The 72089-nt window shown below is 37.8% G+C and overlaps 1 protein-coding gene, 2 long non-coding RNA genes and 2 pseudogenes across 25 annotated transcripts; 4 read left to right on the top strand and 1 right to left on the bottom strand.

Annotated features, from left to right (window-relative positions):
- Window positions 1-6837: 6837 nt before the first annotated feature.
- LOC112175108 lies at window positions 6838-8275 on the top strand. Its single transcript, XR_002926309.2, has 3 exons — window positions 6838-7033; window positions 7292-7360; window positions 7903-8275. It is a non-coding gene; the product is annotated as an uncharacterized LOC112175108 (long non-coding RNA).
- Window positions 8276-18145: 9870 nt separating this feature from the next.
- On the bottom strand, window positions 18146-31546 carry LOC112180363 (annotated as a pseudogene).
- Window positions 31547-34877: 3331 nt separating this feature from the next.
- On the top strand, window positions 34878-39173 carry LOC112175235 (6,7-dimethyl-8-ribityllumazine synthase, chloroplastic). 6 transcript variants are annotated; one of them, XR_005803686.1, is made up of 10 exons: window positions 34878-35473; window positions 35562-35695; window positions 35898-35993; window positions 36538-36633; window positions 36757-36835; window positions 37048-37094; window positions 37203-37262; window positions 37621-37867; window positions 38505-38569; window positions 38889-39169. XR_005803686.1 is itself a non-coding variant. In XM_024312894.2 (9 exons), the coding sequence occupies exons 1-8, from the start codon at window positions 35326-35328 to the stop codon at window positions 37654-37656; spliced, it is 696 nt and encodes a 231-aa protein (XP_024168662.1). In that variant the 5' UTR covers window positions 34878-35325; the 3' UTR covers window positions 37767-37834. The 6 variants fall into 6 exon arrangements, 3 of the variants coding, with proteins under 3 accessions (XP_024168662.1, XP_040367657.1, XP_040367658.1); XR_005803688.1 differs by lacking the exon at window positions 37048-37094 and having other exon boundaries at window positions 38889-39173; XM_024312894.2 differs by lacking the exons at window positions 38505-38569; window positions 38889-39169 and having other exon boundaries at window positions 37621-37656; window positions 37767-37834.
- Window positions 39174-39845: 672 nt separating this feature from the next.
- On the top strand, window positions 39846-40374 carry LOC112176167 (annotated as a pseudogene).
- Window positions 40375-59864: 19490 nt separating this feature from the next.
- LOC112179288 lies at window positions 59865-71398 on the top strand. Of its 18 annotated transcripts, none has more exons than XR_005803456.1 (7): window positions 59865-59998; window positions 60873-60949; window positions 67863-67923; window positions 68186-70185; window positions 70429-70553; window positions 70717-70766; window positions 70999-71398. It is a non-coding gene; the product is annotated as an uncharacterized LOC112179288 (long non-coding RNA). The 18 variants fall into 18 exon arrangements; XR_002927718.2 differs by having other exon boundaries at window positions 68186-69675; window positions 70126-70185; window positions 70429-70766; XR_005803451.1 differs by having other exon boundaries at window positions 68186-68250; window positions 68430-68475; window positions 68662-70766.
- The last annotated feature ends 691 nt before the right edge of the window (window positions 71399-72089 follow it).

Below are 72089 nucleotides of genomic sequence, written 5' to 3' on the forward strand. Positions count from 1 at the left end.
TCGCATTTATAACATCGATATAATCAAAACCTTTTCGCCTCTACACAATGTTAGTGCACATCTTCTCAACCCACGCCCACCCAATTATAGACTACCACATATACTTTTTCCATATGGTACACTGACACAAGGCAATCCGTAATACATGATCCTTCAACCACCATCTTTCCCATATGCTTGACTATTCGTCGGACATGATCATGACCTAACGGGTATGGACAACATATTGTCCATTGGAAATGATCTTATTCATGCTCTATTGTGTAGATACCTTCCACTTGCATGGCTAGTTTACTATGCCACCAAGCATAACTAACCATCTCTTAGTGGACCCACGAGCCATTGTGGGACCCAACTGGGAAACACATCTCGTACCCCAACATCCAAGCACGTGGTAGTCTAAAGCGGCCAAGAGCTTGCCTGGAAGTCACCTTCCCGGCCTTGCCAATATGCCTTCACAACATGCTTTAAAGACTAGAAATGAGAATTCTTGTCCCACATTGAAGAAAATGTAAAGGAGAGTGGCTCCCTTTCTCATAAAAAGAACCATTCCTGCCACTTAGAACCCCATCCCATTACATCTCTTGTACTCTTGTTGGGCTAGTCAAACATTTAAAGTGGATATAGTTTTCCCCAAAGTGGGAGATGACCACTATACTTCTTTTGTGTGTGTGTGTGTGTCTCTCTCTCTCTAACACTTACTAAAGCCTTCAGTCCTAACGTTAACATATTGCAAGGGACAGGTTAGTCGGCTTGTAGGCTCCATTAATCTAACATGTTAACCCCCGACGCATAGGCTAATTATGTCAGCCTCGCTACTTAATGCTCACTGCCTTCACGTAGCCTCCCCTTCATCAAACAATTCCTCAAAGGCATAAGAGGCTTTTCTTCACCAGGGAATGGGGGACTCCTTTGAGAGCTCAATGAGAAGCCCATTTGAGAGGATGAAGCGTGTTTGGCAAATATACACCACGCTCGCACCAACCAAGAAAATCCTTTTACTTGGGGACTTGAGGGACTTGTATATGGTACTAGGTGCTGAGCGAGTAAATTAGTACGAGCGCAATAGAGGAAAAGCCCACAAGGTAGGCCCAATGAGCGGCCCACAATGCTAATGGGCACTTCATAGAGTATTCCTCCATTATTACATACCCACCAGACACGTGTATGTATTAAATTGCATAAGTTGGAGTCAGCATAATGGACTCGTCAGCTGGAGCTAACTCCCACTCACCCTCGACACCAATAAATAAGGATGCATCCCTCATTTGCTGTAACTTTGAACCCCAACTCTAATTCTCTCTCACTTTCCCACCAAAATGTTCTTTGACTTAAGCGTAGGGAGCAATGATTAGATAACTCTTATTGTCCTCCTAACGACTCTGTTTTCTTAGCAGACCACGACGGATCGAAGTGCTGGACCGGAAGAAATACTACAACATTGAGGAATCTACTACTAGCGGATTCACACCTCAACAAGTTCAATTACCTCCTAAAATTTTTGAAAATTATTTGAAAGTCTAGAATGCACTTTAAATTCGTCCCCAATTAAAATTTTCAATCTTTCAATTATATCATATTCTGGTAAATCTTTATCCAAAGCCAGATTTTTGTTAACAATTTTTCAAGAGTTGCACAATTGAATATCTTCCTTAGGCCCCTATCTCATCCCTGCATGAGCACATTTTTCAACAAGATCGCCGTTGTTTGTCCTATTGTAAACAAAAAATTTAGGAAGATGAAAGATATTAGGAGGAAGAATATAGTTTTTGCAACTATAAAAAAAAATAAAAAATAAAAAAAAAAGGTGTGGGACGTGAAATAGATGGTAGGTACTTAAATAGATTTTTTTTTTCACAATTTCTTAGAACTTTTTTATCCAAATTCTTATTGTTTCTTACTATTATTAATTGTGTTTAATTGTTTGTCGTCAGATCTGAAAACAAATCAAAACCAACCATCCAGATCTGCTAACCGTTGGATTCAAATTCCCCAGGTGGCCAACGGTAGGAAGCCACATCCAGGCGTGTTTTTCCCAAGGTTCTAAAAAACGCTAGGCGCTAGACGGGTGGTGACCTAAGGACTAGCGCCTAGGCAGGGACTAGGCAGTTTTTAATTATTTTATAACATATAATTATATAAATAGAAATATTTAAAATCTCAAAATTAATTGAAAATAGTTTAATTAATCAAAATAGAGAAAACTTTAATAAATGATTAAATTCAGTTTACCCCCCTAAGGTTTGGGGGTAATTTCATGTTAGTCCCTGTCCTTTCAATTTAATCAGTTTACCCCCCAAACTTGTCAATTCTCCTCAACCGTGTCCATTCCGTTCAATTTGGACGTTAAGTCTGATTTTTTTGGGCTAAAATGGTCATTTCAAGACAAAAAAAAACTATAAAAAAAAAAGGAATTTTTTTATTTTTTCTTTTTTTTCTTCTGTTTTTTATTTTTTTATTTTTATTTTTTATGTTTTTTCGTTTTTTTTTATTTTTTTTTCCTTCGGTTTTTTTATTTTTTATTTTTTTTATTTTGTCTTCAACCTATATACCACAAGTTATAATAGGTTTATAAGAACAAAAAGATACTCTAGGTGGTTGAAAGTCGCTCGCTGATCTATGATATTTGTGATATATCTCTGATAAAGTGAAGAATTTTAAGAGATATCCTCAATAAAGTGAAGAAATATCTGTAAAAAATGATTTTACACTTTATCTGTAAATATCTGTAAAAAAATAATTTTACACAGACATTTCTTCACTTTATTGGGGATATTTCCTAAAATTCTTCTCTTTATCAGAGATATATCATAAATATCGTAAATCAGCGAGAGACTTTCAACCACCTAGAGTATTTTTTTGTTTTTATAAACCTATCATAACTTGTGGTGTATTGGTTGAAGACAAAATTTATATATAAAAAAAAAATTTAATGAAAAAAAAAATAAAAAATAAAAAGAAAAAACAGAAATTAAAAAAAAAAAAACGAAAAAAAGAAAAAAAATTCCTTTTTTTTATTTTTCTTGTCTTGAAATGACCATTTTAGCCCTCAAAAGTCAGACTTAACGGTCCAAATTGGACGGAATAGTAGAAATTGGACACGGCTGATTGAAATTGGAAAGCTTGGGGGTAAACTGATTAAATTGAAAGGACATGGACTAACGTGAAATTACCCCCAAACCTTAGGGGGGTAAACTGAATTTAATCCTTTAATGAATCATACTTAATATTAGCCTAAGATAAAGTCACAATTTTAGGGCATCTCCAACAGAATGCCTATTTTAAAAAAAAAATTTTGAAATTTAACAAATTTTGGGATAAGTTTTATCTCCAGCAGAATACCTATTTAAAAGCTAAATTTAGCTTTAGCTAAATATAGCTAGATAGGAGAGAGAAAATAACTTCACGTAAAATCTTCAACGTTCCAATTCTTCAGTTACAACGTTCCAATTTTTGAGTTCCAACGTTCTAATTTCTAGGCTCTTGAGTTCTCTCTAATTTCAGGCCAAATCGTGGCGGCTTTCCGGTTTCAAAAGCTTCCTCTCGTCCTCGCGGACTTATCCATGGTGTTCGTTTGTCTAGATAACAAGTTTTGAGGGAGAATCGAAGAAGATAGTTTTTTCTTAATTTTCTAGCGAGTTGCCAGTGACGTTAGGCTTCGAACCAGGTATCAAACTTGTTCTTCTTACCGAGCTCTGCCTCTTTGTGTACTTGAAATTGAATTTGGTTGAGATTGGAAGATATTGAGTTTTGGGCAGTGGTCACCGTCTCTTTACTGTTCACGACGGCGGTTTGTTATTCATTGGTCAATTTCCGACCATAATCCAATCTATTGGATTGAGCTTTACACAGTGATATACTTGAATTCGCGTTTGGAGAAGGTTTGAAGAAATTGGAATTTGGGAGGTGTTCTGTTCGTTTCGGGTTCACTGTTGTTTATGGTGGTTCTGCGTTTAGGTCAGCATGTAGTCATTTTGATCTTGATAGAAATTTCAAAATAGGAATTAGACGGTGGTTCTACTTGAATTTTAGAAAGAAGAAGACTTGGAGTGATGGTTAGTTTCAACTGTTGAGAGCAAGGATTGATTACCTACAATGAAGAAACTGAAAAATTGTATGGAAGCTTAGAGAATTGAGCAACATAGCATAAGATAAATCCAGAGAGAACAATCATTTTGAAATTAACTCAAGAATAGCTATCCTTGCTGGAGGACAACTCTCAAATTGGATAGCTATATTTAACTTTTAGCAATTTTTAGCTATGTTTATAACAAACACTGTTGGAGATGCTCTTAGTGGGTTGTTCAAACCACACGTATGTCAAACTACAAGTACATGTTTGTTGGGTTTAGCAAACGTGTCAACTTGAAATGGCCTTTGCTGGGTTTCAATAGATAAATTAGTCCCTGTTTCTTTTCTCTTTCTTTGCCCCACTACACCTGAAGATCAAGCTCCTTCTCTCTCTCCCTCGGCGACCCTATATACCGTTTTCAACCACTACCACTCCATTCCCATTGCAATACGACCTGATCATCAACCGCCTAACTCAATCTTCGCTGGACCACCACCCTCGCCGTTGCACCTCTCACTCTAGCAAACTCGGTCCCGATAACAACTTATCTGGTCAGAGTTCGATTTGTCGAAAAAAAACCAACTCCGAGTCGGGCTTTGAGAACTGGCTAGACCAGAAGCTGAGTGATGATTCAATGGAGAAATCCAAAAGAAGATATTACAAGCAGATGTACGGCGACAATTCGGATGAGGAGGAGGAGAAGTGGCGGGATGTGAGAGGTTGGTGGAGAGAGGTGTGGTTATGATTTGCTTTAACCCGCCCAAGCTGTCTGGGCGTTCGCCTAGACCACCTGAGTGCTCGCCCAACTGTAAAACGATATCCCTTGTCGTCTAGTCCTTAATCGGGACAGTAGGTGGACACCTAGCGCCTAGGAGGCCACCCAGGCCGTTTTTTTGAACATTGGTTTTTCCTTTCCCCTACGACAAAAAAATAAAAATAAAAATAAAAAAAATCACCCAAGTTAGGTCACTTGATGGGTCACTGTTTCACCTTGGCCCGAATCCCATGTCTCTGACCAACTGAACTTCAAAACGTGAGTGGATGGTGGGTTTGTAATTTTTTTGTTTTCTTCTTGGGTCAGGTCCTAGTTGGACCCATGGCAATACAACCCCAGGTGGACATGCTCTAAGAGCAAGTTCACCCGTTGGGTCAATAGGTCAGGGTCACCAGGTCACTGGGTCACTACACTGTTCACTGCCACTGGACATCTGTTTCCACCCGTTGGGTCAAGGTCACAGGGTCAATTACTGTTTATTGAATATTCTATTAATTTTTTTAGTGTAAATGAGAAATATATGATGTAAATAAATAATAGTGATGAATAATTTGGAAATGCAATCAAAGATTTTTTTTTTAGTAGACAAATTATATCTCCACCGACACTCTTTTCTTGTACGCTCATATTGGAATCTAAAATTTTCGGAAGATGAAAGCTATTAGGAGAGGAGGAACAAAAAATATTGAATCACGATATGAGTTCCCATCACTAAATTGACCTGCAAGTAATAATTCGGTTTCTCAACATAGTTTTAGCCTATCAATTTGGTTTTTAGGCCTTCTTATTGGTTTACCTTACTGAGATTATGAGTATAGACCTTTTCTTTTCCTTTTGCAGATAAAATAGGGTATGGACTTAACTTCTGCTCTGATACATAAACTCTCTACTTTCATTTAAAATCTTCAGTTCGATCATTATCCAATTAATAAATTGGATTATATTGCATGCAACTTGAAATTGATTAACTATCAGAGTATATATAAGAAGTGAATTCAATTAAAGCATGTGATAGTTCTTCAATTAAAAGCATTATTTGTCTGATAGTATCAGTTTAAGAAGTGAGACTAATTTATATGCAAAACATACTTTCATATAAACTGATATTTTGTATACTGAGAGTAACTTATATGCACCCTGGATTTTGTTCAGTTTAATAGCTTGGTGATAAAAAAAATTTGGATTTTGTCTGTGCAGGGGTGTGTCTAATGTATATTATTTTCTCTATTGATGTGCAGAGATGACACTGCAAGCATTAGCTTTGAAACAAAAATTTGATTGTCAATATTGTTTACTGTTGTTTGCATTCAGAAGGAGGTGTATATTTACTTCAATCTCTCACTGAGGTTGTGTTTTTGGTATCCGACTTTCTTGCAGCGTGTTTCAGGTTGATCTTTCATCAAATCTACTGCTGGGCAGCTGAGAGTGCTGTGATCATTCACTTCAATTCTGGTATAAACTCTCTACTTTTTCTATTTGTTTTTATGTAAAATTGATACAAAAACTTCTCTGTTACATCATTTAAAATTTCTACTTTTTACACTTAATTCAAGTTGATTAAGATGTGGCAATTGTATTGGATTTCAATTTGCAAGTTTTGATGATCACAGCATACTTCACACAAAGATTTGCAATATGGAAAAGGCACCAGAGTTTTTGGTCAGAATGTGTAGTCTTTGACATCTGGCTAACATACCATATTTGGAATCTAGTTTGGGACAAGTATAACATTGTAATTCACTGTATGTAGTATATCTATAACGTAGTTTTGATGTAAATTCAATGATATCAATAGTATACCCGCAGCACTGCGAGAGTTTTTTGCCTAGTAATATACTAAAACTCAAAGGGGATAAAGACAAACGAATGAATAGTGGAATGACCCTTCTACCCCTCTTTTTCGTGCTTTTTTCAACTCTGCCATTCACGTGTGTCTTTCCTCCCTCTCTTCCTGCCGTCTGCTCCTAAACCGAATTTTTGTCCTTTCTCTCGCTCTGAATTGTACGGAGCTTTCAAATTTCAATTGGTTTTGAAAAAAGCCCAGAAGCTACAACTTGAAGGCAACAATGAAAGAACACAGGTTTGCAATTGGGAGAGAGAGTTCAGACTGATCGGTGTCTGGCAGCTCTTGCATTAGAGACATCTGTTCTATCTTTGATGCTTGGGTTGGAAAGAAAGTGAGAAAGGTCAGCCTCAAGTTGATTATGTGTAATTGCTTTTGAATTTTTTTTCCAGTTTCAATCTTATTGATTCTACTGATTGTGTCGTGCACTTTTTTTTTTTTTGGTAAGTATTGTGTCGTGCACGTTTGAGTTGCTGAGTATCCCATGTTTCTGATCGATTAGAATAGTGAGTATCCCATTGATTTGTAGTTGTTGAGCTGAAAAACAAATTGTTAATCTGATGTGATCATGCTTAAGTCAGCAGAATAATTTTCATGTCAGGGATTCAAGACAGCTTGCATTGAAATCAAAATCTCTCTCTCTCTAGGTCAAGGTTTTCGCTTTCTCAAGGTATTGGATTGGTCTTTTGCTTTGAGTTTTTGTCGATTCTATTCTATTCTCTTATGCTGGGTCTCAATGAGTTATTGGTTCTGGGTCGGATTTGTGATTTTGTTCGCACACATGTATTACTATGCATTTTATTTTTGAGACCTCTGGACAATCTGTGTATTTTCAGGATTTTTGATCAAGATATGCATATTGTTTGTTGAAATGTTTGCCATGCATATGATCTTTATGTGTTTTCAGGATTCTGGAAAAGTTAGTACTGTCTATTTTCTCTAATTGTTAGATTTTAGCTCAGTGGCAATAAATTTTCTGTTATTGATATTCTGTGTCAGTCAGCAACACGGTAGAATCTTATCATTCATGTCTGATACGTGCTGCATCATCGATTTAATTGCTGCAAAGCTTGTTTTGGCTTTATAGCTACCTATCTTTTACATTTGGGATTTACAAACCCAGTTTATAGACTTACAGTAGCTTCATATGATAGTTTTGCTTATGAATGTTCCTTTTTATATTTGATTAACCAAATGATATGTTGTGAACAGGTAAAGGATCATGCTGGGATTTAAAAATAGGTACATGACATTGGAGTTTATCTTGGATCCGAATAAAGAACTTGCAGAGAAAGATCCTGTTATCATTACCACATAAAATGTTACAAAAGCCATCAAATGCTCCATTTTTCACTAGCAACACTTCAATCATGGCTTTTGAGCTGTTGAGCTGGGAATTTGAACCATGGTCTTGGGTTGGAGACGAAGCCGATCGAATTGACTGTGAGATGATGAAGTTGACCGAGGAAAAAGATGATGACGTCTGCCAACAGTGGAGAACGACATCGTCTAACCCAAAAGGGTTTTAAGCCAACTGTCTTCCTCGTATTGAGAGAAGACTAAAGAAGAAAAACAAAGAGACAAAGTCCTTTTCGGATCTTTGCTCTGATACCAAGTCAAATAAGACACTATTGAGATAATGAATTTTCTGATATATTATTACACCCATTCTGTGGTGTATATAAACAGACTACAATCATACTACTACTATTGTGTACTATTGTACTACACAACATATACAAGGTAAGTAGTTACAACAATATATTCCCTTATAGTCTATTCCTAATATGGAACGATGACTCACACTAACAGTCAGAAAGTACATGAAGATTGATTGGTTTCGGCATAGAGAATGTGTGTGTGTGTGAGAGAGAGACTGAGGGGCTACTTCTTTCATCTGCATAAATTTTGCAGAATTGCAAGGTCAGCAAGATGCAAATGAAATTAAGCCTATGTATGTTGGAGAGATTTCTCTACTAAATATAGCAAGGTATGCGAATTATATATAACCCTCTTTTCAGTCTTTTGTTTTGGTTGTTTGTTTCAGTTCCTTAGATCCTAGAATCACTAGTGCCAGTTCGGGTTTTTGCTGCTTCTTCTTCTTCTTCAGAAAGAACATAAGTTATATTCTTCTTATTGGTTCAGTCAGTAATTGAAACTTCAGTGTGTCTGTTTTTGTGATTTTATTGTTTTAATTCTACACATGTGTGCCTGTTGCATATATATAATCGTAACGAAAATAGCATAGTAGATTTATGTCTTCACAGTGGCAAAAGTATATATATACTTATGACAGATTAGTGCGAACCTTGCAAAAACAGTTGCGACATGTCTACACTATATTCTCATTGGACATGCATTGCAATTTGGTTTGCGTTTTTTTTTTTTTGGCAGAAGACCTGCGGGTCAGGTCATTTCAGGGCTAGCGGATCATTTATGATGAAAAAAATGGGCTTCAAGAGAATGATTCGGAGTTCTTGCAGAGTTAGTACTAGACATGAGATAGATCTTCCAAAGAACAAGGCTTCTTTCGAATAAGCCAATTCATTTGTCCCACTGGGTTTTTGTTACCTGGCAAGGTTTTTAACCAGACAACAATAAGCGTGTCCAATACCATCATTCATTGGTGGACATCTAAGGGGGAGTTTGTAAATATTATTATCTGTGTTGATGTCTATGTAAATACTCATTAGTTATGTACTTTGATATAAACTCTACCTCTATATAAAGGAGACTAATGAGACTGAATGATAACACTTATACTTCCCCTCCAACTATTCTCTATATCTTCTCTCTACTTTATAACACTTCTCAGTTTTATAACTTTTCAGTTTTTATTTTGGGTTATATAAATGTCTTGGGCTCTCAAAGTCATAGGCCCATATGGGCTTCAACATAATTAATATATGGTGATTAAGTATCTGGTATCAGTTCCTACAGTTTCTGCAGGTAAGTTTTTTTCAGAACCGAAACCGAACTGTTCCATTTTAATCGGTTCGGATCTTGCAAAATGGACGTTCTCTAAACAAGGCACCAAATGGAACCGTCGGTTCCGACGTGATTTCACCGGTTCCCGGTTCTTAGATCCCAAGCCTATTTTCTATGATCTAGTCTTGAAATGTAATATATATGAAGCGGATTTGGCTGCCAATACCCATTTACTGCCACTGAACACTATATTCAACTAAGAACATTTTTAGCAGACTCTCTATCTTAACTCCTTAGCTATTTTACAGAGCATTATCTTTTTATCAATTTTAACAACCGCAATAAACTCCTAAGAGCATCTTTAGCAATGCTAGCCATTTTTAAGTCAAATTTTAATTAAAGTAGCTAAGTTAGCCACTTTAGAATTACGTCTGCATCAATGCTCTCTATTTTAGCAAGTTTTGAATTTATATTATTTTTTAAATAAAGATTAAATAGTTTAAATGTATTTATAAATTACATAAAATAACTTAAAAAGAATGTTTTAAATTATAGAGAGCCTCATCCCGCTCTCTATATTTAGGAGCAAGATAGTTAAAAGTTATAATAGAGAGCCACTTAGAACATCTTTAGCAATGATAGCCATTTTTGAGTCAAATTTTAGCCAAAGTAGCTAAAAAGTTATTTTAGCTAGCCACTTTAGAATTACGTCTGCATCAATGCTCTCTATTTTAGCTAGTTTTGAATTTATATTATTTTTTAAATGAGATTAAATAGTTTAAATGTATTTATAAATTACATAAAATAACTTAAAATGAATGTTTTAAATTATAGAGAGCCTCATCCCGCTCTCTATATTTAGGAGCGAGATAGCTAAAAGTTATAATAGAGAGCCCACCTAGGAGTCTGGTGCAGCTGTTAATATAGATAAAAAGCTAAACATGCTCTCCAAAATAGCTAAGGAGCCAAAATAGAGAGTTTGCTAAAGATGCTCTTAGGAGTCTGGCGCAGCTGCTAAAATAGATAAAAAGCTAAACATGCTCTCCAAAATAGCTAAGGAGCCAAAATAGAGAGTCTGCTAAAGATGCTCTAAGTAGCTCTCCATTTTAACTTTTAGCTATTTTGCTCATAAATATAAAGAACGAGGTGAGACTCTCTATTATTTTGTTAATCCAAAATTTCAAAACATTTTTTTTAAGCTATTATGTGTTATTTATAAATGCATTTAAACTATTTCGTCATTCAATATATAAATTTAAAAGAGAACTGATGCCGACATATTTTAGAAGTGGCAAGCCAAAATTTTTCCTCTATTTTGGCTAAATTTGACTAAAAATTAGCTAGCATTATTAAAGATACTTAAATCATATTAGGGATCAAGATCTTTTGTTATGAAAAAACTTAAATAAATAAATAGAGAAGTGACATAACTTGGACAAATGTGTAACTAAGATCTTCCATTAACTCATATATGTGTGTGTGTGTGTGTGTATGCACATATACGGAGCCGTTTAGAAGCGGACGTCCGCAAAACAAAAAGAGTGCGGATTTGGCGCGGTCGTCCATTCTCTCGCCTCGATTAGGCGCTGAAGACTGCTTTGCTCTTGTTGGATGGGGACCAAGCCTCGATCTTGAGCTTCTTCTTACTAGTGGACTCGTTGGCTGCGAGTTCACAGTCGACCTTGATGGTGCGTGAGGGCTCACTACCCAAACCTTCAACCTCGATCACCTTGGCCTTCATCTTCATGGTGAAGCCGTCCGAGATGCCCATGGTCTCTATTCGGCAAGAGCAGCGGGAAGCCAAATTGATTATTATTAAGGCATTCAAAACGGCGACTTAAGGTTCTAAGTATAAACGGTTCAAGTTTGACAGATTTGGTTCGATAATTGATTTAATCTAGTTTGATACCTTAACGATCACCGATTTGGCTGAAAATTTGCAGAAGTGATCTACACATTAAGACTTAAAAACTGAACAGGGTTAAGATGCCAAAATGTGATCGGAAAGTTGGTCTAATGTTCTATCCCTAGAAAAGACAAAAAAAAGGGATCCCTCATTAGAAGGGCCCTCATGTGTGTGTGTGTAAATGAGCGTTCGCAACTCAGAAAAAGTGTTGACGTTCCTCCTCCGGCCTCGGTTAGGCGGCAATGGAGGCGCTACGGTTGTCGTACGAACCCTCTGGACGTCTCGGATGGCGTCACTAGCAAGGCGAAGGCTCAGCTGATCAGAATCGAAGGTGTGCGCGGTGAGCTCGCCTGAAACCATGGAAGCCCATCGAGGTCAACTTCAAACTCTTCATCGACAATGCCAACGGCTTGCAAAGGGTCGGCATTGAGGCCTGGTTCGGGTCCGGCAACCCCAGCTCCTCCATCGCCGCCTGATCTAGGCCGGAGGAGGGACGTCTGCACTTTTTCTAGGTTGCTGACGTCCACTTCTGAATGGCTCTATATGTGTGTGTGTGTGTGTGTGTGTGTGTGTGGTTCAATACATTTGTTCAAGGTTTCAGACCCTCCTTGGCTCTTTCCGGCGCCCTTGTTTTTTCTTGACTTCTAATCCGAACTGTCCACTCAAAATCCAAAGGCCATATATAGTCCACATCACCATCTGCATCTGTATTTTTAATTGCCCCAAAGTTAGCTAACGAAGTCCACTTCTTTCTTCCCTTTTTGCTACAAAGTTTCAATCTTGCAGTGTTATATTTCAACTAATTAGTAAAGTTTATGGCCAATCTTCACAACCCATATCAGATCGAAATATCCAATCCAAGAGGTCATCCACTTGAATAAACCTTTGTGTTCCTTTAAACCCCGATCCCAAAATCCCCTTTTGCATTCCTTGAAACGCAATGGTTATATTTTGATGAAGGAATTTTAGCCCAGTTTTGTTTCAGAAAAATTGAAAACTAGATGTAAAGGAAGGAGTCATCAGATTCTCGATCATGTAAAAACTTGGACAAGGATGGAAAATTACTGTTCAATTCATTTTCTTTATATTACTTAAATTATTATTATTTATTTATTTATTTATTTATTTTTTAATTAGGACTTTGCCTGTTGGTTTGGTACTACAGCGTCAATTCCTCCAATTTGGCTTCCGATGCAGAAGGGGCTGACTTCTTGGAGTGAATTTGAATTTGAATCATTTGATATAGAACACATGCACAATTCATTAAGAAGAAGAGCCGCCACCCTCTTCTTCATCTTTTCATCTTCTCTAACTCCAATAAAGGGTTTTTGTTGCTGTGAGAGTTGAATTGATGGCTGCGGTGGGTAAGGAAGATGTGGGGTACGACAGTGACCCAAAGGACTGGTGATGCGGAGGGGGCAGCGGTGAGGGACGATGAGGAAGGTGAAGGAGAGGGGAGGGAGAAATCATGGGATCAGCCAAATCGAAGAAATTTGTTATGAAATTAGGCCTAAATGAGTATTCCTGTCTCGACTAGGAGAAGTCATTAAGTTGTCATGTGCTTGGTTTGTGTGTTAGTTAATTAGTCGTTAATTGAGCCAGTTAAAGTTAAGTGGTTAATTAGTTATTCTGTTAGTTGTAACCAATATGTGGAGGGCACGTATCCGTGGTAGGTAGCTCATCTTGGGCTATATAAACTTGACATTGTATTCCTTATCTTATCGATCAATATATCTGCAATTTCAATTTCTTTCTTTTCTCTTTAGCTCTCTTTTTCATCTGTTGATTTCTAGTAGTTAGGGTTAGCACCCTAACAATTGGTATCAGAGCTCCAAATCATGGGGTCGGGGAGCGCTTTACCACAATACTCATCTACACCACCGCGTCTGCCTGACCCTAGTAATTTTGGCCTCTACGGCGGGGGTTATAGTCGTTCAGACTGTTATCGTCTTCAAGATACCCACCAATTTCATAGAGAGTTCACTCACTTTTCATCCCAACTAAGCTACCCACCACGCTCATCATCCCAAATAATCATCAATGGGTATGTTTTCCCTCACCAGTTTCCACATCTTTTTACTCAGTTGAGCGCAAATGCACGTCCGCCCCCACTTCCTTCTTCCGCCCACCATTATCATTTTCAGTAACCTACACCACCTACACTGCTGGGCCATTATCCACCACCTCTGCCTCTTGTTCCAAACCCCCAAAACACGCCGTATCATTTTCAGCACCAACCTCCGGTCATAATAGGACTTCCCACAGAGCCTCTCTCACCTCTACCTCTTTATCATGTTGCTTCGGTTTTCCTCAACCTCAACACGAATCACTTAACCCACCAGTTAATTACCCTCACTTCGATTCATCTATTTCCCACCATCAAACTCAGTCCAAGGCTAACATAATCTCTCAATTAACTTTGTCCTCCACATATGGCAGTGTTTTCAGCAGTGATAGAGACGGTACACCTACAACCAAGAGGCTCAAACCGATTCGAGTAAACCAAAACCTTCAGATAAGGTCCCAAATATTGATGAAGCGAAAACCCTTGTCTAGGCTCGCTCGCCGTAGTCAAACCCAAATTCATGGCGATTCAAAGACGGACCGTTGTGGCTCTCTTTTGATTACGTCCGCAGAACCCGATGCTTTCGATATGCCAGTTGAGACATCTCCTGCTTCTGATCCCGTGCTGATAGTTGCAGCTGTGACTGGATGCCTAAACCTTCTGGTTTTAGAATCAACACCAAAGCACCTTGAGCAGAAAACCCATCTAGGTAATCATGTAGACATGCTCGAACTCAACTCTCAACTGAAGCAGCTAGTCAAAATTTGTAATGTTAAAGACACCCGGAAGATTTTTGATAAAAGGCCTAAGTGAGATGCCGTTTCATGGACCAGTATGATTTCAGGCTATGCTAGAGTGTCTAATTCCTCTAGAGCATTAGCTTTGTTCTCTAACATGTGGGTATAGCCACAAGTGTTTACTCGTGTATCAAGTGTTTGTGGAACCATGCACTCTACATGTTACTCGCCAAGTTTGTGTGGGAAAAGAAGAGAATACCATGCACTCTATATGTTTGATAAAATGCTGCAATCAGATGGGATGAGTAATGCAGGAAGGACCATTATTGCCCCTATGAGCATTTGAGACAAAGGGGGAGGACTAACTACTCATCGTGACATTGTTGATGCTTCTAACTGCATTCGAGACAACGAGGCATTAGCTGTTGCTTTGGAAAAATCTCCTAATTCTATACAGGAAGCCCTTTCTACTTTACTTTCTCTATATGTCTGTGATGCTGGTTTGTCTGAGAACAATGTCAATACTGGTTGGCTCAAGCATGGCAGTGAGATGGCGATATGTTCTGCTGATGCACAATCTGGAGCTAAGAGAGTGCAAGGGTTTATTTGATGCTTACAGTTGTGTCATTGTGAGATAAAGGAGACTAAACCCTTTTGCATGGAAGCATTTGATGGACTTGGTGGACTGACCCCAACCTCATTGTCTCAGGTATTGACTACGTTGAAATTAAATTTTCAAGATGTTCGAAGAGCTTTTGAGAGTATCATGTCTTGTTTGCTTAAGCTCTATAATAATTGCTTGAATGGTAAAGTTGGAGAAGAAAATTGGCCTCTTGATGAGTGGATTGAGAAAATGAATGGGGATATTGATAACTTGTTGGGCAACAGGTCAACTAGAGAAATTAAACTTGATAATTTCCTAGTTGCTACTAGTTTGGCTTATGATACTGCTTCAATTGATATGGCACCGGTTGGTAGTTTTGAAATGGTTAATAAGAGATAGATGGTTACTTATTTGTCATTGATGGAAATATTATTTTCCAAGGTGTTTAGAATGGAAACTGAAGAGAAAAATCAAGCACTTATACATCGATGGCTTATTCGGTGCTTATTACTCTGTGATTGCAAAAAAGACAATCCTACATTTGCTGGTACTGTCAACGCCTGGTTGAACGGTAATATTCTTTGTTTATCTGTTGAGAACAAATTGGAGAAAGTGAGTTTGTTTCTTGCTGATAAGTTGGAGAAAATAAGTTTGCTTTTTGCTGATATGTTAGAGAAAATTGGACATGAATGGCTACTTAAAACATATGTTGTTGTTAGGTTTGTTAGCAAGGATGGAAAGTATCTTACTCTGGGAAGCAAAGACGGAGATATATTTGTGGTTAACGTTAAGAAAATGAAGCATGAATTGGTTGAGCTCTGACATCACATTTCATCTCAAGGTGTTGTGAACTTGCTTGAACAGGTTGCTTTGACATGCATGGGAAAGTTTCGAGATGAAATATTTTTATTCCCTGGTGGCTTTAGTTCTGATAATCAGGCATGTCTTGATATTATCATGGCAAAACAATTACCAAAGGCAACCTATCATTCAATCTTCTTTAAGCTCATATTGGCAATTCTTAGACAAGAATCATCATATGCTTTAAGGAGAGGGCAATATGCACTGCTGCTTAGCTATTTTTGCTATTTTCAACACAAGCTTGATCTAGATATCCCATCAGCAGTTCTGCAATTTTTGTTACTTGAATCTTTCAAGCATGCTGTAAAAGCTTGGTTGAGGTATTCTTCTAATCATCCAGTTGTTTTACCGACTTCTATTGCTACAGCATTGTTAAGTTTAAAAGTTTGGGTACTTAATTTGCATGATTTAATTGGGATCAAGGCTAAAGTGTTATTTGGTGGTTAATTCTTGATAAGAGAGCTCATGTTTGTTAATGAATGCCACATTGTTTCCACTGGAGCAATTGATAAAAGACTTGTTTGCCATTTGGGTGAAGAGTTGCACGTTACCATCTCATATTCACACATGGATCACTATAATATGTGTTGGCTGCAACAAAGGTGATTTTACTGGAAACCACTTATACATGGGCATATTTCCAAGTTGCTTTTGGCTATGGTCTTACGGTTGTCTTGCAAAATGTCAATGAAAATTTTTACATGGTCTACTCTATATTATGGGTTCTTTCACTGTTCAGCTGTAATATTCCTCATGTTGTAGTTTGGTCAAGATATTGTCGACTAGATTATATTTTGGAACAGGATCTTCTGTTTATGGAAGATGGGATCATGCATTCTACTTTCACCGTGATTTGCCAAAGCACAACAGAGCAGCCTAAAATTGATGAGTACATGGTACAAAATTTTGAGGGGGCTCTTTCTACATGGGGTTGTTCCAAACACATGAATGAAACAAAGATTATGTTGCCTGCGCTTCGAGTTGCATATATAGTGGATGGTCTTGTGATCTTGCCATTCTTGTACAAACTTGTATTTGATTTAGCAAGTCAGCAAACATTGAGATAGTGAAACGGGTCTCCACAACACCAGCTTTACATCATGACCATATTTCAGGACGTGCTCTTTCTATTCCTAAACAGATTGCTCAGGAAGAACGCATGGTTAAAGCAGATGGGCTGTTTAAAGCAATCGTCAGAGGTGTCCAGATTTTGACTCAGAATGTGAAACTTGAGGACAAGTTTTTGTTAAGGGGGGGCTGCATTGTTATGAAATTAGTCCCCCGACTAGGAGAAGTCATTAAGTTGTCATGTGCTTGGCTTGTGTGTTAGTTAATTAGTCGTTAATTGAGTCAGTTAAGGTTAAGTGGTTAATTAGTTATTCTGTTAGTTGTAACTGATATGTGGAGGACATGTATCCATAGTAGGTCGCTCATCTTGGGCTATATAAACCAGACCTTGTATTCCTTATCTTATCGATCAATATCAATATATCTGCAATTTCAATTTCTTTCTTTTCTCTTTAGCTCTCTTTTTCATCTGTTGATTTCCAGTAGTTAGGGTTAGCACCCTAACAAAATCCATATATATGTGTAGCCAAATAAAATTCGTTGACAAATAAGATTATCCAAGATTGAAACTTTGGAAGAAGCTGTGCTTGAAAATCCTCTGGAGTCTAGAGAAGAAGGGAGATAACAAAGAGATAAGAAAGAAAGAAATGTCGTCTAGCCCAGTTTTTGGATAATTAATAATTAGATGTTGATGTGAATTATTTATGGCCTTTTGATTTCGAGTAAACGGTTGAGATTGAAAATCAAGGATAAACAAGGGTGAAAAGAGTTAAGGAGAGGATTCTAATCCTTTATTCAAATTTCTAAATAATTATAGACTTTAGATCTATAATATTTTAGGATCATTGAAGGCCCATCATTGAAACCTGCTTCTCAAAAAAAAAAAAGGATCATTGAAATCTTACAACCGTCACTACAAAAAAAAATTGCAATGGCCACGGCGCAATGCCGTCGCAAAAGAGCATTGGCAACAGCTCTGCGACGGCAATTCTCCCGACGCCGTTGGTGGAGTCGCCAATGGTATTTGCCACGGCAATTCGCCGTCGCAAGACTATTAGCGACGGCAAAACGTTTGTCGTCGCAAGAATTTTGTGACTGCAAAATGCCGTCGCAAATACCAATGGCGACGCCACCAACCGCTACTGAAGTTTTTTGCCGTCGCCAAAAGTCATTCGCTACGGCAAAAATGCGGTCGCAAAAATATTATTTATGAATAAAAAAAAAATTCGGCATGCAATAGCATGCCGATTTTTTTTTTTTAAAAGAATGAAAACTATACAAAAAGGAATGAAGCTTATATAAAAGGAAATGTTACACTTTACTTTTCCTCATGAATGTTACAAAATGAATGACGCTTCTACCAAAATTTACAAGATCGATAATTAAGCTTTACAAGTTAGTTATTTTCCTCTACTTCAAGATGAACTTTGCAGGGATCTTCCTCGATCTACTTCATGTACCAATTACTCCAGTGTTGTTGCAAGCCTCCTATAACAGAAAGTCAGAAATCTTCAAGCATTCATTAAAGAAACAAAAAGCTGGAAAATTAATGGGAGATGTACACATGACATAGATATTGTGCTAAATCCAGGTCTTTCTTCGATTAAAGCTAGAGTAGTTGATTTGAAGAATGCTAAATCCATAGTTCCATACTTACCTCGAAATATGTCTGAATTTCCATTCATTATATATCATGAAGATCCCTTCCAATTAGTTCCTGAATAGGGGGCTGCTGCGAGTAATCTTGAAGGAACACGAAAAATTATTCAATTCATATGCATAAGTCTAAGTTACATGCACTGTAAATAGAATTCCAAGTTACATGCATAGGTCTCAAATGACAAATAGGACATGCTCATAACAGTATATGTGTCTCTAGGTTGATGAAAGAATAGCTAATAGTATAGTTATCACAACTCCCAATCATATAAATGCATCAATAGAACATAAGTATTTCATGACAGATCTGAATGAACAAACATGTATATTCAAAAAGTAAAAGTGTCAACATCAATTGATCTGTAGAAACGATCCCAATTTTCAATCTAGATAGTACTGGGATGATATAAGATAGCCCCGAGTTTTATTTCAAACTACATGTCTTTCAAATCCCAAATATGCATGCCAAATTTTTTGTGTGTGGATAAAAGCAGTATAAGAAAGGGAATTAAGTTTACACATTAAGCAAAGTTACATTTTTATTCGTCTCATTAGTGTTACAAAAAGAAATGAAGCTTATACAAAAATTTACAAGATAAGCTTTACAGGGGGTAGTTATCTTCCTCTACTTTAAAATAAACTTTGCAGGGTAAAATCTTCCTATATTTCACACTTCACGTACCAATTACTCTAGTGTTGTTGCAAGCCTCCTTAAAAAAAAAAGAAAAAAAAAAAAAAAAAGCCTCCTACAACAGAAATCTTCATGTATTCATTGAAAAAACAGTAGGCTAGAAAATCAGTTAACTTTTGGTCAAATATCATAGGAGTCATTTACCTCTGCCTGAACCATATCCAATAGGATTGCCTCAATGGATTATGTTCCACAAGTTCCATCACGTCTCAATGAACACCTGCAATACAATTTTACAATTAGAACTCAACATCACTATAGCCAGCAAATGTGTAAGTAACTGGTGATCAGTCTAAAGTTCAAACTGCTTCTACATTTACTAAACATATACTTATTGTACGTGGTCTGTGATAATTACCTACACAAAGTGCTTGAGACTCTTATCTTGCATATGATGACTTGACATATCATGCTAATCATCAGTACTATAAACAACATTCATTAAGTGATTAGACAATACATAATAAGGCATGATAACAAAATGACAAAGTATCATTTCTACAATTATATGTCTCTATTATTCCTATAGATTTCCTAGGAAGATTGGAAGAATGAATTACCAATTCAATGATGACCGTAGAAATTGTTAATGCATAATACAGAACTCAAATTGCTGCTGATCAAGTGCTTTTTCCTTTATGTCATCCAGCTCTAATTAGCTCACAAGCACCTGGAGGATAATACTTTTCATAAAGGAAATTTGGTTCCCAAATATATAGAAATTAATTAACTAGTCTATTTAAGAGAAATCAAACAAGGAGACAACACATTAGCAAACAATTTCTTATACAGATGGTACATAGCTATCCACAGGAACAAATATAAGGCAAAACGCACATAATTTCGTTTTCCTTTGAAAGAGTCGCTAAAACAAGGGAGAGCTCTTGAACATGCATGTTATATCTGGGATACATCTTCTGTTCAACCTGCAGTAGGGATTCTTAATCCTCAAAGTCTCAAGTTTCATAAATAAGAATGGTAGACCACCTAGTTCAAAATAAATTTCTGACAGAAGGAAGCTAGCATGATCAAAATTGTACAGATAGGTAAGTTAACCTGTAGGTACTTATAAGATATGGTAAGAACTTCAACTTGAGATGAACCAATAAGAAGATCAACAGCACCATTAATCTTCGTCTTTGTAATATGGGACCTCTATTCCAAGACCACATGACAGATCTTTCGAGCCTAGGAAAGCTCTGTATTGAACAGTTTTCAGTAATGGCATTAGAGCACAAAGTAATAGATTGTAGATTAGGGGCAAAGATTTTCACCCAATTAACTTCCATTGATGCAATCCTTGAAACACCACCAGACATACATCTTACCAGACTTGAGAACCATGGTAATATATAAGGGAGATTTGTGTATCCCTCAATGCACTAAAGTTTCAGTATCATTTTACATACACAATAAAAGATCCAAATCAATATTTTTGAAATCAAACTTCTCAGAATTACAACATAGTTTTTGAGTTGTGCTTCAAGTATAGTGAGATAGGCGTCCCAATAAATCGAACAGAAACATTCCAATATAATCTCAAAGTTCTAAACTTGCAACACTAATTAGACAATAGGTCAATGAAAAAGATTGAATCTTTCTTATTAACTCACCCATGAGAATGCCAATGACCCTTTTCACCTCAGCTTCTGAGATCTGCTGTTAAGAGCCTTTCTCACATCTTTCTCATAAACGCCACCCAAGCCCTTGGCTTTAATTAGACATGCCAAGTCAAAATCAATGAATCATACCTCTATTTAAGAATAAGAAACAGGATTCATAAAGCCTTTAAATCAAATTTGGAATATAAAGAGCTAAACTCAAACCATTATCATACAACCCTGAATCAAAAAGAACCTAAACAGAAAGAAAAAAAGAAACTAAATCTGGAACATGGATTAGAAACCCTAGATTAGATAGAGACCATAGATCAGCGAGGTAGATTCGCGGGTAGCTGAGAGGCTAGTCAAATGCCCATTGAATTGAGTATGAGATCTCTCTTCACGAGGTTCCGGTCGAAATGATGGATGTGGAATTTCATATACAGGAAACTGGTAAATGAAGGTGTGGCAGAGGTCATCCTGGCGATGGTGCGTGGCAATGGAGTGAACAGTAAAGACACTGACGGTGGATTCCAAGGTCATGGTGATATGGATGATGGAAGGGTTATGGCAATGGAAGGAGAGAGAAGACGGAAAAAGAAAGAGGAAGTGAGAGGGAGTGAAGTTTTTACATTTTTGTTGGTCAGAGTTTCGTAGAAGAAAGATAAAACTTTGCGACTGTCTCCCGTCTCATGCCCTTATGCGACGGCAATTGGTTGCAGTAGCAGGTTTTGCCACCCTTATTGCGACGGCACATCAACTGTGTAGCATAATTCTTATATTCTTGCGACGGCGAAGTTTTGCCGAAGTTAAAGCATAAGCAATGGCGACGGCAAATTCTCGCCGATGCAAACTGGTGAAGCCATTGCAATTCTTTTTTGTAGTGCGTGGAATCATCCTTACAACATTAATATTAGCATATTTAGTGTTATTTATATTTTCCACTATCTCCGACGACATCATCTTCTCCAGTTCCTGCTGAAATCTCGCCATAGTACTCCACAATGGCAAGCACACTAGCACCAAAATCCTGTCCACTTTTTCCTTTTTGTCCTAAACATAGAAACTAACAATGTTCATGGCCTTGGCAGGTCCAGCAAATGATGGCTTTCCCCACCCCAAGTTGACATCTGTAATGCCAGTACGTCTAGTATCTGAAACTATGAAGTTCCCGGTCAATGTAGATGCAGGCCGACCTCTTATGACCATAAGATCTGCCACTGATCTCACGTACTCTTCATTCATTTCATCTTTTGCCTTCATCACCAACTCCAATGCATATCCCAACAGACTTTCACACAATTGTTTCACGAGAGCGTCTGTTGACCAGCTGAGGTGGGTATCCAACTGGGAATTTAACAGCGTGTGCATTGCACTTGACGTTTGGCAAACAGAGTAAAAATTTGAGGAATAAAAAAAATCAGGCTCGAGTAAAATCGTTTTATTGGCACCAGTGTTCTAAGCGCTGGGCGGTGGATCGATCTAATTTTGGGGTGTGGATTGGTGGGATTTGATCTGAATTTTGCTGATTGTATTCGGTGGAACAAAAAATTATCTGGGTTCATGCTCAACAAATTCATGAGCTAGCAATAACAGCAACAACAAATGCCCATGGAGGATCCTGGTGCTGGCATGCCCAGTTTTCCTAGGATGCCGCAAATGGGTGGACCTCCCGGCGCCGTAGCACAAAGGAAAGCTCCTCCGGTGCTTCATGAAGAAGGTTTAGATTGGGAAGAGAGGCTGTAGTTGTGGAGTGAGACTAGATTACAGACAATTGGGGCACTGATCTTGGATCAGTCAAGCATCTTCTTGATCATATTAAGTATGAACTTTCGTCAAATTCTTGTATTGAACACCATCCAAAACCCATAACGATGTTGGTAAGAATATGAGATAATTGATTAAAGGTTCTATCGAATACGCAGGCTAACTGATGGTAATACTATTGAGTTTTCCTTAGTTTTATGCCAATTAATTGCGTGAAGATCGGAGTGTGGTCATGAAAAAATCATCCAAAACCCAGATTTTGAAGGAGCTCGAAGAAAGAGGGAATGTCCAAATCTGTTAACCTAGCTCAGGTCAAACCAAGAAAGTTGTTTAAATTTGAAACTCACTTTGTCATTAACATCGGTTGGTATAGTGGTTAAAGGTCCATCAGACTAATGGAGCAGTTGAGGTTCGAACCCTCTCCTTCTCATTTGTTCTTTTCCTTTTTTCTTTTTCTTTTTCTTTTTAAAGTTTGATTTCTGTACTTTTTTTTTCCCTAATAAACTACGTTTCTTCTTCTCAAAGAAAAATAAAATAAGAGAAAAAGTCTCTCTCCACGAGAGAACCCTAAAGCCCGGCGGCGTCCCGATCTAAGCAATCATTCTCGTCCAGCGGCGCTCGGACAAATGGGCTGGCCTTTGGCCTCGCCTTCATCGTAGGGTCTGCTGCCGGACGGGTAGTCATGGCTATTGCTCTTGTTCCATCAGATGGAGTTTTGCTCAAGGCTGCTTGGTGGTTCTAGCTGGGATAGTGAGCGGTGGTTGTCATGCTAATAGGTCAGGCGATCGAACCCTGATGACGGCGTCATCGGTCTGAACTTGGTGGTGGTGGGAGATGAGTTCCTGGATCGGGGTTTGGTTTTTTCTCCTTGGTGGCGTGGGTTGAGGCGGCGTGGTCTGTGCAGTATGGGTCGTAGGTGGCAGGTGCTAGTGGCTGCGCAGGTTGTGGCGGAGCAGATTGAGGCAGGCGCTAGTCGTGGCGGCGTGTGGCGGACGGAGAGAGGTTGGGCTGGTTCTTACGATGGGGATGTGGAAGTGGGTGGACTGGACCGTATCTGACTGAATGGGCCTTAGGTGGACTTTGCTTTGGTGGGCTTTGAGTTTCTGGGCTGGGGTTTCTACCCTGGTCCAATAGCTTCTAATTTGGGCCCATAAATTTTCTCTTTGTTTTAGAGATACTATGTTAGTAGTTTTTACTTTCAATAATTCCCTGAGTGTTTAGGGATCTATACATTTTATGTGTCTATAATGCCTCTGGAGTAGTACTGAAGGAGGATTTACGCTAGTCTCTACGGTTTTAATGTAAAATGAGTGGACCTATTTCTATGTACCACTGTGGGTACTACCACACCTTCTTGATCTGTCTAGTTGACGGCAGCAGAAAGGTATGTAATGGCCATTCCGGCATGCGATGAATGATACTAAGCCCGTTTTGGGTTTGATTCAAAAAATAAAAAATAAAATAAACTACGTTTCTTACCTCAAGTACTCAAACTTTTTTCCTAAAAGTTTTTTGTTTTTTATTTTTTATTTTTTTTAAAGAACCACATCAGCCACCTAAAAGATTATTGATAAAAAAAAATGGCATATTTTCTAGTACATGGACATTGACTATTAAGGTTAATATTTTTTCCGCTAAATTAATAGTTCTCTAAAGACAACAAAACCGCAATGATTTTATCCCCAATTTTTGTGCATAGGTAGCTAAAAGTAATTTAATTATGATAAAAAAAAAATTTTAATTCTCACATCCAAAAGTCAGTGTCTCAAGCCTTCTATTTGTTGACGTCTTGCCCTTTGAAAGGTAGAGTTGATAAATAAACAAGTTAGAACCTATTGATAAATAAACAAGGATTTTGTGCAATCCATATAATCAAAATTGAAACGATAAATTTGAGACTACTTATATACATATTAGTTTAATGTGGTATTTAGAGTTTATGGTTGACCTAGTAGATAAATACCCAAACAACGACGAAAATAGATGAAATTTTGACCGTAATCATTTCTTCTTATCACGATAACATCCAACGATTGATTTTGATAAAGTATATTTCCTCCACATTGCTCCTCATGGAATGTATACTATTTTATACTTTCCATAAGCAACAAGGTGGAAGAAATAGACTTTAATAAAATCGACCGTTGGATGTTATCGTGATAAGAAGAAATGGTTATGATCAAACTTTCAACTATTTTTGTCATCGTTTGGGTCTTTATCTACTAGGTCAACCCTAAATCCTAAATACCACATAAAACTAGTATACTCATAACCGCTCACTCGCAACTTATTTTTTATATCTGTCAGCTTTCACCCTCTCGTGGTATGAGCTATATCAATTAATATAAAAATTTTGGGAAGTTTATCTCCTCGTGGTTCAGCTTCCCTTAGGGAGATATAAATGTATAAAAGGTTGACCGCTTTTATTTAATGTCGAAATGATGGCGTATCGGGTTAATTTTTTTACACAGTATAACCTGTTAGTTTTCTTCGTACAATGCGATAAATACTTGCATGAGGTCCTGTCTATTGTTTTTCACGTTTGAGTTCTTTTATTGCACAAAAAGTTGACCAAATGCCTACTAATTTTGTCTACCTTGTTCACGTTCAGGCGGTTCAGTGGTTATAAAGAAATGAATAACCACTGAACATGAATATATAGGTAAACCAACCATTGGATGAGACAATTGTAATATTCCATGCCTGTTGTAAAAAATCGACCAAATTTTGTTCACCTTTCAACTTCGATCCACTTGGTCAACTCAAGTTACCTTCATGGTCTTCAATTTATTAGTTAGATTTCTCAAAAAGCGACCCCATCAAGACATATAAAGTTAGGAAAACTGAACGTTAGATGAGAAGATTGGAATATTTTTGGTTGTTTTAAAAGATTCAACCAATTTCGTCTTTGTTTTGATTCGATCCACTTAGTCAACCATGATTGTATTTATAATTATATATATTTATATATCAAATTTCTCAAAGAGTAATCCCATTGAGATATACGAAAAATGGCGAAACATACTATTGGATATGAGTATTGGAATATTTTATGCATGATATAAAAAATTTAGCCAATTTCGTTATAGTTTCGACTTCGATTCACTTAGTCACCCGAAGGAACATATATAACATCTTGGTTGACCAATGGCAACGACCACGGAACATGTTAATTATTTCAAACTAAGTCTATAAATACCCATTGGGACATGTGAGTGATCAAAGGCAAAAACTTTCAATTTCTATCTTGTGGACCGTAAGAAATATCAATATGCCTACTAATATTGTGCAACTTGTACGTTGTATTTAACGTGATGAGGACCTTTCAAAAGCAACAACAAGATGAACAATGATTTTGGAGAAACCTACTGTTCATTAGGAAGATTGGAATGTTTTATGATTTTTGCTATAAATTTGGCCAATTTCTTATTCGTTTCGATTTTGATCCGCTTGGTCAACCATAGTTATCTTTATAACCCTACATTTATATATTAAATTCCTCAAAGAGTAACTCCATTGGGACATATGAAAATGGAGAAATTGACCGTTGGATGAGAATACTTGAATATTTTATGTATATTATAAAAACGTTAGCCAAATTCGTCATAGTTTCGACTTCGATCAACTTAGTCAACAGAAGTAACAACTATAACCTCTTGGTTGACCGATGGCATAACGACCATATATACAAGGCTTGGGATATGAATCATATGATAATCAAGTACGTTATACAGCGAGTTAGTGAAAATTTTCGAGGATTTTTTCGGACACCCGAGCTATTTTTTACAATTTTAAGAATGCTTGAAGCTAATTAAACTAATTTAATAAAAAGAAAATTTTAAATGGTGCGATCTGGACCTTTGATCTCAGCACCTCTTGTTTTGGACCGTCCGTTTAATTGTTATTTTGGGCCAATGAATAGCCAAAGTCAGATCGACGACCCAGACGATCCTTCGACCCATCTGCTCAACCCGAATACCAGTGAAGATCACCCGATCAGAGCTCCGATTTCAGACCGCTTTAGGCTGAGAAACGGCAGCGTTGCCGTCGTCCTGTCTCTAGTCTTGGTTTGTCCAATATATGGGTGAGGGAGGAGAATTGAAGCCCAGAACCTTCTGTAGCACCAACGATTGCTCCGCATTTTCCGGCGAGTACAGTCACTTTTGGCAGTGCATTTTGTTGGAGATTTAGCCTTTCGTAGAACTTGGTGGATTTGGTTTTGAATTTAATATAGTTTCGGACGACTTGGTGTTTGGGGTGGAGTCGGCCAACACCGAAGTCACTGCCCATTGTTTGGCCGGAGTTCATCCTTTGGGTTTCAAATTGATGGGTTGGGTAAACCAATTTATAGTTATGAATTTGATAATAGATTAAAAAGAAGGATATGTGTAAAATTATATATATAGATTGACAAGAGCTGGAAGATGATTAGTGGAGAGTGTTGAAGCCATTGCAATTTGATCAAATTTTCGTTCGATTCAAATATTCAAAAAGCACCGCAAAGATAATAGATTTACCCTCTCCCTCCCTATATTTCCCTCTATTTCTACCTGTACCTCAGTGGCCCCCCTCCCTTTTTTTCAGCCTCCTAACGTTAACGCTGAAAACCAGACTAACAGCAAATTAATGGCCAGATCTCTCCCAAGGAGATATCAACGGCAGATTGCCTCAGGCTGGTATCCACCTCGGGTGGATAGCAGAATTTTCGTTGTTTCACTCCCGAAACAGTAGTAGCTGGGTATGCGAATGCATTGCCATAGTAACCCAAAGGAAGACGTAGACTGTTGCGCTTCCCACGTGCATTGACTATGCATGAAACCCGAACAACCTGTTCCGGATTAAGTTCTAGTGCAACTGTGCGGCACTTCCACAAACACGATGTTATAAGGTCGAATGTAGAGCAATTGGAAAGGTGTGGTGGAAGATGTTTCTTCATGGCCCTTATCTCATTGGGACCAAAGTAGAAAGATTTTTGCACCATTACTGCCGCATCAGAGCCCTCATCTGAGTAGTCATCAATCATTCCTCGTATTCGTGATGTATACAAGTAATTCGTGGCGGATCTCGGGCATTCAAGACCTCTCGCTCCCACACTGGTGGAATAGATGGTGCAGTTTTTCCTTGAACACAACCATCTCCCCTACTGTGTTCAAGAACTGGACCAATCCAGCCGCATCACACATTGTATGGTTTAGGCGCAATGCAAATATGAAACCTCCGCATCTCAAAATGGTCACCTAGCAAATATGGTTTAGTCGATCAGCGATTTTTATCTTCATGTTCTTATTATCATCGTTAGAGCAAATTATAGTTTAGTACTGTGCTGCATGAAAAAAGAGGATATATCTAGCTAGCTAGTAATAAGCTGTAACAATTGGTTTTGATACAAATTATATTCAATTGAAGATTCGCACAAAGCGAGGTAATTTTTTTTTTTTAACTCTCTTCTTTTTGGTTGTTTCACACAATGAATCTCAGGCAGAGAGAGAATCTCTCTTAATTTTCAGCTTTGTAAATTTCAGTTTGATCTATTGCTTTACAAGGTTCAAGCTTTTATTGCATCAATGAGTTGGAGCTAGTTTTGAAAAAAAACGTTGATTGCACTGGGATTTAGCTGAAAGTAAGAAAGATTGAGTTTGTGATTTGAAAAAATAATTGGGGTCTTCTGTACGTGTTGTTTCAAATTGCGTATCAAAGTTACCAACTGGGAAAATGAATCAAGGAATGAATTTCATATGAAACAACTAGAATTCAAGTAAGTTTGTTCGTACTAGATTCAAAAGTTCTTTAGTAACAAAAGACAATTGATGGAAGTTTGAGATAACAATATTCTTTAGGGGTCTGCATTATACTCAAAGACCCACTTTAATCTGGAGGAGCTAGGTAATATGACAATGTCATTTATTACTCTTCTATCTCAAAGACAACATAATTTACAAAGAAGAAATGTCAAAAGTAGAGAGTGAAGAAATAAACACATCACAGTTGTTAGGCTAAAAGTGGAATTTCATGCGATAAATTAATATAAAGGTTGAAGTGGGAGTGCAGAATGTAAAAAAAAAGTGTGAGTTTCACTCTTCTTTTGTTTTGATTGAATAAAAGAACTTCATTAATAATGCTTGATCAACTTTATATATGTAGTAAAATTTAGAGAAAACAATAATTTGATGGAGTTGAATGTTCTTATCATCTTTGTCGTATTTAGTTTAAAATGAAATGAAATTAAAAAAATTTAACTTGTAAAAATTAAAGTGAAAGTTTATTCAAAAAAAAAAAAAATTAAAGTGAAAGTATAATCAAGAGAGGTAAAATGACAAAAGCATTCGTCTTTTATTTTTGGTAGTATATCAGAACCCAGATATTTTCACAAAGTTTCCTAATGCCATTTGTGAGGTTGTAGTTCATTCAATGACTGCATCTGCCTTGTGCTATATTAAGCATCACCACAAGCTGTGTTTATGTCAGACAGCTTTCAAAGTTATGGCGGAGGAAAGCAACTGGTGCTGGACATGCATGCATATGTATCCTCCCGTGTTTCACAACAATGTTAATTGATCATGCCACTCATCACCAAAAGCCACCTAGCTGCGTTTGAAGTGATTAATTCGCATTTCATTAATTCGATATTGACATTTCCGTAGATGAATTGGATCACTTCTCTGTACATCTTTTCAATTCATGAGTGTTACATCAAGTCTCTGCCAATTCCTTGAACTTAATTGAGTATATATATGAAATTTATTTTCATGTTTATGTGTACAAAAAAAATGTGCGCAAACATATTGGTACTATTCTCTCTCTCTCTCTCTCAACCTTTTGTACTAGGTTTCCTCTCCACCAAGACAAGAGTCGGTGACGATTTTCTCTATCTTTAATGGGCGATTTTGCTTGGACTTTGGCCTAGATCAGAGGCATCTGGCTTCTTTTCCCTTTCCGCTGCCTTTCTTTCTTTTTAGTGTGAGTCTCTAGTTGTTTCTCCTTCTTTTTTTTTTCACATCTATCTTTCTTCGTTTTCTGCAAAAAACAAAAAAAACAAAAATTCTACTATTAATATAATAAATGAAACCGGGCGTAGAGATGAGCCTCCTAGCTAGGCTGGGTTCCAAACCCCTTTCCAAAAAAAATATATATATAAAAAAAAATAAAAAAAATTCAGTCCTTGTGCATTACTGTATCCAGCGGTACTGATCTCCTTCCTTCTATCATGGTCCTCTGCTCCTATAGCACTATAAGCATAAGCGTCATAATTAATTAGAATCTAAATAAACTTTAATTTCGTAGAAAAAAAAGACTCCAATAGAATCTTCTATTCGATCGTTGATAACATCTACAAGCCTCATAATGTACTAAGAAGATTCATCTTGAATCAAAAGAATAAAATTTATTTTTGTTTCACTACACCAAATATGGGCTTTAGAGTCAGCCATAAAACGTCTCTAATAATATATTACTGAGTAGTACTCACGGAACCAGAAATTAAAATTGGGGTGGGCTAAATTTACCTTATGCTGGCAAAAAAAAAAATTTAATTTTTTTTTTAAATTAGGCAGTCTTCCTTGTATTGATGAAATATATCAACTACATAACACTTGTTAAAACACATTTTAACAATTACTCAACTCTCAACAGTCAACTTTTTAAACAAATTCGCCACTATTATGGGCAATTGGGCGTCAATAAAATAAATTCAATATTTTTCCCTATGCATCAATAAAACAAACCCAATATTTTTGACTACTTGCTAACAATTACAACAAGAAAAATGAAGTACTGAGAAAAAAATCTTGAAATCGCCAATTTATAACATAAATTTCTATCCTAATGTCGCAAGAAATTAAATTTTGTATTAATAGAAAAATTAAACTCTAATACCTGGGGATTGCTAAATCAATAATGTTATTGGGGTGCTTTGGTGCTCCTCGTGGAGTTGCAGAGTTCATGACAATAAAGAGAAGAGAGCGACTGAGGTTTAGAGTAGAAAGTAACTGAGCAGATAGAAGTTCACTACTGAGAGATGGGAAAAATGGACGCTGTTCGTTGACTTTTTGTTTGATGATATATATACGACTTTTTTTTTTAGGGGTGCTATTGATAATATATATATATATATATTAATTTTTGTTAAATCAAGAATTGGGGTGGGTTACAGCACACCTTAACCCACCCCTGGTTCCGTGCCTATTACTGACTAACATACAACTAAATTTATCCTTAATAGAAGGAGTGATGAAAATGCTATCTATCTCTGAAAAGGTTGCATCTTTAATGCTTATTAAAGACAGCTGGAAAAAGAATCAGTCCCTATGGCCTTTTTTCCTACACGTGTACAATAGAAACCACTGACAATACAAACCGCCTCTACTTCTTTTAGAGAGGAAAATTTAATATATTAAATGCCTCTAATGCATTTGAACTACAACGATGGCAACCTATTACAATCCAATTTTTTAAATTAAAAGTTACTATTAGATCAACAACCAAAATAGGTAGAGACTACAAATATCTAATAATAGAGAGATTAACGGGGGAACAAATTAACAATTATCCATTCAAGTATTGCAACTCATTACAAACCAGGGATGCTCTCATAAATGCAAGCCTACTACAAAGAAAAATAGCCTTGCCTCCTAAGGAAAAATCAATCATCTAAACCTCACTTGCCTACACTCAATTGTGGTACATATGAAGGATAAAAACATCTCAGAAAACTCCTAAAAAAGCTATTGCTACACATACAAGACTTGAAAAGCCTAAAAAAAAAAAACAAGAAAATGAGTTCAAGCAGTAGGCCTATAACCTAACAACCGAACACATTCTCCATACTCCTTATTTTGGATCAAACAAAGGAAACTAGGCCCAAGGACCAAGCCCAGAACGACCTATCTCCCCTCCTATCCAAACTGGACCGCCTTTTTCTTCATCCGATCTCCGACGATCAGACCCATTGCCAAACCATTAGCAAAAGCCATTGCTTTCACCAAGCCTTTTCCTTTACATGCATGAGATGTTGCTACTCGAGTATCAGTCGCAAAGGATGTCGAATCCAACCTTAAACACCGCTACCCTGCTGAAGGAATTGTGTCCTAAAACAATCATTTTGATGTAATTATTATTGTAATTATTATTAATCAAAAGGGCAAGTTTATTGTTCATTGCTTATATTTGATATTTGATTGAACAAGGTCCAAGGAATATGAGTTAAAGAGAAAGTAATCTAAAGAGTTAGATGTGTGAGACCTTTACTCTTTCACACTCTTATCCTAAAAGGTTCCTAGTCATAGGATTATCACTTGGACATTGATAATCCGGAAAGACTAGCACATACTATGTATGCTCAATATGGAGGATGATATGTCTCTTGTCATTTGTGTGGAGACACTAATACAAGTATGTGGGTGCTCTTAATTTAGAGAGTACACTGAACGCGATCATTAGAGTTCTTGTATGGAGTCTTACTTACATGTCAAACTTGAACTCTAAATTGCAATAATACAAATTAGTCCTTTGACCTGAGACACCATAGTTGTCTTATGAGTGAATTGATTATTTCTTGATGATGCAATAATATTGTGTCCCTTAATGGATATAATAGATGCATTCATTGGTATAATCAATTCGGTCATGGAGACATGTGAGTGTACAATAAGGAATCTCTATCCTTAAGTAAATAAGGTGTATGTTCAAAGATGTGATTCAATGAGTCTTTGGCCAAAGCATTGAATGAGATTAAAAAGGAGTTTCTAATCACATTCTAAGAATCACATAAGAATGAAAATCACATTAGGGGATTGACATATCAATTCCATACCCCGATGATGTGATTTAGAACATAGTGTTAGAGAAGGACCGTATTGTATTGTAATTCCAATTGAATAGGTTCTTTGTCATTCTACATTAACTAAGGTAGTCATGATATGTTGCAAGACGTCACTCATGACTTGTGAAGTCCCCGAGGATTAATAAACATTTATAATCCTAATAACAAGGGAGAATCAAAAATGGAGTTTTTGATTCGTGAACAAAATAGAATGGTTTCTATAAACTTCACTGCCTTGTTAATTAGAACCTAAGAGATCGCACACCATATAAGTGGATCCTTGAGATTGTATATGAAGAAGATTAAACAAGAGTTGGTTATGACCAAATAATTAATTAGATTTATTATTTGGACATAATTAGGATTTTCGGGTAAAACCGAACCTATTGAGCCTAAACGATCGTCGGATTTTTGGTGTGGACTTGGGCTTCACTAAATGAGATTTAAATGAAAGCCCAAGACACATTTTTAGTGCCCAATAACATGTATGGACCAGCCAACATATTGGCTTTATGAAAGCCAATATTTTTCTTTTAGTAATTGGAGTTATTTCCTATTATATAAAAGTGAAAGCATGGACATAATAATAAGTGTGTCTCCACACTATTATTTTCAGCTTTGAGAGAGAGAGAGAAAGAGTTCTCTCTTGGTCCATCACAAAATTAAAGGAAAGAAGAACACTTGCATAATTTCTTCTTTTCTTTCATCTTTCTTCATCTCTTGATTCACTTGGTGAAGATCCTTAGAGGCCATATCCTTTTGTGGCTTTACTTGTTACATCAAAGAGAAAATTACAAGCACAAGAAGGAGTACAAGAAGGAGTTCTTAATCCAAGGTGCTTCAAGGTGGAGGAAACACACACAAGGAGAGATCAAGGAGAGGAACTTTGGTGGTTCACTTGGATCGGATTGAGATCATGCTCCAAGGGTGAGTAGAACATAAACTACTTCTTTGTTCTTCCTTACTATGCATGCTATGTTTATATACATATCACAATAAGCCAAGATCATGGGTTAAAGGAATGGATTTTATGTTTAGTTAGTAGTTTAATGGTTAAACTAATTCCGCACTAATTAAAAAGTTTTGAAATCCATCCATTCCTTCACCTGCAACCCCAACTCGACCTAGATCATTGCATAAGTCCTCTGCCACCGATCAGCGAAATTGAGGCCTGCACAACCCCGCACTTTGATCTTGTCCTAACCACCAAAATAGCCAATCAACCATCGCAGCCTTTATTCACCAATATAACCAACCACGGAAACCTTACACCGCAACAACCTCACCTCCCAAGCACTCGGGCTCAACTCCAGAAACCACTCCCAAGGATGAGTGTTGTGCGCGACCTTCGGCTCGTTGTCAAATCACCACTGCTCGCCTTCGACGACACTGCTAAAACAAGACTAGGGAAGAAACCTTAGCAGAGTTTTTTTTTTTATCTCTTTTCTTTGTTACATTCTCTTGTATAAGAACAAAAAATAGTTGTACTGTACCAATTATAATCCAATTATTCCAATCCAATCAGCCTAGATCAAATGTGTAGCAATAATATTTTAATATATGTCATGGATAACAACTTGATAACAATGTTCTTGAGATGATTATCAAACCTTATGTGGTAGTTGATATAGCACAAAGCTCAACCAATCAGAATATTCCATGAAATGATGTGGCGATGCTACTTAACAGCCATATAACGTGAGATGCAGGCTAGATCCAAAAAAGTGGTCCATAGTATTATTCAATTTTTTCCGTTAGGGGAAAATCAAATTCATTTCGAATTAGTACTTTGTACATATACGGTTGAAACAAATTTGACAACTAATTTCATTCTAGGCATATATAGATAAAATTTTACAAACAGTACTAAAATAAAGTCCACTCATCACTTCAGTACATCAATTTCAAAAAATATCATATTGCTACCCCAATATTAAAATTCTAACCACTTTTAGTACTTGCCTTCTATAACGGTGTCAAACTTTTATTTTTTAAGGGATATTTTTGTCTCTCCATTTCTTAACTCAAAATTTTTTTTTCTTCCACTCAACAACTATTCACTCAATAAAAACCGCTTCCTTCTTTTCCTTCTTTTCTACTCTTAACCTCTGATTTCTGAAACACTAAAACCCCAAACTTGTAATCTAAATGACACTACTAGAATTATGCCATCAGACATCACCACTATTAAATCGATCGAAATTGCATGCGATGTAAAAAATACATCCTAACATCAATATCGATTTCTATTGTGATTATAAACATGGGTCGTTAAATTAACCGATGTGTAAAGTCTCATTCAAAAATTTTGAAAAATTTGCGGAGTGACTAAGTTAAAAATTTTAGAAACGTGGGGGACTAAATTTTCATTTCCTCTAACACTTGATAATTTTTTCACTTTGAGTTAAACTTTCGCACTTTCGCTTTCCCTCACTTTACAACAAAAGAATAACTCAAAGCCTTCTGTCCTCTCTCTCTCTCTCTCTCTCTCTCTCTCTCTCTCACACATCCGGATCTAAAACCACCATAACCACACACAGCAGCTCTGCCCTAGGTATGGAGGAGCTTCTTATCCGGTGGCTGCACCGGTCCCGATTCTTCACTGAGAGTCTCCAACTCCGCCCACCGAGCCCAATCGACCTGATCCATCTGGCTCTTTGAGATCGAGATAAACCCCCCCGTTCTCGAGACTCGATCCCTGGTGGCCAGTATGGAGGACAACGCGTCGAGCCCAACACGGCGTTATTTAATCTCGTCCTCAAGGCTATGCACGGCGGCAAAGAGTCCGAAGCCGCTAATGTTGAGTACAGTGAGTCAGTGGCTGATTGATCTTGGAACTCCAGGGTGGTTAAGAGATTTAAGTTTGAAGAGCCACGAATAGAACAGATTCAAGATCTTGAGATTTGTATTTGTACAGATCTTGAAGTTGAAATGGCCTCTGCTGCTTCGGCTTCAAGCACTAGGTGCTTAGTTCGTTCACGCCTCCCACTCGGCGAATGTCAGCATCATCGTAATAACGGGATTGCACTGCTTCCCCAGTTACCCAAACCCCTCATCTCTCTTTCTTCTTCTTCCAAAGGTTCAATCTTTTCTCTATAGTTCTAATCTAAGTTTTCATCTTTCTGTATAATTTTGATCTAGCGCTAATTAATTGATTAATTAACTAGCTGCTGCAATTGCAATTGCAATTTCAACTGCAACTGCAAGTGAGAGGAAGGAGCGTTCCTCTTTTGCTCGAACTGCGGCTGTTCGGCATCTGGTGGGTTCCGTTACCACAGCTCACGGCCTTCGTTTCGCAGTGGTCAGTCAGTCTCCATTCTCCAACACTATCTACCTTTTTTTCCTAGACAAGCTAGGTTGCTAATCACTGCTTTCAATATTCCTCAGCAGAGCTGCAGGGGCTATGTACTGTTGCACTTATTTAGATTTTCTACTTCATTTCATTATCATCACTTGTCTCTGCTTCAGATCATTCAATGATTTTGTTTTCTTCTGTCTTCAAGGTTGTAGCACGGTTTAATGAGATTGTCACAAAGCCATTGCTAGAGGGAGCCTTAACTACTTTCAACAATTATTCTGTTCAAGAAGAGGACATTGATGTATGTAGCATTCTTTTCTCTTTTCTCTTTTCTCTTGCCTTTGCTTCATACCTCTTACTAGTCTCAATCATTCTTGTTTTGCCCATTGCCTCCCAACTAATTTTATTCTGCTGTTTATCCTTTATAACAATCCTGATCCATTTACCAAACTTTTTAACTTGCACATAATTTACTAAAATCTGATTCCCAACTCACACAATTTTCTGGGCATGTTAGATATACTCAGAGTTTGGCTGTCCATACTTTGACTGCAGTCTGAACTGTCTGTTCCTCATGCTATTGCTCAGAAAAAAAAAATCCTCTAAGGCTCTCATCAGATGAAAGTCTAGGATTCCTATCTCTGTTTTTTCTTCTTAATGAACTTAGAAAATTCTTTAAAAAAATAATAATAAAACAAAGAGGAGTGAAACTATGCAGCACTACTAACTCTTAGCATTTTGCATTTCAGAGACTTGTCATTTGGAGGCTCCAAAGAATAATTATTTACCAACTTCATGCCTGTGTACATTGGACATGACCTAATTATTCTTTTGCTTCCCCTCAGGTGGTATGGGTTCCTGGTAGCTTTGAGATTGGTGTAGTTGCACAGAGGCTTGGAAGTTCGGGGAGATATCATGCAGTTTTATGCATTGGAGCTGTGGTACGGTACCATGCAATTTTGTGCATCTTTATTAAATATAATGTCTCTCCATGAGAGGTTCACCCTTTACTATACTGTATTTGCATCTAGTATCCTAATTTATAAACTGCTCCTTGTCAGTAGATAAGAGGTGATACAACCCACTACGATGCTGTTGCTAATTCAGCTGCATCCGGAGTGCTTTCAGCTGGTTTAAAATCAGGTTTGTGGCTGGTTTTCTTCGTCTTGAATTAGTTATATCTTGGAGTTCGTATTCAGTAACTCAAGCGTTAAAGAGGGTCTAGGAAATCTTTTCAAATCCTGAACTTCTTATTTAACTGGTCATATTGTCAATGTTGTAGTGGTGTTTCTTTTTTCTCTGTAATTCCATGAATAATTGTTTCCTAATATATGACTTCTCATGTGTCTTTCTAGATGTTCCATGCATATTCGGTGTCTTAACTTGTGATAATATGGAGCAGGTAAACTTTTCATTGAAGTATTCAAATGTAGCACATTTTACTCTTCAGAGTTATCTTCTTATTACCAGAGGAAGAATAATCTTACTGTGCCATTCATTACCATTGCAGGCTTTAAATCGAGCTGGTGGTAAATCTGGAAATAAGGGTGTAGAGACTGCCTTGACAGCTGTAAGTTTGGACCAACTAGTTTATGTGCTTTGTTCTGACTAGTTTGGAAGGAAGCATTATTCTTTTATTCTTCCTGAATTTTTACCGTAGAGGGTACATGTAGTCTAAGGTAGTATCTATTTATATATATATATATATATAAGTGATGTGAAATAAAAAAATTAATAGTAATACATTTAGAGTTCATTAAGATTAATATGTTTTTCCTGTAAAAGAACAATACTTATAGTTTGAACTTAAAACCCTTTGATACGAGTCATATGACATTGATATTTCTTGATATTTCACCTAGGCAGTATTTCTTGTTTATTCCTGGTAATTGATTTGATTTGAGTATTTTCATTTGGATTTTGTGCAGAATTATATGATGAAGTACTTCAAAGAGGATGAATGAGTATAGCTTTATGGATTTCTGCTTTTAATTTGCCTTTCGAAGGGCCTGTTAGACCTTCCAATAAAGAAATTCGTTTCAGAACTTTATGTTTCAATATTTGGTTGTTGTAGTGCTACTGGTGTCCCAGAAGTGTAAGCATTTCTACACATAAAAAGATATGATGCAATATGTAGAATATGCTCAGAAAAACCAGCTTTCGATCTACTCACCAGTAAGCTTTATCTTCTTTTTGCTTTTCCTTCTGTAATATTTTTAGCCTTGTTCATTTTCATTGGCTAATGTTTACACCAGGGATGTGAAACCTTAACAACGTCCCTAATATCCTTTTAGTTATGACCTCAGAAGTTGCTCCTAATAATCTTGTACTGGAGGCCTCATTTATATAATCTTAATGAGAGGGGGGTCCATATGAATAATAGATTGTTTGAAATATTGTGTTTTAGTTAGTCTTCAAATTTCAGGACAGGTAAGTTGGGGTTTTCTTGTGAAACTACAAACTTTTGTCTTGTGTATTTTGTTTCTTCATGATCAAAAGTCTGGTGCTTTGTCATGATCAAAAGTCTGGTACATTGTAATTCTTGCAACCTTGAGAGCCTTCACACTATTGTCCATAACATATCTGGAAAACAAACTTCCTTCATATTATTAGTTCTAATGTATTTTGGAGGAGAGACTTGCAGTTGGCTTTTTGTTCTTTTGTTAAAACTGTTACTTTAGTAAACCTTTCCTCAAACTAAATGATATGATCCTTTTTTTTTTTTTGGATAACTAAATAATATGATAGCAGTTTTATTTGTGGAAGGTCCTTGTGCATGCATTAGCTGACATTGATTTACACATGTATGTAGGATTTTCAGACCAAGGAGGAGTCACTTTTTGGGGGAGAGTTCAAAGACACTGCCCTCTTATCGGGGTAAATTTCTGAACTATTTTTTGAGACCTTATTCTTTGTTTCTGTTGTAAAATAAATAGATCATCTATACAGAGCTCGCTATGGTTGAACCTTTACATGAATGACATAGGGGACGAGGTAGAATTTTCAAGTTGTTAACTACTGTTATGTAGTTATATTAGCTCATATAGTCATATATTAGCTCAACCGTATCTCTGTGATGAATGATAGCAATGGTAACAGCTATAAAATGTTCATGATAATCAGTGGTCTTGCAAGTGGAATTTAACAGGGAACATTGCATTTCCATGTTTGTGTTACAATATACTCTCTTTTGTAGGCTTCTCTAGTGCAAAGTTGGAAGATCTCAAGACTTTTTAGACAATATGAAAACAATGTGAACTATCCCAATGATTTCTTCAATCTTGCAGCGCACCCAATTCGCACCTGTTTGTGGTAGATGCAGTGACTGCAGCAATTGTGAACAAAACTAAAATAGTAATTGCTAGGCTAGCCTTGTAGTAGGTTAATTGGGGTTTGTATTTGGCCTATTTTGTAAACTGTCAAGGATAATGATTTTGGTCATAATACGCCAATATTCAAATTACTATGTAAATATGGATTGCATTTTATAGCAGCAACTACATATTTTGTTTACATCATACTCATCTAAAGAACATGATGTCTATACATAAAGTTTAAATTAGTTATAATCATAAAAACAGATGTCCATTAAGAGAAATACATCAGTTTTAAAATGAAAATCGATGTCCTATTAATCATAGGAGATCGAATTATTATGTTGGAACCGATGTGCCACAAACTAGTGCACATCGTGTTTTAGATAGAGATCGATGTCTAGTATAAGTATTGTCATCAATGAAGACTAGAAAACAGATGTGTGAAACAGTATCAGTCATCGGTTTTAAATAAATAACGATGTTAAAATGCATAGTTGGGCTGTAGGATCTATATTTCTATAAGTATTAAAGGCAAAAAGATGAGGGTTTAACAATATATAAACATACAAAATTGTCATCATTTAAACGTATTTACATCGATTTATAATGAAGAACCGATGTATATAATGATACCAGACATCGGCTAAAAACTGATGTCTGGATTTTCCTGACCTTTCTCATCACCCACTAAGACATCGGTCGGAATTCTTTTTCTCATCGGTTTTTGGCCGATGTCTGAGGCCATAATTCTAGTAGTGTGAAATCCCCAAATTCAATTTAGGGTTTCTCTATATCAACTTCAACCTCTATTTTCTTCTTCCAACATCTGATTTCAGTTGAAGTTTTGATTTTTGGTTTGGGGATAGAAGATGGGGGCATTCATATCCAAGTTTTGGTTCATGTTGTTCCCTGTAAAAAAGAATAAGATTGTGGTAGTTGAGTTGGACAATGCTGGGAAGACGACTACCCCTTACAAATTACACTTGGGAAAGGCTATCACTACGAACCCGACTATAGGTAGCAAGATAGACCGAAGACTTCATGGAAAACACGCTACCGTGGAACTCATGCTATCATTGTGGCAATAGACAACATAGAAAGTGCCGGAATTTCCATTATGAAGGATGAACTCTTCAGGTTGCTTGGACATGCAGATCTTCAACATTCAGTCATACTGGTTTTTGCTAATAAACAAGATCTCAAGAATGCCATAATCCCAGCTGAGATCACTGACACTCTGTCTCTTCACAACATTAAGAATCATGACTAGCACATCTAAGCATGATGTGCTTGCAACGGATGGGTTGTATGATCGATGGGCTAAGTTGAATCGCCTCACTGATTACCAAAAAAGCACCTAGTTGAAGAGTTGTTAGGTTGTGGTTAATATGGCTAATAATCTGTTTCTTTGGTTTTGAATTGCATGGATGGTGAGAGACGCTTATGGGTCTTTGGCACGGATGGTGAGAGAGAGAATTTTGTGATTAGGAGGGAAAGAAGAAATAAATGTACTAGTTTTTTAAAAAACTAAGGGTTTTTTTTTTTTTTTAAATATTTTTTTTTTTTTTAAAGAGGGAACTTTGATAAACTTTTTCAAATCTTTAGTCTGGAGGTTAGAAAATTATTGGAGTTTGGTATGTATAGTTAACACTGCAGAGTCCATGATTATCCATGATTTTCTAATTCCATAAGTATGAATGATATTTTAAATACCTCTGTACTTTTATTCATTTTTAGAAGTCCTAATTGAATACCCCTAGATTTTGGTGGAATTCTTGAAGTCTTTAAAATTCTAATTGAATATCTCAAGACTTTTTTTTTTTTTTTTAAAGAAGGACGTCAGACTTTATTATAGCACTCAAAGGCGATTAATGAGTGCAATGATGGCCACACATTCCCTAACAGCCAGAGGAATGGTACCTACCCAAGAAACATCTAACCTAGAATATAAAGCTAATTTAGCAAGTTTATCTGCTGCAACATTTGATTCCCTATAAATATGGGCAAAGTAACCCCCTGGCAGAGAGTGCAAGGAGTCTACAATGTACGTCATCCACAAGATGACCAAGAAATGACAGATTACTACTCTGATCTTTGGTAGCCTGAACCAAAGTCAAGCAGTCGGATTCGAAGATAATTGGAGTCAACTAATGGGTAACAGCCAAATGACATGCCCATCTGCTGGCTTTCATCTCGACCTCCTCAGTAGATGAAACCTCACTCACATACCGGCAACCACCAGCCACCGCTTCACCTTCCAAATCGCGAAAAATGACTCCCAGCCCACCATTCTCCCCACTGCAGTTGAAAGCCCCGTCAATGCTGGCTTTAATCCAACCCACTGATGGAGGCGTCCAAGGCCTCTGAACTCGGAGCCTGGAGGAAGAAGGAGGTTTCTGTAAAGCTTGAAATGTGAGGAACTGAGCTTAAAGCTGAAAAAATAATTGAGAAGAAGACAAAAACTTTCCATTCCAAAGTCTCTGATTTCGTTCCTTCCAAACCGACCAAGAAATGAACATCAATAAACCAAAGTTATGCCTTGACAAGAGTTGAGAACAGTACACAAACCATTCAACATAATCATTAATGATTACATTCTCAGAGAGAGCTGGAGCTAGGGGAGGGAAAAGCTTAGAGCAACAGTCACGTTGTATATGTGAGATTGATTCTTCCTCTGAGTTACAGAAAAAACACCCATCACCAGTGAAAACTCGTTTAGAAAGCAATTGAGAAGTAGTAGGAAGTATAGAGGAACATGTTTTCCAAACATGAACCTTGATTTTTGCTGGCACTGGTGCACGCCAAATACGCTGCCATAGAGTACCTCCGCAACCGGCCTAGAAGCAGTAGCAACATTAGAGTGTAAGAAAGCAAAGGCAATCTTATAAGCACTCCTGGTTGTAAAAAGACCCTTCTTGTCATAATGCCACACAAGCCAATCTTGAACAGTCCGAGTACTCAAAGGAATAGACAATATAAGTGCAGCATCATCTTCGTCAAAACAACTAGATATGAAACCTATATTCCACCCCCCATGAGGAAGAACCAAATCCTTCACCCACTCTGGTTCCACATCATGGCGAACAAACGGTCTAAAAGCATGTGGTCTCGGAATCCATGGATCATTCCAGATGTGGATAGAGGACCCATCCCCTACCTACCATCTAAGACCCTGCATTAAAATATTAAGAGCTGAAAAAATTCCTCTCCAACAAGCTGAGGGAGAAGCAGTCATCCGAGCAGCCCTAACATCCCCCTCTGGGTAATATTTAGCTCGGTAAAGTCTAGACAATAAAGAAGAAGGATGACGCAACAGATGCCAACCTTGTTGCTCTAGTAATGCCAAATTATGTGCCAACAGATCACGAAAACCCAATCCACCCTGATCTCGTGGCAAACAAAGCTTATCCCACGCTAGCCAGTGAATTTTCCTACCATCACCCTTATCACCCCACCAAAAAGGGGCACAAATCTACTGAAGTTTATCACAAAACTGCCTTGGAAGAAGAAAACAACTCATGGCATAGGTAGGGAGGGCTTCAACCACCACCCTAATAAGCAAATCCTTCCCTACGCTACTAAGTAATTTTCCTTGCCACCCTTCTAGTTTCTTGCTCAACCGTTCTGTAATGTAAGCAAAAGTTCTAGTTTTTTTGCATCCAACATAAGTTGGAAGCCCCAAATATTTGTCGTGTTTAGGCACCACCACAACACCCAGCAAAGTAGCCAAATGTAATTGTTCTTCCGCTACCACATTCTTGCTAAAGACAACCTCACTCTTATCAAAATTAATTCTTTGCCCCGAAGCTAACTCATACTCCTGTAAAACAGACTTCATTTGTTCACACTCCTCAACTGAGGCTTTGCCAAAAAGTAAACTATCATCAGCAAAAAGAAGATGATTGATAGTAGGAGCCCCTGAACAGATAGTAATACCTGATAATAAACCTTGATTGACCCTATGAGCAAGAAGAGCAGAGAAGCCTTCAACACATAGTAAGAACAGGTACGGTGACAAAGGGTCACCTTTTCTCAGGCCCCTAGAAGGGGCAACATAGCCTCGAGGTTTACCATTAACCAGGAAAGAGTAACGAACAGTAGTCACACACTGCATAACTACGTGAATCCAAGACTCATCAAAACCCAACCTGACCAAGACAGCCAGCAAATATTTCCACTCCATTAGGTCGTATGCCTTACTCATATCCAGCTTCAGAGATAAAAGACCATCCCCTGATCTCGTATTGTGAATGCAATGGGAAACTTCATTAGCGATAAGAGTATTATCCGAAATAAGTCTACCCGGAATAAAAGCACTTTGAAAAGGTGACACTATTTCGGACAAGAAACCCTTCATTCTGTTAACCAACACTTTCGAACAGATTTCGTAAATAACGTTACACAAGGCAATTGGCCACAGCTCAGACATTGTTGTCGGATTCTGGACCATAGGAATCAAGCAAACATGAGTATAGTTTATCTCTCCAAGTAAACAACCTATGTGAAGAAAATCCTGAACCGCACTAACCACATCAGTCCCTACCATGTCCCAATACTATTGGAAAAACAAGGGAGGCATGCCATCTGGGCCCGGGGCTTTAGTTGGATACATCTGAAACAAAGAAACTCAAATCTCATCTGCAGAGTATGGAGCACAAAGTACAGAATTCATATGTGGAGTAACCCGAGGTTGAATAAGCTCCACCATTGACATCATGTGATTATAATCTTGATCCGCCGAGGTAAACATATTTGAAAAATAGTTCACCACTACTGATTCCAAGCCTTTTTAAGAGGTCTGCCACTCCCCTTGTGATTCAAAAAGGCCACTTATCCTATTCTTTGCCCTTCTATTTAATGCCTTGCGATGGAAAAATTTAGTATTACGGTCACCGTCAGTTAACCACATAACCTTGGATCTTTGTTTCCAATATGCATGGTCCTCAGCCAACACGGTTTCCAATCTCAAAGAGAGGTTCAAACTCTCCTGATGAAGCTCAAGAGTACTGAGAAGATCCAAAACTGCAGCCTCCCTCTAAGCAGCTCAATCTCCCTGCCCCGTGCGCCAAAAGTGCCTCGTTGCCAATCATTAAGAGAAAACCTGGTTTTGATAATTCTATGGGCTACCTAAAACATGGGATACCCCTCAATGTTACAATCCCACCCTTCAGCCACCACCATTCCACAATCCGGATGTTCCACCCAAAAACTCTCAAACTTGAACCTGTTTGTCCGACGAGTCGAAGCCTGAAGAGACCCTAGTACAGATAGTAGAATGGGAACATGATCCCCATGAATGGGAGCAAGGTTTGTGACCCACACCGTTGTGCCACATCACACCAAGCAAGATTAACGACTGCCCTATTGAGTCTACATTTCACTCCCCCACCTTTCCAGGTAAAGGGAGACCCAAAAAACCCTAGGTCAGACAATTCACAGTATGAAAGAAAGTCCCGAAAAGATTGCATCTGCCCCTCCCTCCTTAGCACCCCTCCTTCCTTCTCCCCTGCGTGCACCAGCTCATTTAGATCACCAATCACCACCCATGGCAGCGATGATTGATCGCACAAATGCCGCAGAAGGGCCCAAGAATGATGCCGCTCTGCTGTGGTTAGATGGCCATAAAAACCAGTTAACCTCCAGCCCATACCCGACCCATCACAACTATGAATCTCTACATCAATATGGTGGTTCGACTTTGATCTGAATCTGACATCCATTCCATCGCTCTAGAACATAGCAAGCCAGCCACTCTGCCCGTGGCTGAACACGGCTTCACAATTTAAATAACCAATCTGTAGTCACAGATTATTCATATACTCCACATCATTCACCTTCGTTTCACTAACAAAGATAAAAGAAGGACGGTGCTGCTGGATCAAACGTTGGAGCGCTTGAACAACAGTTGAGTTGCAGAGACCCCTGCAATTACATCCCAACACTTTCATCGAAAGGTTGAGTTGCTGAAAACCCTAGGTAAAAACCCGAAAAGACACTACACCAATTTTTCAATCAGACAACACATATTAGACGACAGCAAACATTTTAACTGTCGTCTGAAATAATCAGACAACAGAAAAAAAATATATGTCGTCTGAATTTTCGAATCCAACGACAGTCATTACTTGGCTCTTGTGCAATTACTTTTCAGACAATGGTTGATATAATAGATGTTGTCTGAATGGATCAATTCAGACAACAGTTATTATTTCAATGTTGTCCAAGGTTTATTCAGACAATGGTTGATTTTTTATGTTGTCTGAATGGATCAATTCAGACAACAGTTATTATTTCAATGTTGTCCAAGGTTTATTCAGACAATGGTTGATTTTTGATGTTGTCTGATTGTTCAATCACACAACTGTTATTCATTGTCTGTTGTGCAATAACTTTTAAGTCAATACTTGCTAAAAGATATTGTCTGATTTAGTTTCACACAACTGCTTTTATTCATCTGTTGTCACATTATCTTCAGACAATGCACCCTAAATGCTGTTGTCTGAAGTTAGATTCCCCCCCTCTTCCTAAAAAACTTTTGTTAAAATTTTTGCGGGAATCACAAAAACGCGGAGCGGTGAACTTAAAATTAAAACAGTTGAAGGTGGGAACAAAAATTTTAATTCCCACACTTGGATATATTTTCCCACACTTTCATTTACTCCCCAAACCCTAACCGAGCACAACTCATTTTCTCCCAACTCTCCTCTTCATCCTTCCCCGCCTCTGACCAGCACTTTTCTCTCTTCTCCTTCTCTCTCGCTTCCTTGTCCTTCCAAACCCTACTCTCTCTCTCTCTCTCTCTCTCTCTCTCTCTCTCTCTCTCTCTCTCTCTCTCTCTCTCAGTTTCTAGTTCACCAACCTCGAGAAAATTGAGAGCTCCGTGGCTCCGATTCATTTCGCAGAGACCGAGGGATTCGAGGTCGGAGATTTCCCGACGGTGAGTTTGAATTTGGAATTGGTGCGGAAGCTGGAGTCGGCGCTTGGGGTTTCGCTGGGAGGCTCGGTGACGGACATGGCGGTGGTGATAGCGACGACTTCAATTGAGTTGATAATTGGGTTTTTGGTGGTGCTGTGGCAGAGATCGTCTGATAAGACTAGTTGGGTGGTGAAGCAGCTGGCGGTGCCGCTTAAGGAGGAGGAAGATGAGTTTGAGGTTGCATCGGGCAAGACTAGGGTGACTATTTTCTCTGGGACTCAGACCGGCACCGCTGAAGGTTTTTGAATTTGTGGTGGTTTTGTTTCCGTTGAGAATGTTCCAGTGGGTTTTGTTATGGGGTGGTTTTGCTCATATGTTCAGTTTCTTAGTTTCTTTTATTAGCTCTCATTTTTGGTGAAAGTAACTTAATGGGTAGTAATTTGGATGTGGGTGGCTGCTTTCCTCGTGATTAAAGATTGCTTCTGCTCAGCAAAGATCAAAACTTTTTTTTATTTTTTGAATGGACAAAGATTAAAACTTTACCTTAATGGAGTTGGTGGGTGTTCTTTTGTACTAGTTGGTGCGGCAAAGTTTCGTTTTTGATAGATTCTGGGATACAATTGTTCCTTGTTTTTGTGTGGAAATGATATGTGAATTGTTCTGTATGGTTTTTCGATCATTGGGATACCTTTTTTGATTGAAATGGATCATATATTGAAATGGGTTGAAAAAGAAAGAAACTTGATGAATGAAAAGGGGTGTAGGTGCATAGATATGATCTCATTCCTTTGGTAGGTTCAGTTTACTTTTTTCCTTTATAAGAGTTCTGTGATGGGGATTTTGTTCACAACAGGGTTCTGATTCCTAGTTGAAACTGCTGATATAATTTTACACCCATTCTTGTAAACCTACAGAAGGAGCAATGACAACTTGTATACCAGCTGGAACTGGTAAACTGCATTTCAGAGTAAGGGACTTCAACGCACAAGGTTGTAGAAAGGCTTCTTGGGTCACATTTAGTGAGCTTTCATGGTACCTTATCACTGCCTTAGTCATGCAGCATTCCACATTTTTCTGAAATTAATTGTGCACATGTGGATCTGAATTCCATACTAAGCATTGTAATACAATTTGACATGAAATCATTCACCTACAATTTGGAAATATGTTTATTTGCTACATTTGAAGTGTCCAAATCATGGGCCATAAGCTAATTCTAGCTAAAAAAGAGCCAAGCCTGTAAGCCTCTGAATGACAATGTGTATAAGAGCCAAGTCTGTAAGCCTCTGAATCAAATGTGTAAAAGCCTTGTCTGAACACGTCATGCTTAGAATTACTGAAGCCGTACACACTATTGGTTGCGTCTTTCAACATGGTATCTGTATATGTGTGTGTGTGTGTAGGGTGGGGGATCTGGTTACTGTTTATCTCTGTCGTCTATTCTTATAACATGAAAGGAGAAACTAAGTTTGCCGATGGTCTGATCTTTTTATTTGTGCATGGCTTCTTATCTGGGCTTTCTCAGGTTTGGAGGGAGAAGAACGTTATAAAGGCAACACCAGGAAAGAGACGTTGTAACTGTAGAAATGAGGACTATCACAGGCAAATCGGTCAGGGAATGTTCCAACAGATGACGGAACAGGTATATGCTTGAACAAACATTTCTTCCGTCACTATATGATTTAAAAAAATAAAAAGTTTGGAGAGAACGACCATATATTTAGCTGAATAAAGAAGTCGTTCTTCCATTCTTGGTAAAGAGTTTTCACAAGCATGCCCCTTCTTCTGCATGGAACAATTTATTTTGTGTGTGACTTACTTTTACCAATTATACTACTATATTAACCTTAATGAACACTCGTGAAGAGCTCTTTCAGGTCTGCAAACAATGTAACAATGTTAAATATGAAAGGGAGGGATATTTCATCACTGTTGATATTGAGAAAGGGATGCAAGATGGACAAGTAAGCTTTCATTCTTCATATTTTCTTCCAAGATTTGGAATTTGGTTATAGCAGTAAACAAGGGGTACTTCTTCCTTGTGCATTTACAGAGAAAATCAAATCCTATGTTTCCATTTATTTAGTTCTGTTTCATGTGCATGTTGGTGATTTGATTCTGCCGATGCCTAATTTAAGACTTAAAAGTATCATTCCATATTTACTGAAATATATGCTTTTTTTAGGTAGTAACTTTATTTGCTTAATCTTTGTTGCAGGAGGTGGTTTTCTATGAGGATGGTGAACCCATAATTGATGGAGAACCTGGAGATTTAAAAGTCAGTGCTTTGACCTTACCACCTTGGTTTATATAACGCCATATTGAAGCATCTCAGATACCATTTTTTATGCGTAGAAGTTTTTATTGCACGCATATTGATGATACAATGCCAAATGCATTCACTCTCTCATGAACTCCAACATCATTTAAGTGTTTAATGGTAGTAGTGAGATTGCCCCTTTGATAGCAAAATGTGGGATTTTAGACAGCTTAACTTATCATTATGCTTTATTGTATAACCATCCACATCCAGGTCGTGTGGGGTTTCAAAGTTCTTGCAAATTCAGAGATGTAACTCCTCCCAATCTCCAATTAATGAGAGCTCAAAGCCCTTAAGAACCATCACTTCATCAAGTTTGCGAGATGGTTCCACTAAATTCTTTGATTTTACTGTTATTGGTAGTGGAGTTGCTAGCCTCCGCTATGCCCTGGAAGTGGCAAAACATGGATCTGTTGTTGTCATTACCAAGGCTGAGCCTCATGAAAGTAATACAAATTATGCTAAAGGTGGTGTTGGTGCTGTACTGTGCCCTTCGGATTCTGTGGAGAGTCATGTCCAGGACACCATTGTAGCAGGAGCTTATCTATGTGATGAGGAGACTGTCAGAGTATGTTATAGAACCAATTGTAAACAGGATTGGTGGATCTGGTATGGATCTCAGAAGCAAAGCAAGGGTAAATAACATTTCCGCAGTTTATCTTGGTTACTTTATTGTGGTTTGATTAATTGATTGAGTGAATAATATTTTTTTTCGGGTGTGTGAAGACTCTGCCAGGACCTGTTAGGAGAGGCAACAATATCTTGGTGGGTTAAATTTATCCCCTGTTCTTAATAGAATAACTGGACAAGAATCCAGAAATAGTAAGAAAGTAATAGCTTGTTGTGGGTTAAATTTATCCCCTGTTCAAAATATAAGATCTACTTCTACTATATTGAGGCCGAGTAGCTATCTGATTATCTCTTGTGGTAATTGATATATGATTAGCTATATGATTGTGTTAATTGATATATGATTAGCTATATGATTGTCTGGGTTTACTACTTTACTATATGAGTGTCTCGTGTTAATTGATATGCCATCATTATAATAATAGTTATGTTAATTGAGTGTTAATTGATATGCCATCATTATAATAGTTGTGTTAATTGAGTGATTGTCTCTTGTGTATGAGTCAAGTACTCATTTTGAGCTGCAGGGGAGAGAGATCAAAATAGGAGATTTTTTTTCTTTTGGTAAGCTGCACATTAGGAATTTGAGCTTTTCGATACATGCATAATGTATAATGTATAATGGCCTTTTGGCTGGGGGCAGTAGGGATCTTTTCGCGTCCTTGGCTCATTGTCTTTCGAAATATGCCAAAGGCCATCCCTTTCTCATTTTTAAATCAAAATCCCAAGTGTCCTAGATTTTGACTCTCTCTTCTGTCTCTATATATAAAGCCCTTCATTTTGTTGTTGTGAACTGTATTAGGTTCATTATTGATGAACTGAGTAGTATTATGAAGTCTTGGTTGGTGGTATCTAGGATTTTTATGAATCTCATGTTGTTTTAAGGCTCTCATGGACCTTGTTATGTTTTATGGCTCTCATGGACCTTGTTCTGTTTTAAGGCTCTCATACATTGCTCTGTATCATTGACTGAATATGTTGCTCTGTATCATTGAATTGCAGACAAGATTTGAAGGTACAAGATTTCAAGATTGTTGCTCTGTATCATTGACTGAATATGTTGCTCTGTATCATTGCTCTTTATCATTGCTTTGTATATGTTGCAAATCTCAACAATATTCTCGCATTGTATGTCCAGGTACTGGATGCAAAGCCTCTTTTGAAGGAGGCCCTTCAAGCCGAGGGTAAACAAAAGGATGTACTTAAAGCTGCCGGTGCATTGTTTTCACATATTTGTGAGGTTTAGGCAAGGTTAATGTGCATCACATTTATGGACAAGTATTGTGGGGGTTAATGTTGGGATAAAATGACTTTGTTGGATATATGGATGAATGTATCGAATCTTTACATAAATAAATGTGTTTTGGGTTGTCATTTGGATCCCATATATGCAGAATGTAGGTCTTTTGAATGTCTCTTGGACCATTCTATTCCAGCTAAAAACTATTGTCCAATAATTGATCATCATAAAATGCCTAACAAAAACTGTTGTATGAGTCCTCTAACTATAATACTTTAAGGACTAAAAGAACGAGAAAGCCATTGTCCAGCAAAACAACAAACAATGGTTTTGTTTAGAAATCTATAGTATCAATAATAGATAGACAATGGGATTTGCAAGTACATATTGTCTGATCAAGCCTTCAGACAACAGCAAGCATATAAGCCCCTGTTGTCTGGCACAGCCTTCAGACAACAGTAAGTATATAAGCTGCTGTTGTTCTTCGTGGTATTCAGACAACAGACATGATAGTAGCTGCTGTTGTACTAAACTTTATCAGACAACAGTAAGTATATAAGCTGCTGTTGTTCTTCGTGGTATTCAGACAACAGACATGATAGTAGCTGCTGTTGTACTAAACTTTATCAGACGACAGTTTTCTGGTATTGTCTGATTATGTATCAGACGGCATTGAGATAGACAACAGCAATGCCTATAATCAGACGACAGTGAAAAACTGTCGTCTGATTGAAAAATTGGTGTAGTGAGAGCTTTCTCGAAAATTCCAAATATCTCAAGACTTTCATGGACTACTAAAAGTCTATATTGAATATACCCAGACTTTTAAATTCAGTAAATTTCTTTAAAAGTTCCACTAATTCCATATACAATACACCCCTAAATTTCTTCCGATTTTTAGTACTGAAATATTTGCCTTTTATTCGTCGGGTTTTTTGCTACCCTATTTTTGTTACCGTAAACCAAACAAATAATAAGAAATAAATAAAATCTTGATTTCGGCAGCTCTCAATCTTTGGCGTGAACCCTGCATAACTGATTTCTAATGAACTTTTGATTATTGTGTTTGGTGTAGAATTGAGCCAGAAGAAACCGTTACCGTGTATGAGATGCTTCTCATGTTGGCTACTAGAAAAGGCCACAACATCAAGCCTGAAGGTATGGATAGTTTCTTTTGGGGCTGAAATTTGCACACTCCTTTTTACATTCTACACACCCTTTGCCTTTTTTTTAATATTTCTTATCAATTCACAATATTTTTCTTCCAAAACTACCTCTCTCTCTCTCTCTCTCTCTCTCTCTCTCTCTCTCTCTCTCTCTCTCTCTCTCTCTCTCTCTCTATATCCATAGAACCCCATTTGTGCAATCTATGGCCTAGATATTCTCCTCCTCTGCGCTCTACCTCTATTTTAATCCACTCAAGTCCCTCTTCTCCTTCAGTCTGTTTCCCGATGCCCTTCATCCCCGTCTTATCTAGCAAAAACCCATCCGCCAAATCATCTCTCACCTTAAAAATATTGGCGTTAATCTCAACTAACCGGAGAGGGAGGTTGCCGTCATTTGGCCTTCACCATTTGTTTTGATGATGAAAATTCAAGTACTAAGCTTAAAGTGTGGGTTGCTGGCTTGATACACATTTACGCAAGCGTACGTATCATTGTCAAGATAGGGAAGTATTAAGCCCAAAATTATCATACCACGGGGATTAGTAGCTAACCCACAATCCTTGGATAATCAGAAATAAAGACACTTAATTAGTACACAAAGAAAAAGAAAATAAATAAAAATACTACTCTAAGGCACCAAGCCTTAATATTACTCGGCTTTGGTTTGCACTGAAGCCTAATCAAAACGAAGACCTAGTGATGACTATTTACAATGAGTCGAAATTGTCGCCAAAATTGTAATTTGAATTTCTAGAAACTAGATTGCAAGAATTTAAATGAAACCTTTAACTAACAATTAAATTAAATTAAGGAAAGAAAAGTAAGAAATGAATATAAATAGGGGATTGGTAGTTGGGGATGAATCCCAACCCGAATTCAATGCTCAAGATGCTAATTTAATTTACGTGCAATTTACTAAAAATGGTAGAGGCCGTACTCAAGACTTTTCAAGGCTCAAGGGCCGAAATTCCCTTTCATGGTATTCCTACTCCGGTTCAAGGGCCGTAGGAACTCACTTGACATGAATTAGAGCCGGTTCAAGGGTCACTAGTTCACATCAAGAGGCCTAGAGATCGAGGAATTAGGCAACCAAGCTCACCATAACCGCCATCAAGATAATCAGGTAATGAACCATGCTTGTATCTCCCACCATTATCAAATCGGGGTTCTAGCTCTAAAATCTAAGGATGTCATCCTCTAAATTTCAATCTAGAAATATTAAAACACATATCCAAGAGTTGACAATTCCTAAGAATGCATTCTAATCAATTATCACAAACACAAGCATCCAATAATGAACAAATTCCATAAATAAATTAAATTAAGCATCCATTACATCAAATTTAGGTTAGGGCACACAACCTTAACGCCCAACAAAATTTCTACTCACTACCCATAAATATATACATCATCAATTCCATCAATTTCATACAAATAAAAGAGGGAGAACAACCAAGACAAGCTACAAATGCTAGAAAGCAAACATAACAAGCCTTGGAATGATAATTTCTCCCTTTTACCCAAGTGGTGATTAAACCCCTTATGCTTGAAGTGCTTCCCCTTTGAATCTTGTGAAATTGATGAGAAGATGGAATTTTGGTGAGGTGGGTCTTAGTGAGGAAGTGTGGATCTTGGTGAGGAGAAGAAAAGATGAGAAAAAGAAATTTTGGTGAGGTGGGGTGGTGACAGGACCCGCCCCCGGATTTCACCCTGAAATCCGAAGTGGTCCTGCGGGGTCCACCCTAGAAGAAATTTTTCCAAAAATTTGGCAGAACTTCCCCTAAAATGAACTACCCAAAACCTGTAGAAATGAAATTTACACTTCTTAATCACCCATCCTTATTCTCCAGGAGCCACCCTGCTCTCCAAATCACAACATCGTCCAATTCACATAACACAAAACGCAACTTGATTAACATTAATCCCACAGGTAATCAGAGCAATTCTAATATAAATGTAAACAAGGAAAACCCAATTCAAAGGCAAACGCGGAAGCCATGCTGTTGACTATGCCTCAACTCCATGTACGCTCGACCTCAAGCTAAACTGGCCTGCAAACTGGGCATTTGAAACCAAAGGGCCCAGGGGAAACATTTAAAAACTGTTAGAGTCAGCGGACGAAAAATAAATAATTTCGAATGAATAAGTAAAACGTAATGCTTTCCCAAGTTATTCTCTAAAACCTCGCATGCAGTAACAATCTTGGAAATACTTTTAATCATCATCTTGACTGCAATCTTAATCACGTAAAATAGAACATCTTGCAATCTCTTAAAATCTCATCCTCAATCCTTCTAAAAACATCCTTTTCAAGAGGCTCGTTTGATGACTAGATAGGACTGCTGTCTAGTCATCTCATGTCATCAGGGAGGGACTGCCACCCAGGTGACGCATCGGAAGGGACTGCCAACCGGAATAGGAGGCGGTGGATAGAAGGGATTACCAACTAGCCACAAGTAGTTAGAAGGGACTGCCAACTAACTACCTCATGTCATCTGGAAGGGATTGCCAACCAGGTGACGCATCGGATGGGACTGCCAACCGGGCTGTAGTCTGGAAGGGACTGCCAACCAGACTATTACCTAGAAGAGATTACCAACTAGGTAATACATGCATGCCCTGACTGATAGCCCCCTCAATAAACTGGAAACAACCTCTTTCAATTACTTGCTTTCGGAAAGAAACTCGATATTACTTCAATAAATCATCAATAATTCACCGAAAGCATAACTCAAAATTATCTCGCTAACTCAAATCTCAATATCTCAATAAATCCTCGAAAGCATAAATCAAATACTCTGTAAATCAATAAATGCTTTCGGAAAGAAATCTCAATCTAACTCAAGTCTAATAAGTGCGGAGCTCAAAACTCAATAAAACTCGATAAATCAATCATGCTCAAATATTTGCTAAATCCTTCGTACTCGTATATCTTCATAAAAACTGATATTCGAAATCAATAATTCTGATAATATTTTCTGAATCAGTCACTTTCCGAAAATCATTTCCCAACTCAATAACTCATAGATAACTATCTCAAAAATCTACTAAAAGCCCTCGGGAAGGAATTTCAATACTAACCTCGTAATTCATAAATAAAACTAATAATTCAAATTATAAATTAAATCTCAATCGGAAGATAATAATATACTGCATGCACATTTAATTTAAAATAAATGTCCACTCACAGTACTATTTAGACCATCACGCATATGAGTTCCTTCATCGAGCACTAGCTCGGTACGTCGCCCTGTACACAATTATATTCCGTGAATAACAATTCGACAAATAAATACAATTCCAAAATCACACCTCTTAGGCCAACATCCCCATTTCCTTCTCCAATTCAACCCAAACTTATCACTAACACCATTTCATTAATTTACAAGTTATAGGGCAGATTCGAGAGAAATCCGACGGTCGGATTCTCGTAAATCGATAGTCAAAACTCTTACTTTTTGAAAATTCATAATAAATTCAAAACATCACCAATCTTCACCAAACTTCATATACAAGCTCTACTATAGTAATAGGATTTGATAGGCTAAAATTGAAGTCAGCAAGCAGCCCTAAGCGCCGCCATAAGCCACCTACAGTGGCGGCGCCGACCACCGGCCACCACCTCCGATGGCCACCAAACTTTGGTAGTAGCACCTCCTCAACACACACATTAATTTTCTCAACTGTGACAAAGTCAGAAAATGAGTAAAAATACCTCAACAATTAAGGAGAAGGTTGAACCCGAGTGAACAGTAAAATCTTCTAATTATGCTTTCTTCCTCCACGCTTCGAATCGCTGCAAGAGGTTTGGAGAGCATGAAGAGTGACTCAAGGCGCTTCTAATAGACCTGGGTTTGTGGCCGAAGGTGACCAGAAATCGGCGTTGACCATTTTGCTACAATAAAAATGTTGGCTTCGATCTCCACATTTCTGGCCAAATCGCAGTAAACAATTCCCACATGCATGTTAAGGAGGAGGAGACGAGTCTATCTAGGCCAGCAACTCGCCATTTGGTGGTCTGGAGGTGGAGATATGCTGGAGAGAAAGAGAGTTGCAGACGGAAGAGAGTTGCAGAGGAGAGAAAGAGAGAAAACCACGGGAGGGAGAAGAGAGAAGGAAAAAGAAAACTTACCCGGCCCAACAGTAAAAAAATTCAAATATATACTTCTTATTATGAACAGTAACTTTCCTTTTTTGCTTATAACTTCCACATACGAACTCCAATTTTTACGTACCACATATGCACGCGCTCGGTTTAACGTCCTCTACAACTTTCATGAAGAAAGTTTCCTCAAATTTTAACCCGAACGAAAAGTCAACTTTTTAGGGCCACTAAAAGTATCGAAACAAAGTAAAAAGTGAAAGTAATTGTCGTTTACCGTCCAAATGACTAGTAAACTGGTAAATTGAGGTACGGGACGTAACAATCTCCCCTCCTTATGAAAATTTCGTCCTTGAAATTTTATATTGCTGAAGAGTACACACCAACCCGAAGTACACAGTTACGCAGAAAGATAACACATCAATCCCACAACAGTGGGGATGGTAAGACACAGGAAAGATGTGCCAAATTGCTCAAAACATGTAGAAATTAGCTTCACAACTATTCCAAGAGTTGACCGATTGGACAAGGAGATCAACCCTTAAAAGAAACAATTCTCATTCGATGATGCTTGAATCTCGATACTTGTCTCTTCCTTGGTTCAAGCTTCCTTTTACAACCTCAAGTCATTACTTTAACAATCCATAGAGTCTCCGACAATCCCAACTACTCAAGTAAATCACAACATGTTTATAGCTCAGGTGACACAAGGTATTGACATCACAAGCCATTCGATTGGAATAGAAGTATTCATAACCTTTGCATATAACTCAAACGGTGAAGAACCATATCATTCACCAACAACATTGTTATAAGGCATTGACCCCACACACAATACATTTTCAATTTAATGGGAACCCAACACGATTAAAACACCACAACATGATCACAGAAACCCAACAAGTCCAAAACAAGTAATTTCCATAGCTACCACAAAACAACACTTCCTTCCATCTGTTTGTATATAAATTTATGATCGAATATCGTTCACGTAAAGGTCCCACAATTGTCAAGCATAACAAAGGGTAGCCTCAGACAAACTCATAAGTTCTTAATCTGGTAGGTTATGGAACCAATACACTTCCTATTTGTTACTCAGATAACTGATTAGAACATTGATCTCGCCTTGAAATGACATTGAACACTGATTAGAACATTGAACACTGATTAAGGCCACTAAAAGTATCGAAACAAAGTAAAAAGTGAAAGTAATTGTCGTTTACTGTCCAAATGACTAGTAAACTGATAAATTGAGGTATGGGACGTAATAGGTGGTTATTGGCAAGAAGGAAAAAATGGAGAAGGAAGGGAAAGAGAGCAGCCCAAAGGGCTGCCTCTGTTTTGGTGGTGCCGTTCTTGGTCTCCGTGTGGTAATGTGTGTGTATATATAATTAGGTTATGGTCTGGTGGGAGAACAGAGAGAATGGGGTGGTTAGAATTGGTTTGTGTGGCTGTCTTGCGCAAGAGGAAGAGAAAAGGATAGAAAAGGACATGTGGCAGAAAGTGATTGGAGAGAGGAAAAAAAAAAAAAACTGTTTGAACCCAAAATGAGTATTTTGACATGACAAGACGTGTCTTGGAGCAATTGAGCCAATGTCAGTGGCTCAAGCTATATATTGTTGACAAGTTTGAAATATATTATTTAGAGGCTAAATAAAGCCTACCTGTAGAATTATGGAAGATTATGCAAGCTGCAAGAAAAGGCACGCCCATGCGAATATTCATACTCCATTCAATTAAGGAATATGACATGCACGTGGGGAAGCATTCAACTACATTTCATGGTGGTTTCTCTATTCTCTCTCTCTCTCTCTCTCTCTCTCTCTCTCTCTCTCTCTCTCTCTCTTTCTCTCTCTCTAGATCGACGACCACGAAAACCCTTCTACCACTTCCACCTCCACCTCCACCTCCACCTCCCTTCGATCTGAAGCTCCACACCACGCCGTCTCGCTCCTTGTCCTCCTCCTCGATCAGAATCGGTGGCGTAGGCACAACCTTCTCTCTATCTCCCCAAACCCGATTAAAGCCTAATTTCTCACATTCACTCAATTCCATCAAATGTCATCCCCGGTTAGTTTCTCCATAACCACCGAGTCGAGCTTCGGGGACGAAAACTTCGACCCGAAGCTCAACAAGATTGCAAAGTAAAGGAATCGAGCGAGGGTTTGGGGTGTGATAGAGGTAGTGGTATTCTGTGGGCGAGGACCAAATCGGAGTTGGAGGCTGACGGGCCAGAAAGCCCTAACAACAACGATTATGCCTGCAGGTGGGGCACTCCTGACCTCCGATCACCGTCGCAGATCTCTGATCCATCCTCAGGTAAACAATCACATCGACGTGCTCTGTTGGTTTCGTTATCTGTTAGGAAGTCTGTTCTTTTGGTAGGCCTGTGATTTAGATGTGCCCAGAGAGAAGAGGTTTTGGGTGTAGAGAGAAGATTTGGAGGCCGGCCATTTCAGTTTGGGAGTGCTACTGGTGAAGCTCCAGTCGAGACGTTAGGTGACAGAGGATGTAGTGAACGTCATCGTTGCAGGCAGTGAAAAGTTACGGAAAACTCCATTTATCGACCCTCCATTTCTCACGACCTTTGGAGAAGACTAATATGAGACACCAACCTCAAGGCACAAGGACTTGACTTCGTTAACGTATGCTCCAAGCTAGCTCTAGGTGCTCATGAAAGATCGACTCCATTGAGAAATATATAGTGTCCAAAGAGCAATGCGTCACAAATAGGCCACCAAAGAATAAGGATAAGGTCCTCCATTAAAATCATAGGCTTTGCCACATCCAACACATCTCACGACTATCCATATATTACTCTCCATTGAAGAATTGAAGTGCAAGAAGTTTAACGAACCTGAGTGAACAAAAACTAGTGAGTGCAGAAAACTTCCAGCAATGACCTTTCTGTCTTCAAATACTCATATCTCAAACTCAGAAATAGATAAATAAGTTAGACTTCATGGAATAGAAAGTAGACTCAGAGAGCTTTCTATCCATATAAAATAAGCCACCTATATCCAAATGAGATGAAAACCAAAGCTGGTCAAAATTGCTGATCTATCATGAAGTCTCTTGCTGACCCTCAGTCACTAAAATAGAAATATCTGAAGCTCCAGAGGTTCAAATAGAGTGAGACAAACTGCAGATGAGACTAGACTCAAGGTCTTACCTTGTATTAAAATTTCACTGAAAAATAATTTCGGAGTCAAAAATCGTTGGCCTCCAAACTCACTGTTGTGTTCTGCAGTCTGCTGTGCCCTGTTTCTGACCTCTGTCACTTGGAACATTAAATCTGAAGTTAGGAAGGTTCAAATCAAAAACTATTTCTCCTGTTTATAGAGGGCATGTGAAGACACATCTCTAAAATTTTTTGCTCCAAATTACTTGGGATGTAGAAGGTGTAGCTTCCCAAAGTCACTATACAGAAGCTGTCTCTGTGCTGACCTCCATGCATTGACCATTAAATAACTAGATCTACAGTGACTGAAAGTGGGTCAAATTTTGGCACAAGACAGTAGACATATAGGATAATAGCTTCAGAAAATTTCAGCTTAAAATAGCATGTATAATGGAAGCTATAGTCACCTAAAGTCAACTAAAATTTCTGGACAGAACTGCCCACTGCAGAATTCATTCTCCTTCATATTTTCCACTCCATACACCTCCCATCCTCCCAAAAATGACTCAAAAGCTTTATTCACAACCAAGATAAACTACGAAAGAAAGAATTACTACCGATGATGTGCTAGGGTTGCCTCCCTAGCGAGCGCTTTGTTTAAGGATTTCATTGCCGGTCCATAAAACGTGAACTTTGTCAAGGTGGATAGTTCTCAAGTGCAATCACTCTATTGTTTGGGGCTAAGGGACTCATCGATGTGTCATAGAGACAAGACCAAGAGCTACATAAGAATACTCCATTTGGTGGCCAAAAGTATACGTTCTTAATCTTCCTCTTCTTCTCAATTTTTCTTCTAGGGGCCAACCTTGCCTCATCCTTCTCAAGTGGTGTAGAAATGATACTCGTAGGAACAATAGGTGTAGAAGCTCTTGAGTATGATGTGAAAGGTTGAGTGCAAGTGCTCCACTTCCTTTCCAATCCATCACCTCATTGTAGATGTAATACCCCGAAAAATCCAAATTAAATTCCGTGGATTTTTAGAATTGATTTTACGGTAATAGGAGCGAGTACGAAGCTTGGAGAAGTTGTGGAAGTAGTTCGAACGATTTTATTTTCGAAATCGAACGTTATTTAGGGGAAACTCAAAAAAATGATTTTTTTTATACGTATGGAATTTGGGAAAACTTCCTTCATGAAAGTTGTAGAGCTCGTTGATACGATCTCGTGCATATGCGGAATGCGAAAATCGGAGTTCGTATGCCAAAGTTATGGGTATTTTCGTGTGAGGGGCATTTTGGTCATTCCATCACAAGTTAATTATAAGGGGCTGATCAGCCCCATTCCCAGCCATTCTGGCAGAAACCAGAAAGAAAGAAAGAGAGAGAGAGAGAGAGAGAGAGAGAGAGAAAGAAAGAAAGAGAGAAAGAAAAAGAAAGAAGGAAAGAAAGAAATGGAGATCCGTCCAAACCGTTGACATTTTGGAGAAACCTCAAGGTATAAAGTTATTCTTTACCTCATGATCTTTGTTTTGAGTATAACTTTGCATATATATTGGAGGATTTTAGAGATTGCAAATCCGGCACTATTCACAATTTGGGGTTTACAGTTTTCTTAATTGTTGAGGTAGTTCTAGTTGTTTTCTGAACTTGGTGTAGTTGAGAAAAATGCTAGAAGGGTTGAGATGAAGCTGCTGTCAAAATTTGGTGACCATCGGAGGTGGTTGACCGGCGTTGACCGCCGCGTTGACCGTCGTCTGACCTCCGCTTGTGGCGGTACGTCGGACCTTTTTTTGAGTTTATATTATCTGGACGATGATCTACGCATCCATACGAGCGTTTTGATATATTACAAGGTTATTTTAGAAAAAGTGGATAAATAGTGGATTTACGTTTTGACGTTACTATTTAACGTTTTTACGTTTTATCTTCGGTTTACGATCTGTGAAGATCAGACCATCGGTTTTACTCCAAATTTTAATATGATGATCGTATGACTGTCCCGATGACTTTGTGAGGTCATGGGCTAAGATCCGACCGTTGGATCTTCGTATAATTGTGAAATAGTGATTCGGAAGGCGATTCGTGAGAATCCGACCGTCGGATTTTCATGAAATTTTGTGGAGATGTTTATAAGGACGATTCGAGAAGATCCGACCGTTGGATCTTCGTGATAATTTTGGAGGATGATCCTAAGGGCGATCCGTGAGGATCCGACCGTTGGATCATCATATAATTTCGATCCGACCGTTGGATCGTCTTTATTTTCGAATCTGACCGTTGGATCACCTTTATTTTCGAATCCGACCATTGGATCGTCGTTTAAGGTTATTTCGTGTTTCGTTTACTAAGCAAAGACCATACTTGATTAGGTACTTGACGGTTTGAGTTGACGAGCGTTCGGAATATTGATATATTCGACTTTTTAGAAGACGCAGCTGGATTAGAGGTGAGTAAACCTCACGTGGTTCATATTACGAACCGAGTACCTTTAATTACCTTATTTTCTGTGGTAATTGTGTGAAAATATTTATGGAATAAATATTTGTTTTAAATCATATGGACTTGATCAACTACGGTCCATAGGTAAGTAAAATGATTTTATTATACAAATGAATTTCACGGTTTTTATACTTGAACTATAGTTGGTATTAGTGGTCATTCCTGAGCGGATGATTACGTATATATATATTTACGTGGAATATATATTTTGGTTGATGTGTGATTGGCATGATGAAATGATTGAGAATTGATTGGATATTATTCAAGCTATTAATCTCCCATTTAATTGTTGAATAATGAAATGTTGATCATGTGGTGTGAAAGCTATTTCATATGCCAAATTGTGAATATGTGGAAATTATTTTAAGAAGTAAAGATTTGTCTTGAAATAATATGTCTCTTATGTGGGTGTACATATGCATATTTACAATCTAAAATTTATAAAGATTGTATGTTGTGAAATTGATTATGTCTGAAAAGTACAATTGTGAAGCCGGGTGATTACAACAACCCCGTGCTTAAGTGAATTACTGGTAAAACTGTTTTGGGTGTTATGATGACGTTAAGCTGTGGGCTCTAGTCCCTTCAGATAGTGCACTATTATACTCTTAGGAAGGGTGGTACTTTGAGTATACATACTTTGGAGAGTGGCCTTGGTATGCTGCGGCTTACCCGTGCTTTGGGATTATGGCCCTAGCATGTGGATTTATGATTTGATACCAGTCAACCTGGTTTTCCCGTGCTTTGGGATTATGGCCCTAGCACGTGGATTTATGATTTGATACCAGTCAACCTGGTTTTCCCGTGTTTTGGTATTATGGACCCTAACACGTGGATCTGTGATTTGTTACCAGTTAATCTGAAAATTCACTAAAAAGAGAAATGTACTTATGTGAAATTGATCAAATATCTATCCATGATATATTTTGAATATGTGAAGGTGTTATGTGAAATTGATCAAATATCTATCCATGATATATTTTGAATATGTGAAGGTGTTGGTAAAAAGAAAATCAAGCATGTGTTGCTTTAATGTTATTTCACATATTAATGTTGCAATATTTGTTGGTTGTGATCAAGCATGTGTTGCTCAAATGTTATTTCACATATTAATGCTGCAATATTTGTTGATTGTTTACTTGAGTTATAAGAATTGTAATTTAATCAATCAACAGTTCTTTCTTGTTTACTCACGAGCTTTGCAAAAAGCTTACCGGGTTTTGTGTTGTTGCAATCCCGGTACACTATTCAAATTGTGTAGCGGGTAATCTCACAGGTCAGGAGAATCAGGGCAGTGATCGTGCGGTTTAGAGTATTAGTGTTAGATTTACAGCAATTGTTTTGTGAGGAGAATTATACTCATTTGAGCTTACAATTTGATTTGGTGAGAGTGTGCTGTAATAAGTAGCTTGAGGATTTGGTTTATGTAATATTAAGAGGTGTAAGGTGTGGTTGTTTCTGAGAGAAAAATTCAGAACGTTATTTGTATTGATATTAGTCATGTTCCGGATTTGAATCCTTATTTCAAAATTCGGGGTGTGACAGTAGAAACATTGGCCACTTAATGGTGGATTGAGTGGTAAAAGTACCTTAATCTCAATCTTCTCGTTAAGAACATAAGCGCTTAATGTTCTGCTCTTCATCTTGGGTAGCTCATGATGGTTCTCCTTAGATGTGGGAGGAGAGAAAGTCAATGACTCATCTATTTCTTCATTATCACAAGGTATTAAAGGACTCTCTTTCTCCTTGGGAATATCGGCCTCAACGATTAAGGTATCATGGTGTAAGTCTTCAAGCTCCACATCCTCCTCACTAAACAAGCTATCCTCTTCTTCGGAATCAACTTCGTATACCTCCTCTTCATTGTGAAAATTAGAGTTTCAATATTGCACTGATTCCTCCGAAATGTCGTCTCTCACCCTACTTGCATTGGAACTTTCATAACCAAGCTCACTTTCTTGTATATGAACATCACCTTCTCGATCTTGAATAGGCAATTCTTGCTCATGATGCTCATAATGCACTCCTCGTAAAGAAGGCTCCACTTGGTCAAAGAAACGCTCTTGCTCATGAGAAATGGTAAAGGGTGGCTCTTGTGCAAGACTAGGCTCAAGTTGGTCATTGGAATGTGAAGTCATTTATTGAGAAGCTTGCAATTGAGCATTGAAGGCTTGCAATTTAGCATGCAATCGAGCTTGGGAGGCTGGACATTGAGCTTGGGAGGCTTGCAATTGAGCATTAGAGGCTTCCAATTGAGCTAGTTGTTCTTCAAGTGATGGCTTCCTAGGCTCAAAAGCTTGCCCATGAGGATATGCTTCGGGCCAAATGTCTCTTGATACATCCCCATTTTGTACTCATACTCTCGCATAAAACCCGAATACTCAAATCTCAAAGAGCATTCAAAATGTGAGTGCCAAGGAGAATTACACAAAGCACAAGGTTGATTGTAACAAGGCATAGGACTCTCGGCATGGGGATTCCACTCTTGATAACTTCCACCATTATAACTTTGTTGCTCATATCCCCGACGATCATCACATCCATAGCTCCATCGATCCATAGCTTAAAGTGATAATAAAAATAAGTACCTATGGATTCTCAAGAGTGAGATTAGAAACCAACAATTAAAAACAAAATAGAAAACTAGGCACATAAAACATAACAACTAATAAAAATAACAATTTTTTTTTAATAACAAATAAACAAAAATGTGCCAAAGTGACCTAAAACCGATTTACCAAGGGATTAAGGCTATTAAACCCTAATCCCCGGCAACGGCACCATTGGCTTGGATACACATTTACGCAAGCATATGTATCATTGTCAAGATAGGGAAGTATTAAGCCCAAAATTATCGTACCACGGGAATTAGTAGCTAACCCACAATCCTTGGATAATCGGAAATAAAGACACTTAGCACACAAACAAAAAGAAAAAGAAAATAAATAAAAATACTATTGTAAGGCACCAAGCCTTAGCAATGCTCGGCTTGGTTTGCACTGAAGCCTAATCAAAACTAAGACCTAGTGATGACTATTTACAATGAGTCGAAATTGTCGCCAAAATTGCAATTTGAATTTCTAGAAACTAGGTTGCAAGAATTTAATGAAAGCTTTAACTAACAACTAAATTAAATAAAGGAAAGAAAAGTAAGAAATGAATATAAATAGGGAATTGGTAGTTAGGGATGAATCCCAACCCTAATTCAATGCTCTAGATGCTAATTTAATTTACGTGCAATTTACTAAAAATGGTAGAGGCCGTACTCAAGGCTTTTCAAGGCTCAATGGCCGAAACCACTGCAAATGGTCTTGTGGTTCTTGCCTAGTTGGGTGTGCTCCCCAACCTAGGTTGGAACCCCGAAGCTGTCAAAGTGGCCATACACTGTACTGCAATGCATAGTTGGAGCATTTCACATGCACCGAAGAGATTTATCTTGGGCTTAAGAAGCCTTTGGGTTCCCCTTGACAAAGTCAAAAAAAAAAAAAAAAAAAAAGGCTCAAGGGCCGAAATTCTATTTCATGGTATTCCTACTCCGGTTCAAGGGCCGTGGGAACTCATTTGACATGAATTAGAGCCGGTTCAAGGGTCACTAATTCACATCAAGAGGCCTAGAGATCGAGGAATTAGGCAACCAAGCTCACCATAACAACGATCAAGCTAATCATGTATTGAACCATGCTTGTATCTCCCACCATTATCAAATCGGGGTTCTAGCTCTAGAACTTAAGGATGTCATCCCCTAAATTTCAATCTAGAAATATTAAAACACATACCCAAGAGTTGACAATTCCTAAAAATGCATTCTAATCAATTATCACAAAACACAAGCATCCAATAATTAACAAATTCCATAAATAAATTAAATTAAGCATCCATTACATCAAAATTAGGTTAGGGCACACAACCCTAACACCCAACAAAATTTCTACTCACTACCCATAAATATATACATCATTAATTCCATCAATTTCATATAATTAAAAGAGGGAGAACAACCAAGACAAGCTACAAATGCTAGAAAGCAAACAACAAGCCTTGGAATGATAATTTCTCCTTTTTACCCAAGTGGTGATTAAACCCCTTATGCTTGAAGTGCTTCCCCTTTGAATCTTGTGAAATTGATGAGAAGATGGAATTTTGGTGAGGTGGGTCTTAGTGAGGAGAAGAAAAGATGAGAAAAAGAAATTTTGGTGAGGTGGGGTGGCTATTGGCAAGAAGGAAAAAATGGAGAAGGAAGGGAAAGAGAGCAGCCCAAAGGGCTGCCTCTGTTTTGGTGGTGCCGTTCTTGGTCTCTGTGTGGTAATGTGTGTGTATATATAATTAGGTCATGGTCTAGTGGGAGAACAGAGAGAATGGGATGGTTGGAATTAGTTTGTGTGGCTGTCTTGCGCAAGAGGAAGAGAAAATGATAGAAAAGGACATGTGGCAGAAAGTGATTGGAGAGAGGAAAAAGAAAAAAAAGAAAAAAAACTGTTCGATGAACCCAAAATGAGCATTTTGACATGACAAGGCGTGTCTTGGAGAAATTGAGCCAATGTCAGTGGCTCAAGCTATATATTGTCGACAAGTTTGAAATATATTATTTAGAGGCTAAATAAAGCCTACCTGCAGAATTATGGAAGATTATGCAAGCTGCAAGAAAAGGCACGCCCATGCGAATATTCACACTCCATTCAATTAAGGAATATGGCATGCACGTGGGGAAGCATTCAACTACATTTCATGGTGACCAATAGGGAAAACCTATCATGATTTCATTAGTGCTTAATTGGAAAACCTATCATGATTCCATTAGTGCTTAAATGGAAAACCCATCATGATTTGTTTAAGGCCAACCACTATGGCCTGACAGCCTATATTTAGAGGCTACGACGAAGTAACAAGATACACAATTCATCAATTAATTTCTACGATTATCCAAGCCTCTACAGAGAAACCCCTCTCCTTCTCTTACCAATGACCACACTCCAGTCCCAAAATCCTTAGGAGCCGACTATCAGTGTCACCAAACCCTCTGTCAATGTGTTTCGGTCCTAGTCTCCTCGGGAGCCAACTGTAGTACCGCAACCACAACGGTTACGGAACCAGCCAAGTTAGGGTAACGCCCGTGCAAACCAGCCATGCTAAAGTCACGCTTTAGCAAGTTCTCCCCACTTCCCAGTGATTTTTGCTCTGCTCGATTTATGACGTCGAGCATCGATTGTGTGATTTTGAAAAAGCTTAGCAAAAGTCCTCACCACGAGGCACAAAGAATCCCGCGACGAGGTTGGTGCTCTCCTCGTCCACAATTGCTCGAAAGAAGTCAGGTCAAGGGACACCAAGGACAACCGCACCAGAACGGTGCTGGCACGCCCGCGCAGAGAAAAGACTATTGACCAGCTACAACAAAACTGGAGCCAAACAAAAACAAAAAGAAGAGACGGCACGTGGTGAAATGAAGAAATGAAGGCTACTAATTATGCTATTGCTGACGTCATCAACGTCATGATGACGTCAGCACAATTAAGATTTCTCTTTACTCTTTTTTTTTCCTTTTCCTTCTTTCATTTTCTTTTCTTTTCTTTGCGTTCTTTCTCTCTTCTTCTTTCTTTTCTTTTCTTTCTTCTCTCTTCTCAATGCATTTCCACAGCATATTATCGAATGTGATTGGATTCCGCTCCCTTGATGGTGTTGACCACGATTGACCCGCATTGACAATTTCGTCATTTTGTCAGAAATTCCAATTTGCTCCAATTTCGCACAATTTTCTCTCGTTTCCGCAATTCCACTTATTTTCTACAAAATAAATAAAAATGGATTAATTACATATTAATTGACATGGGGATTTACTTATTTCTAGTGTTTTAGATATTATTACACTCATATAAATGAGTATAATCAGTTGCCCAAGTGGAAACCGAGAGGGAGGGAGCGAGAGAGAGAGTCTGAGATTTGGATCGGAGAGAGAGAGAGAGAGAATTTTAGTTGTAGGCTGTGTAGGGGTGATTTGGTAAAAACAACACAAAGGGTGTGTAGAATGTAATGGGGGTGCATGTGTAAATTTCAACCCCCTTTCTTTTCCTGTTATCTTTAGTCAATGTATTGCTTGCTTTGTCTTTTTATCAATCTCAGTGCTTATTGTGAAAAGAAGTATCTACTTAAGTCATTCGTTTCATCTCCACGAACTGATGTAATTGCATTGAACTTTTTTCGAATAATCCTTTTTGTTTACTTAAGATAGTGTAAGTTGAGAATGAGAGTGTGAAGAGTGAATTATCGTGTAGTAGTCTATATATATGCATGCAAAATATTTCGTCACTTCATTGAAAGTTTGAGAACAAGGTTTTAAACCAGCTTTGTATGACAGCTGATGAAAATATATGATATCTTTTAAATGCATCAACACTAGTACTATATCCTGCATATCTACCTCATTTGTTCAATGACCGTGTTAGAAGAAAAAACAAGCATGTGGTCACTCTTTACATGCACCTTTTCGATTATACACACTTATACACACACCCATACCTACTATGTTTAGGTTTGAGTTAATTCAAATGTGTCTGCTTTGTAAGTCTCAATCTTTCATGAAAAATTGAGACTTTTTTATGGTTTGCCTCATTTATGGTTGATTTCATTTCCACTGCAGAAGCTGCACTAAATTTCTTTATGCCATGCATATGGACTACACTGATTTGAATAAGGGATTCAACATGCTTTGGTCTTTCATTTTTGTTCCCTAGACAAGAATGATGTTGTGTTCTTCATATATGCCTCTGAGCATTGATTCTTCACACTATATTCATATGTGCCTCTGTTCTTCTGCTGCTGCTTTGTTAGTTATTTTGCACCATCTGAATCTCTTATTTTTATTCAAGCATGTACTAGAGAAACTTGAAGAGGGTCTACATTGAAGGATTTTATAAAAACTGGTTGCAGGTAAAACCCTCCTTTGATGCTCTTAGATATTATGGTGTTGGCTTCTCTGGTTCTGAAATTTGTTATTGGATATTCATGTACAATTCTATTTTATCCTCAATGAAGATATACAAGCTTTTTATTGTTTTGGACCTTGGTTCATATAGTATTTTCACAATGTATTGCTCATACATGGTATTTTGTTAGTCTATGCAGTTCTCTTTATTCTTTGTAGCTTTTACATTGTTTTTTTTTTTTTCTTTTTTCTTTTGGTAAACTACAGCTCCTACATTTTGATGGTTAGTCCCCCAACAATTTGTTCAAGTCAGATTTGATGCCACGTTCAAGGTCCTGTCTCCCTTTCTTTATTTACATTTCAGTTGGGTTTGTGGGATTCATTTTATTGAGTAGAGAAAAAAAAGCATGTTCATGAATTTTTTGGATCTGTGAAAATTTTCCTTTTTTTTTTTTTGGTGTGAATTTATTTCACTGACTTTCGTTTCGATTTTGAATATGGAGGAGTTTAGAGAGAAGTACAAGAAGGAACATCCCATCAACAAATCGGTCACCATTGTAAGTGAATCTCATTTCCCAGATCTACATGCTCAATTCTCTCAACTACTCCTTACTGTGATTTTTTTGGTCAAATTTTGAATGATTTTAATTGCTATATATTTTCTTTTATGGTATTGATCAGGCTGGTAAAACTGGTGGTGGGTTTTTAGGCTTTTCCTTTTGTTAATAATTTGTTAATTGCAGGAATATTCTCCAATAGTTTTTTGATTGTCGCTTTTTGGATAAAAATTATAAAGGAGAGAGCGCCCTACCAGGCCAAGGCAGAGAAGAGGAAGGCTGAATACACTTCTAGAAAATACCCATTTAGTTACGAATTTATAGGTGACAAACTTCAAATATGTCACCTATAGTGGAAAATGGTCACAAACTTTTTAAGTTCGTCACCAATGATCTTGTCTTTTAGACAAATGTTATTGCTCCTATGTTTGTTACGGAGAATATACCATTAGGCCATGTTTGTTTCCCGGAAAGTGGGCATTGGGAAAGAAAATATTCCTTTCCTTTCCACCAACGAAACATGGCCCTAGTGTCAAAATTTTCTGCTGAAGGCTGAGTTCGGATTAAGTACTCTCTCCTCTCTCCTCTCTTACCAAACCTTGTCTCTACCGCCACTCTGAGTCTCCTACAGGCCCCAAAACCTAGAACCTAAACAATCTTCGTCTCTCGATCTCAAACCCAAGGTAGTATCTTTACATTTGAAACCCATAAAACCTTTCAGTTTCGATCTTGTTTACTCTCTCACTTTCACCCTCTCAATTTCGCCCCACTCTTCTTCTCGTCACCGCAAAACATTGAGAATCTCGGCTACTATCTCGTCTCTAACCTCGAATTACGGACCGAGCACCATGAGCTCGCTGCTTGTAGTCTTTCCAAGGTATTGACCCTCTTCAATCGTTCCGCTCAATTTTCAGTTTTGGGTTCTAATTGGATTCCAGTTTCTATGGTTGCCAATTTGGAAAATTACTGCTAAAGATCGAGCACCATATGTTCGCTGCAATCAATCGCTCCTGAAATGAAGGCCGACGGCGCAGCGCCGTTGCTGGTTCTTCTTCGTTGGCCACTAAACCGAAGAAGAGAAAGAAGAAGAACCTGTTCGAGGTGGCACAGTATCTGCCCAATTGGGGACTTGGGTACCACAGGGCTAAGAGCCACTGGTTCGGCGTCTCGTATCAGATCACCAAAATCAATCTTTGCAAGGTTTGTTTATTGCTGGGTTTTGAGAAATGATAGGGATCTGAGATTGGTTTGGTTTTAAATTTGATTGCTTGTCTGTAATGTGGGAGTGGAGTTTGCTTTGCGTTTTCTTGATTGTTTAAGGGCTTAGGGTTTGTTCTGGTTTTTTAATTTTGACGAGAGTCGTTCATAAGGAAGGTAGATTTTACATTTCACGGAATTGGCCTTTTTCTGCGCTCGATTTAGTTTTATTTGTATCAGTAGTAGTCAGCTTTGTTACATTATTAGATGGGATTGGTTTCGATACTTATCTCGTATAAGAGTTTCTAGGGTGAAGAAGTGACTCAAGGAAATTATAATTATCTATCAGTTGGTTAGTTTTGCTAGTCGAAGTACCAGGGTATACTCAATTAGGCTTACTATTACTATGGTCAATGTTTGTTTTCTAATGGGTTGTTCATTTCATACTGAAAGTGTTCCAAGATGACTAAACCAACTGAAACTGCTCCAGCAAATTGGTTCTCTTAATTGAAAGTAAGTTATTTTTTTTATATGGCCCGTTGAAAATATAATGTATGACTTGCACTCTCAAATTATAAGAGCTATTACTTTGTTTCTAAGTAAGCAGGTCATAGATATTGATAGTGAATCATAAACTTTAGTTTAAATTATTCAGTTGGGCCGCATATAGTTCTGTTGGGAGATTTTGTCTTTTCATGGATATTTTAGCTACAAGAAGGTTTTGTGAAATCTTCTTCTAATATAAGATCTGCACAGGAAGCTGGAAACAATGAAAATGGACGAGATGCTGCTTATATCTTTTATTACATGATCATTTTTGTTAAATATAACTGGAGCATAGCACTACTAAAAGTTGAGATGCTGCATTGCTTGTTTCAAAGGTAAAAGCTTACCCTGTTGTCTGATATCTATTTTGGTTGCTAAAACTGGAGCTCTCTCTGCCAAGGACACTTACCACTTGATTGGGGAAGACCATGGCAGGTACTATCACCTTCCTAACAAATGTTCATGCATTTGTATTTATCCAATTCTTTTTCTCAACAGATTTTCTGCCAAAGACGATTAACTGGTCTCTTATGATGTCTTTGTTCATAGTAAGTGTCCTTTAAATTAAGTTTCATTGTAATTTTTTAGTTTCTTCCTTCAGTGTGTTTCTGATTGTTTTCAACTTTCATTGGTTTTCTACAATTGATCTCTTATCATATATATGGTTCAATGTATATTTATGTCTTACACACTACTCTAAATGGTTATCCCAATTAGTTTAAGAGAATCTGAAATTTTATGGATATTTCTGATTTTTTTGTTTTTGTTTTTTGTTTTAAGTGCCTCTCAATTTAGGAAGACCAAGTTCTCAAGTTAACTTTGCCAAGACTGCAAATACGATGGCTCTTTTGGCAGAGGAACAATGCTTCAAGTCGAAGGAGAAGCTGAAAATTAGTTGTTTAGGACATGTAACTTTCATCAACTTCTTATAGCAGTTGTCAAACTTTTGGGCTACAATGTATTTCTGCAAAGTCAAGACCCTAAGACACCATCCTCGTCGTGATGAGGATGGTAATAATTGATGAAAATGAAGCAAGGGAAGGGTAGAAATGATTAGAATGTGTATTAGGAGTATCACATTTTGGATGTAAATTAATGTTCGTAACTTGGAACATATTTTATCTATAAATACTCTCAGTTTGTACTTTGAAATGCAATATATGATAGCTCAATTGAAATATATGCCAGAACATGCAATAAGCTATAAAAATGATTTCTAAAATCTGTCGAATTTTGAAAGAGAATGGGTGACGGAATATCAGGGATTGGGTGACAAATTTATTTCGTCACATAAACATATTTTAGTGACGAACATATCATTTCGTCACCCAAAGGAATTGGTCACGCACTATAGGTGACGAACGTTTTTCGTCACCCATACTTTTGGGTGACGAAATTTTCAGAATAGGTGACAAAAGTGGTTTGACACCAATTGGGTAAATTCTAGTAGTGGTTATAGAACAATAAACAAGAAAGTGTTTATGTTTTAATTGTTTATCTGGAAAATATTGGTATGATCATTAAACACTATATAGTTCTCATAGCAAATTGGTTTTGTAGTTCTCATAGCAAATTGGTTTTAGGCACAGCGTTATGTTAGAATTTGAACTTAATGATTGCCACCATTGTAAGGGTTAGACAAGCTAGAGGTTCATCCAGGAGCTTAAAAATTGCACATAAGGTATTCGATGAAATGCCTAACTCGCACATTTCATTATGAATGAATGGAAATAATGACACTCACATTTCAGTTTATCACAGCTCCTTTGTAAATGACATTTTTGTCACATAGACTTGGGATTAGCACTGAATTCACTTAAACTTATTTTCTTTTGATATTATCATGTGCCTAATGCTTTTACCAATATTTT

Source organism: Rosa chinensis, chromosome 7, assembly GCF_002994745.2.
Source record: "Rosa chinensis cultivar Old Blush chromosome 7, RchiOBHm-V2, whole genome shotgun sequence".
In the NCBI taxonomy this organism is placed as follows: domain Eukaryota; kingdom Viridiplantae; phylum Streptophyta; class Magnoliopsida; order Rosales; family Rosaceae; genus Rosa; species Rosa chinensis.

What these genes read in the sequence shown, in the direction of transcription:
- LOC112175235 (XM_040511723.1), top strand. Translation starts at nt 35,326, where the DNA reads ATGGCCTCTGCTGCTTCGGCTTCAAGCACTAGGTGCTTAGTTCGTTCA. An exon ending in TCTTTCTTCTTCTTCCAAAG is followed by an intron (nt 35,474 to 35,561) that starts GTTCAATCTTTT and finishes TTAATTAACTAG; the next exon opens with CTGCTGCAATTGCAATTGCA. An exon ending in TTTTATGCATTGGAGCTGTG is followed by an intron (nt 36,634 to 36,756) that starts GTACGGTACCAT and finishes CCTTGTCAGTAG; the next exon opens with ATAAGAGGTGATACAACCCA.